Here is a 60,948-nt window from a genome sequence, read left to right as displayed (position 1 = left end):
TGAGATCAAGTCTGGGGCAGGCAGGTCCGCAGGCGCTCCCTCCGTTCCCTCGCACCACTTTGCACGCGCGGGGAGCAGTGCACAACGCCACCCGAGCAGGAGTCCGCCCGCACGCACGTCCCCGCACGTCGGTCCTCTCGAAACGCCGCGAGATCCGCCTCGCCACGCCGAGATCGCGTTCCCCGGAAGGGGCCGCGGCGCCCGCGCGTGCGCATCGCTTAGCTTCCGGTCGGCGCCGCGGGACGCGCCGTGAGAGGCGGGGCGCCTGCTCCCCAGGCGGCAGGTGAGGGAGTGACGCGCCCCTTCTTCCGCGAGCGCGCGCGTCTGGCGCGGCGTGTGTTTAACCCGGACGAGGACTTGCTTCGTAGGGGCCTCCCGAGAGTTTCAAGACCCCGAAGCCCTGGGCGCCCCGCCGTGGGAGCCGAGGCTGCACGGGCCGCGCGTCAGGGGTCGCGGTGGCTCCCTCGTGGGGAGGCGAGGCGCAGGCGGCCGGGCGGGCGTCGGCAGCAGGGCGCTTGCTGCCTGGGCGCCCGCACGACGCCCGCCTCCGGCGGCACTGCCGCGCCTGTGCGAAGCTCTGCTCGGTGCTGACCTCGGTGCTGACCTCGAGAGGGTCAGAGAGGCCGAGGGTGTTCTGCGGGCGCTGAGCCCGTGAGCGTTTGCGTGGCTTGACTTCTTGTTGCTGCATTTCCCACATCGTGCAGAGGATCCCGAGTGGGATATCTTGTTCGTGATGTCCAACATTATTTTGTGCCAAAAATGATTCAGCCACTGGCCTACTTGTAGCCCTGACTCCTTAGGTGCTGCGTATTCTTCTGCAGAGCTTGGTGTGCAAATGTGCACACTACTTTGTGTCTATGGAGGGCCACATTTATGTCTTGATACGGAGCCCTGGGCTTGCGCCATGTAATTTATCTGCCTCTCCACTCCATTTCTTGACTCGAGGTAGACCCTAAAGTGGTGTCCACAAAGCCTATTGAACTGCCGGCTTTTTGATTGTGGAAGTTGGGCAAAGAGCCAGGTAGGCTTTTTTTGTACTGGGGATGGAACAGGGGGCACCTTACCCTTCTTATGTTTTTATTTTGAAATAGGGTCTCACTCAGTTGCTTAGGGCCTCCCTAAGTTACTGAGTCTGGCCTTGAACTCCCAGTCCTCCTGCCTCAGCCTCTCAAGCCATAGGTAGACTTTTGAAGATGTTAAATTTGATGCATGAGAGAATGAAATGGCATAATCCTGGGGAAACTTTATTTTGGGCTGGGGCTATGCATATTATTATACAAATCCTCTATATTACTCTACCTAAAGAGGAATTTTCTTTGTACTTGAGGTACAGTGTGGGTCTCAGTCACTGGAATAAGTGTGAGCATCCTTGTGTTAGATGTGTGTCAGCAACAAGGCAGAACCTCTGGGTATTTAAGGGAAATCAGAGAGAGAGGACCCTTGATTCCTGCCTCCTTGGCTGGGTTGAGTGACAGCCACAGTTTGTCCTCACTCTGTTTTGAGGGTGGTTGGGGACAAGCAGGGGAGGGCTTGTAACCTCCTCTTCTGGGAGCTGTGAGGCAAGCCTACCCTCTGTTCTTTCCTTCCCCCAGCTCCACCATCTCAGGAGACTGCACTTCCTCAAGAGAGGAACCTGGAGGAGGACCTACCACCTTGTGAAATTCTAAAAGTCATGTCCCTCGTGAGTTTTAAAATCATGTAAATATTTGTTTTCCTTATCCTGAAACTGCCCATCTGGGTTCCATTAGTTAATTTAGTTCTCAGAGGTCTCCATTTTAGGGACTGAAAGGCCCAGACAGCTAATTCCTGTCCTATTACCTGCCCCCACAAATGCCCATGGGTCCATTCTACATAGCATCACATGTGTCCTGACATTTCAGCCTTTGGCTAGGAGGACAGATGGAGCAAAAATACACTTTGGTTTATGAAATGAGAGCACCCTTTGTCAGAACTGAGGTGAAAAGAATGGAAATGACATTTGGGGATGTAGAAAAGCATGGAGCTAGTGCAGGTTGGTCTCCATGTGAGTGTGTATGTAGTGTCCTTCTTTGGAAGAAATAATTGAGGCTTAGCTGAGAATCTGAGATTGAATGCCAGAGTTAAGATCTAATTTGAGGCTGCACAGAGCATTTGATTCTGGGTGGTTCTTCAATAAGAGAGAGAGAAGCGCAGAACTAAGGATGTGGCTGATAGCAAGTGTAGACTGTCAGCCTGGTGGGTGGTCAGATCCCGTAAGAGCTTCGAGATTTGTGATCAGTTCTGGGTCCACAGTAACTGAGCGTGCCCTTCTTTTCACTTTAAGAAAATTGGATAGTCATTAACAGTCATCTTTGTGTTCGTTGTTTTTCTCATGAAGAAAATGCTCACGATATATTCTGATATGATGAATTTAGGTTTCTGAGAAATTCTTGATGTAGATGAACATCCTGTTTTTAGATAAAAACATTTTTATAAAAATTTTTGAACAATAATTAGGTGAAAGCCCATCAGGTATCTTTTTTTGTTGTCCCATCAAGGTAAAAACTATAGGTCTTACCTTAATGGTGTCGAGCAGAGCAGGCAGCCTATTTTAGCACACTATTGCACAGAATAAAGAAAACTCCATTTAGCTTTTTCATTTTCATCCCAGACATGCACAAGAGCTTTGGCTTGCTGTTTTAGTCTTGCCCACTTCCTCTGTCCCTGCCCCAGCTTTTTCATTCACCAGAACAACCCCTTCCTGCAAAGACTTCCAGTTTTTCTCATCCCACTGTGAAAACATCTTGAAATATACATGTATCATTTATTCCTCTTGTTCCAGGGGTCAGAATTTTTCAGGGATGTGGCTATAGTCTTCTCACAAGAAGAATGGGAATGGCTGGAGCCTGCTCAGAGGGATTTGTACAGAGATGTGATGTTGGAGACTTACCGAAACCTGGTCTCACTGGGTAAGGTGATCTGGTCTTATCAGGGGTCCACGGCCAGTGTCTCATTGGAGGGTTCTTCCTACCCAGGAGAATCTAAGCCACCCTAAAACTTAAAATCTCAAATTATTAGTGAATAATAAAACATAGATACTCAGAAATGTATTCACGAAACGCGAAGCTCCTGATCTAGTCCACGTGGGTTCTGGAACTAGACAAAGAAAAGATGGATCTGGTGGTTTATTTAAGGGGGTCCATCAAAGGCAGGGTTAAGGTCTCAGGGGCAGAGTCTTGCTTCTTAATGCCTTGTAGTCAGGAGGTTGATTGACATCTGGCAGGTCACACCCATCTCAGGTACTATGTGGGCCACAGCAGAGTGGGCTAGAGATTCACATTGACCCTGAGCAGCTGACCAGAGAAAATGTCCATTGGTCATTCCCAGGCACCAGATGTCTCTATCCACTAGGCTTCCACGCATGGTGACCCACATGCAACCCATGGGTGGCTCCTGACGTGGTCTGTCAGCTTGGATCTTACTCTAGGGCGTTTCTGTCCCCCCCTGGTCGGTTTCTGGTGTCAGTCAGTTCTGGGAGTGTTGGTCATTTTGGGAGTGACTAAAGGGCATCCCACTAGCTGAATTGATTTCAAGTAATCATTAAGTCATCTTCTAGCTTTCTTTTTGCCACTGCCTCTCCTGTGCAATGACCCAGCCCTGAGTCTGAGTTCTGGTGTCCCATCTTCACTATAACTGTGTGGTCTTTTTCTTCTCTTTGCCAGGTCTTGCCATATCCAAACCTGATGTGATCTCCTTCCTGGAGCAAGGCAAAGAGCCCTGGATGGAGGAGAGGGTGGTGTCAGGAAGCCTGTGTACAGGTGAGTGAGGCATCAGTGGAGAGAGGGCAGACCTGCATCAAGGAGGTGGCCCTTGGCATTAGAAAGTCTTCCCTTCAAGTTGCCAGATTCAGAGGTCAGGTCTTGCATACAGGTCCTTGATCTTTCTTTCCTGAAACATTTACTTATCGTCTTGTATTTAGCGATTGAGTGAATACAAGTGTTAACACTTCCTAAGGAAAGTATTTTCTTTTTGGAAAGAGATGTATGTCCTTTAACCACTTTTCTAAAGGAATCTGTGTCAGCTCTTTATTTAAATTTTGGAGAATAATTAACAAGTATTTTTGAGCTTGTGTTGTGCACCACAGTGTATACTGGTGAGGGGGCCACACCGTGTCCCTGCCTTCGTGGAGCTTAACTGCCAGAAGAAATAGACATGAACACATGCACGCAAGCACATGCACAAACACGGAAAAAAGAAAAGGTCATCTGGGCCGCACAGCAGGGCAGCTGGTCCAAGGAGGAGGCATTTTAGCTGAGACGCAGGCCTTTGATGGCCCTTGGTAAACATCAGCTATGTGTGTGAAAGCTGAGTCAGGGAAGCCCTTGGTGCCTCTGAGACAGATGGCCAGGGTGGCTGGAGTCGAGCAAGGCATGGAGCATGGAAGAGGAAGGTGCATCTTGGTGTGAGCCAGGGACTGCCAGGGGTCTTGCCCATGTGGAGGATCCAAGCCATGATGTGTGGGACCCACGTGAGAATGTGTAGGTAGCATGTTCCTCACAAGTTTTTTGTTTGTTTTTTTGTGTGGTACTTTAGCACTGAAACACATCCCCAACCCTTTTTGTTTTTTATTTTGAGATGGGCTCTTACTCAGTTGCTTAGGACCCCACTAAGTTGCTGAGGCTGGCTTGAACTTGCAGTCCTTCTGCCTCAGCCTCCCAAGTCTCTGGGATTACAGGTGTGCACCACTGTGTTCACCTTGTGTTTCTTTTTTCTTTAGCTTTTCAATATTTATACTTGTAGGTGGACATAATACCTTTATTAATTTTTAATGTGGTGCTGAGGATTGAACCCAGTGCCTCACACGTGCCTGGTAAGTACTCTGCCACTGAGCTATAACCCCAGCCCCTCATGTTTCTTTTTGCTGGTACCAGGAATTGAACTCAGGGGCCCTCAGCCACTCAGCCACATCCACAGCCCAATTTTGTATTTTTTTAATATTTATTTTTTAGTTGTACACAATACCTTTATTTTGTTTACTTATTTTTATGTGGTGCTGAGGATCGAACCCAGGGCCTCGCATGTGCTAGGCGAGCACTCTACCACTGAGCCACAACCCCAGCCCTGTATTTTTTTTTAATATATTTTTTTAGTTGTGGATAGACCTTTATCTTATTTATTTACATGCAGTGCTGAGAACCAAACCAATGCCTCATGTATGCCAGGCAAGTGCGCTACCGCTGAACCACAGCCCCAACTCCCTATTTTATATTTTATTTAGAGACAGGGTCTCAGTTGCTTAGCACCTCGCTTTTGCTTTGAATTCCCGACCCTCCTGTCTTAGCCTCCTGAGCAGATGGGATTACAGGCATGCTCTACTGCACCCAGCTCATGGTTCCTAAAGTCACAAAAAACACAGCATTTAGATTAACAAGAAATACGAAGGCATGATGGAGAAGAGATTTGAGTGGGCAGAATGTTGGAACCTTGTTTTAAATATTTTGCTATATTAAGTATCCTATTTAAATCATTCAGAAATTTGTGTATTTTTAGGAATGTTAGAGTCAGGGCCAATAATGGAGGAGGAAAAAGCTAAACTAATATATTTTCAACTAAGAAGTGCTCATCTAGTGATAGCAACAATCTGTAATTTAAAATAAATCTAAAAATAACGAAATAGCTGTCTAGTGTTTTTTTTGTTTGTATTTTTTTTTTAAGACAGGGTCTCTGTAGGTTGCTCAGGGCCTCAATACACTGTCATGGCTGTCCTCAAACTTGGGATCTTCCTGCCTCAGCCTCCAGAACAGCTGGGATCATAGGTGTGTGCCACTGCGCCTGGCTGCCATTCATTTTTTTAACAGTCCAAACTGCTCTTTCTGATGTAATCAAGTTGCTCCATAAAGTCGTTAGCATTTTTTACAAGACAAAAGGCAGGTAAATAACCTTAGTCTGGCCTGGTCTCAGGTTCCAGATCTCCTGTTGGTGTGCCTCCTCTAGTAGAGTCAGTTCTATGGCTCACACATGTTGGTAAGGCAAAGCTTTGGTGGCATAGTTTGCTCAGATGCATTTAAAAGCACTGGGTGTGGACTGGGGATGTGACTCAGTGGTGGACCACTTGCCACACATGCTCAGGGGCCTGAAATCAAAGTGTCCGTAGTCCTCAGATTTGGACTTTGAAATTGAGGGAAGTGTCTCCTGTGAGCCAGGGGACTCACAAGTCCATCTGCTACTCATGTTAAGTAGGTCTTTCAGCAGCTACTACTACATGATGCTTAGGTCTTGATCCATTTTGTTTTGTTATAACAAAATACACGAAGCTGGCTCACTTATAAATACAATAGGTTTATGTGGCTCATGGTGACTAAAAGGTCCCAGCATCATTGTGCTGGTGTCTGGTGAGGTCCTCCTGGCTTTGGATCATAGCATGTAGAAAAGTGAAACGGCTACATGAAGAAGGGCCGAGCATATATGGTTCACATAAAGCGGCTCCCTCTCAGAACTGGTCTATTGACATGAGGCCTACCCTACTCCTGTCAGCTGTTAGCCCCTTCGGAGGGTAGTGTTCTGTGTTCTAATCACCTCCCGTTGGGCCCTCCTCTTAGAGGTCCCACCACCTCAGTGCCATCTCATGGGGACCATGTCCAAACCATGGTGCTGGGTGTGACAAATAGTTGACAGTCCAGGTTCGTCATGAATAAACCACCAAAGACAGTTGCCTTCTAGCTGTCTTCACTTGTCACAAGTCTGGAGAAGGTGCCAGCACAGTGTGTACTAATATAACTAAGAGTCAACACTTCACTGTTATCCCCAACAATTAATAGTTTGTCTTTACTTATCACCATTTGAATTTGATGTACTCAAAATTGAAATGTTTAATTATGCAAAACTCAAGTACTTGTTAGAAGTGAAAACCAAAATATTGTATTGCTGACTGTTTATAAGATTTTTAGATATTTTTTCATTGGTTGTTCAAAATAGTGAGTACTAATGCCCAAATAGCTCCCTGTGCTGTTCCAGATCTCATCAGGAAAGATGAAAACACAGAAGAACTCACTTTTTTGGAGGGTGGGGTACTGAGGATTGAACACAGGGGTGCTTAACCACTGAGCCACAGCCCCCCCCCCCGCTTTTTTGTATTTGTATTTTATTTAGATACAGGATCTCGCTGAGTTGCTGAGGCTGGTTCTGAGCTCAGAGCTTCCTGCCTCAGCCTTCTGAGCCCCGGGATAAGACCTCACTATATTGTTGCTGTTTCACATTCACAAGGAGTTAAGTAGACCCAGAGGTTAGAAATCAGGATGATAGTACTTTCTTTGGATAGTAATATAATCAGATATAATCAGAGATGTTTATATTTAGAAGACTGGGAAAATGCTCATGGAGTCAACACTACGCTCTGCCATTGATCGATAAAATCTGACCATTTAAGGCAGATGTGATAGATCGGCACACAGAGAAAGGCGTGTTTTTAAAGGCTTTTCCTTGGAAGTAGCCAAGGTTTTTTCCCACATAGTTAAAAAAGAGCAGTAAGGTACTGTGACTTTGCTCCTCCAACAGTGGCCACGGGGCATAGCTGGCTGTCCCACACCGTTTTCCTCTGTCCACTGGCCAGCTTTACTTCCGTGGTCTGCTGCCATCCTTTGGTGCCCTTTCCTTTCTTCCTTTCTTTGGTGGAATGTCCTCACCACTGAATAGGGCCGTACAGGGGGACATCGTGAGTGACTATTTGGAATCTGTCTCGCCAGATGCATTCCTGGCCGCAGTAGAGACTCGACCTTCCTCCTGCACAGCTGGAGCCTGGAAGTGTGTCTTTACCCTGCCTCGTTGCACTGTCTCTTCATGGAGTTGTGTGGATGTACTGTGGTTGTAGCACAAGGTCTCGAAGTGACCGCAGCCACATCATTTTCACAAAACCTCATGATCTTTCACAGTCTTCCTCACCTTCTGCTGTAGAAGCAACCTTTATATTCCAATAGTTTTTGCTTAATACTTTAACAACAAAATGAGCAAAACCGATATGCCACCATAAGAGGCAAACACGTACCCGTGAAGTCCTCCCAGGCCATATGCTGAGAACGCTTCGTGGCCTGTACAAAAGCACCCATCTGCTTTCCCCTGTGGTTCCTTGACATCAAGCTGACAGTGAGTCTTTTTTAGCCAAATGGGGTTGGTAGCTGTAATAGTAACCACCAAACTGAAATCTCGGGCCTGTGAACTCTGGATCTAATACACCATTCACTTTTTGCTTGTAATTTGAATAAGCAGCAAAATATGTAGTTCTGGAAGGGACCCACCCTTCATCAGTTGTGCCTGATCATCTTAAAACAGGGCGCTTCTTGTTCCTAAGTCACCGTAGGCAGTGGAAAGGTCCAGGAGAGGCTGCTCAGTTGTTGGTGGCTTTGCCGTGGTGGTCAGCTAAACTTCAGTGACAGAAAACGCCACGGAAGCCGCAGCAGCCCGTCAGCACAGCCTCTGGGTGCCGAGGCAGGACAGGGCGAGCCCCACTTAGTCTTACTTTTTGAAATTGTGATAAAATACACATAACAAAAATTACCATGACAACCATTAAGTACACAATTCAGTAGTGATCATATCCACTACTGTGCAGCTGTCGCCACTTTGAACTTTTTATATCTTGTGAAATCTCCATGATTTTGAAAAATACTGAGGATGATCTATATTCAACAAATGTACCCGTTTTAAGTGTGATATTAATGAGTGTGACCATCACACAGTCAAGGCAGGACATTGGCATGACCTGAAGGCTCCCTGGGAGCTCTCATGCTCCTCCCACATGCTCCTTCATGCTCCAGGCAACAGCCACTTCTGGCTCACTCTGGGTCATGTCACATCATATCTGTCTCTTCTAGTGTCTCATGGAAGCTTCTTTTTCTTTGCTGGTACTGGGGCTTGAACCTTGAATCCAGGATGCTCCTTTGAGCTGCATCCCCAGTCCTTTTTATATATTTTTTATATTTAGAGGGTGTCTTGGTAAGTTGCTGAGGCTGGCATCGAGCTTACAATCCTCCTACCTCAGCCTCCCAAGCCTGTGGAATTATAGGTGCAGGCCACCACACCCAGCCATAAAGACTATTTTTTAAAAAAAGTGATTCAGAGGTGGTTGAGATATACACTAACATGTTTAGAACTACTCTTATCATCTCTCTGATTACCACCCTCATTTCATTTATGGTATTTGTTTTTCTTTCCGTGTTCTACTTGGCTACCTTTTAATTGCTTAGCCACCTAACCTTTCCAGTGTTTACTAAATTTCCTTCTAGAAAAGAAAAATAAAACATAACTGTTTTTTTTCTTTTTTAGTCTTGAAATCCAGATATGATACCAAAGTGTCACCTCCAGAGCAGCATGTTCATGAAGTCAAGTCGCCCCAGTGGGAGATAATGGAAAGACTTGCAAGTTATGGTCTCAGGTGCTCAGGTTTGCCTGGCGACTGGGATTGCAAAACTCAGTTTGACAGACAACCAGGAGGTCCAGACAGGCACTTCAGTCGAATGTTAATCAGTCATGAAAAAATACCTACTTTGAACCCGCAGACATCCCTCATTTTTTACCAGAACATTCACACTGGAGGAAAGCCACATGGATATAATAAGTGTAGAAATGACTTCTGGCAGGAGGAATTCCTTATTAATCATCCAGGAATTCATTCTAACGAGAAACCCTATAAATGTAAGGAATGTGGGAAGGCCTTTAAATATGGCTCACGACTCATTCAGCATGAGAATATTCATTCTGGCAAAAAACCCTATGAATGTAAGCAATGTGGAAAAGCCTTCAATTCTGGGTCCAATTTCATACAGCACCAGAGAGTTCATACTGGGGAGAAGCCCTATGAATGTAGGGACTGTGCGAAGGCCTTCAGTCGGAGCTCGCAGTTGATTGAACACCAACGGATTCACACTGGTGAGAAACCCTACCAGTGTAAGGAGTGTGGCAAGGCCTTCAATCGGATCTCACATCTCAAAGTGCATTGCAGGACTCATACTGGGGAAAAACCCTATGCATGTAAGGAGTGTGGGAAGACTTTCAGCCATCGGTCTCAGTTGATTCAGCATCAGACTGTTCATACTGGCAAGAAACTCTACGAATGTAAGGAATGTGGGAAAGCCTTTAATCAGGGATCAACTCTCATTCGCCATCAGAGGATTCATACGGGGGAGAAGCCTTATGAATGTAAGGTGTGTGGGAAGGCCTTTAGAGTGAGCTCCCAGCTTAGGCAACATCAGAGAATCCACACTGGAGAGAAGCCCTACCAGTGCAAGGTGTGTGGTAGGGCCTTCAAACGGGTGTCACACCTCACCGTCCATCACAGGACTCACACGGGCGAGAAGCCGTATGACTGTACGCAGTGTGGGAAGGCCTTCAGTCACTGCTCCCAGCTGGTTCAGCACCAGGCCTCTCATGTTGAGGGAAAGCCCCGGGAACATGAAGGATGGGGGACGACCCTTGCTCGAAGTGCCACTGCGCTTCAACACTCCAGGCTGCGGAGTGGAGAAACACGCACGAATTTATTGAGTGCAGAAGAGCCCGCCGTCGGCACATGCCCATTGTTGATCATCAGGGAGTTTGTGTTGGCCAGCAGCCATGTGAATGGAAGTCAGGGGAAAGCCCAGCAGCTCAGGCCAGCCACAGCGGCCAGCTCCCGCACCTTACAGGAAGGCCTGAGGGGGAAGGGGGTGGGAAGGCCTTCGCTCAGAGCTTGTCTTTCATCTGAAGTTGTAAGCTCTGCAGAAACATTTGTGGATATAAAGGAACGTGCTTAGACCACTATTTATCAGGCGGGGAAGGTTGGGGAATATTTATCTCTGACACATTCAGAATCATATTTTCTAACCTCAGCTTACTAATTTCAATAAGAGTCAAGTTTTAGTTTTCTTGGGGGTGGGTGAAGAACTGACTGAATTACTCCTGGTTGACTCCCCGGGAAGTACATCATGCAGGTACCATAAAGGGTGACGAGCAGGTGGACAGAGTGGTGCCAGGGCAGGTGTTCATCTCCTGGTCATCACCATTTCTCTGTGTCCCTATTTCAGGAAGAGTTTGTTTGGGAGAGTCTCTTAATTTCCCCATGGGCAGCTTGTTTTGGGTCGTATTTTGTTGACTTCTGTCACGGGCAGGTGTCATTTGCCTGCCCAGAAGGTGTGGCAGCTCACCTTATTGGCAGCATCGTCTCTTGCTTAGGATGTGAAAATGTCAGATTCTCATTTTCCAACCTCCTGTGCCACTCAGAGTGACCAGTGTACTGTGAGTGGGGCTTTTGGGGAGCAGTTCACTCCTTCCCTGTGCACTTCCCGTTGTTGGACATCTTCACGTGGGAAGGTGAGACTGCAGCTGTCATGGAGCCAAGAGGAGGAAAAAGGACCTGGAGAAGCTGACTCAGAGCCCAGAGACCCCAGGCTGGGGTGGCCTGATGCCTCTGTGCGAGAAATAAACCTTCACTGCCCATGTTTTAGTTGGGTCTTTTGTAAATTTGCATTCAAAAGCATTCCAAATGATATAACTTCAAAAATATTTAATTTTTTTTACGATTGATAAGTGTGGCCTGAAAATGTCAGCTTTGACTGTCTTTTTTCATGGCTAAATATAGGGCTGGTTTTTAAATATGTTCCATGAACTTCAAAAAATGTATGTATTCTACATTTTTGGATATAGTTTTTGAGATAAATCTGTTAAAGCCAGTGGGTTTTAATGATAAAATTCTCTATATTCTTATATAACTTGATCTATTGGATCAGAATTTCCTAAAATTGACTTTTTTTTTTTTTTTTTAAACAAGATTCCCGAGACTTTTGCTTTTTGTTGTTTGGGCTGTAAGGACGTTACTAATCCTCTACGTGCGTGTTACACCTTTCTTTTTTTTAAATATTTTTTTCATTGTAGGTGGACACAATACCTTTATTTTAATTTTTACGTGGTGCTGAGGATCGAGCCCAGTGCCTTCCACATGCGAGGCAGGCGCTCTGCCACTGAGCCCCAGCCCCAGCCTGAATGCCACACCTTTCATCTTTATGTGGTGCCCACCTCTGCCAAGTACAGCTGCTGCCTGTTCTGTCAGGTCTCACTGGACAGCCCTGCTCGTTCATTTGTTGTTTGACGCCTTTGCGCCACTGGAATGTTGCAACAGACTGGCCACAAGACTCTGTTTACTGTCGGGCTTTTTAGATAGAAAGTTTGCTCCTACGTGGCCGAGTAATTCTTTGGCTATTTATTTTCAGGTTTTGTATACTAATTGTAATGCCTTATCTCTGTGTGGTGTGCTTCTCCCTGTTACAGGCTGGGCCTTCTGGAGGCTGAGGTAGGGCAGAGGCCCCCTTCAGACCCAGATTCTTGCGATCCAGTCAGATTTCAGACGTGTGGCTCAGAGTAACAGGCATGAGTTTATAGAAGGGATAGGAAAAGGGGAAGGGGACACTCTCAAGGGAGAAAGTAGGTCCTCAGAGAGGAGAGGGACAATGTGCCCCTCCTGTGCTCCAGTTTTATTGGGGATCCCAGAGAAGTTTCCAGAGAGTCCTGCCCAGGTCCACCTCTTGACTTTTGACTAGACAGCATGACATCAGACTTTGAGACCTCACTGCCATGACAACTCTTGGTCACTTTGGCCTGTGCTGACCAGTTCTAATTGGATTCTTTTTTTGTTTTTGTTACCAGGGATTGAAACCAGGGGAGCTTAACCATCAAGCCACATCCACAGCCCCCTTTTTTTGTGGGGGGTGGAGGGTACTGGGGATTGAATTCTCAGGGGCACTGAGCCACATCCCCCTATTTTGCATTTTATTTAGAGACAGTCTTAGTGAGTTGCTTAGTGCCTCACTTTTGCTGAGGCTGGCTTTGAACTTGGGGTCCTCCTGCCCCAGCCTCCTGAGCCTCTGTTGTCATCATACCCAGCCCTAATTGGTTCTTTTTTTTTTTTAAAGAGAGAGTGAGAGAGGGGGACAGAGAGAGAGAGAATTTTAATATTTATTTATTTTTTTCTTAGTTCTCGGCGGACACAACATCTTTGTGGGTATGTGGTGCTGAGGATCGAACCCGGGCCGCACGCACGCTAGGCGAGCGCGCTACCGCTTGAGCCACATCCCCAGCCCCCTAATTGGTTCTTAACCACACATTCTTACAGATCTCACAGTTGGGAGAAATTAGACTCATTTCACTGAATTTTAAATCTGGCCTGTGAAAGGGACATAAAAGGTTCCCCCTTCAGGGTGGCTTGGGTTCCTCTTACGGACATTATTTCAGGCCTGTATTTTTCCTACAGTTAACAGTTTGTTGAGGGATGTGACATATCCTGTCCACTCAAGACCATCAGGGCTGCAGGCAAATTGCTTCTTAGAAAAGAAAGCGTGGGGGTCAGCACAGTGCGCCCGTTGTATAGGATTATTCCTGCCACTCCAGCTTGTCTGTCCCCTATCATGCCATACACTTGTTGTCAGCCCCTGTCCCTTAACTTATTAGAAAACATACATGAGGCAGGAATGTAGCTCAGTGGTAGAGAATTGCCTCACATGCACATGGCCCTTGTATTAATTCCCAGGACAAAAAAATGACCTTACCAGTGGGGCATGGTGGCCACACCTGTAACCCAGCAACTCCAAAGCCTGAGCAGGAGGACCCCCAAGTTCAAGGCCAACCTCAGCAAAAAACTTGAAAAGGGGGTGTAGCTCAGCAAAAAACTTGAAAAGGGGGTGTAGCTCAGTGGCCGATCCCAGGGAAAACCTACACCCTGATTTTTCAAAATGAAAAGTGAATCTTAGGTTTAATGGAACAGTTCAGCTCCATTCCTTTGCTTCACCTGGTATGTGCTAATATGCTACCTGGGTCTTACGCTGGCTGGTGGTTCCCTTTCTCTTGCTAAATTAGAGCTCTCAGCATGCTTAGGATGGAGGCCATCTCCCCATTCTTGGTCATTATTTGGGCAGAAGGAGATCACTATACTTCCTGACCACTATGAAGTTTGCCTCTCCCATGAAGAGGCCACTCCTGATTGTTCTTTCCTCCCTTCGAAGCCCATTCTTTATCCTTTCTTTCTAATAACCAAATACAAGCCTCACCTGGACTTGCCCTCAAGTATGCTCAAGAGTGCCAGTCACTGCTGGCCACTGCTTTGCACGGTTTTCTCCTGTCCAGAATTGACAGTTTTATTTCCATTGCCATTGAGACTTCTCTTGGGTGTTTATATTATCTCAATGAATGATGGCATATTCTGAATTCTCGCATGTTCAAGAGTTTCTTACACCTTCATAAGTTGTTTTTTAGGTTGGCTGAACATTTTTAGGGCTTTAATGATCTGTGGCCCTCATTTCAATGAGTGATGGCTTCTTGTCTTTCAGAAGAGGGACCGGGCATCAGACTGAATCTCATGGTTTGTGTGGATGTGTTCATTTCCTGTTGCTGCTGTAATAAGTTGTCACACTTATCATCTGGAGGTCAGAATCTCAAATAGGTCTCCCTGGACTGGAACCAAGTTGCTGGGGGACCCATGTTCTCTTCTGGACACTAGTAAGGGAATCACTTCCTTGCTCTTCCCAGCTTCCAGAGCTTCCAGGCTCCTTAGCTGGAGGCTTTCTTCCGCCCTCAGAGTAAGCAATAGCCAGACCAGTCCTCATGCTGTGTCACTGACTCTGCCATGGCACCCTCTGCCTCCCTCTTCCACCTCGGAGGAGCTCTTAATCACATTGGGTGCATCTGCATAATCCAGAATAATCTAACCTCAACAGATTAAAAATCGTAATTCTGTGTGCAATTTGATCCCCCTTGATCTGTAACATATTTACAAATCCCTGGGCTAATCAAGATGTGAACTTTGGAGAACCACAATCCTGGTAAGAAACTGGGAACTTGGCAAGAATGTCTGCCCTTGGAATTCAGAATATTAAGCATTTAGCTTCATGCCGTCTTTCAGCCTGAGGAAAAATTTTTTCCTAAATGTTTAATCAGTACTGAACTGTTGTGTTTTACTTCTATTTTAAAAATTTAACATTTGAATATATGTGTATATGTATATACACACATTTGTGACTTAGAAACTTGAAGTTGTAAGAAAGATGCGCACTGGAAGTCCTTCCTATGCCTTGCCCCTTCTGGTTTTACCCACAGATCGCTGTCTCCCTGGGCCTGGGCCTTGGGGTGTGAGAGAGACTCTCTGCCTATCTCCTCTCTTCTTATATCTAATCATAATTCCTCAAAATAGCCTCAGTCAGGTTTTATTTTCTGTATAGAAGAAAAATTTAAATGAAGATGTAGAAAAAAGTGTGTTGTCAGACAATGCAGAGCTGGGATAGGAGTGGTCGGGTTGTCATTTGCCCTCAGGTTTGTGTGACTCAGATTCCCCTCTGTCAGAAAGGTGCCTGCAGGGAAGAGCAGGCCCGGGGCTTCCTGCCATCCCACCATCGTGCCATCGTGCCATCCCGCCATCGCAGAAGTGCGGGGAGCCCCGGGCTCGGGCCTGGCTCTGCCGCAACCTGTCCCAACGGCTGGGGAACTTGGGGAGCAGCTCTCGCAGAGAGCCCGGCCGCACCCCAGGCCAGCGCTGCAGCTGGACCCAGCACCCGTCGCGGGCAGCTCCTCCCCGCGGGCAGGAAGAAAAGGGACACCTGGACAGAGCCGAGGCACACACGCCAACACATGTGGACTGTCTTCATCGTCCAGTAGTTTGGGCCGACTTTGAATTCTTCCCGTGGTAATTCCGAGTTTTCCTTGTAAAGGCCACGTCTTTGCTCCCCCCAGACTTCCCCGCCGGGAGGTGCCAGTTCCTGGGGCCGTGCAGTAGTGGTCCGTTGTGACCGGGGAGGTCAGCCCCGAAGACCCCGCCTGGGTGCCACAGACCACCGAGCAGGAGCCCTGTCCCCGTCCTGCGACCTCCGCTGCACGCGGGCGCCCCCGCTGACCCCTGTCCCCAAGCTAAGCGACGCGGGCAGGCATCCTGTCATTGGTGCCCACTCCCTGCGCGTAACACGGTGGGTGTCGGTGTCACCGAGCACGTGGGCGCACTTCCGGCCACCCCCGGCGGGGTCTCCCTGGCGGGGGTCTCAGCCATCGCAGGTGGGAAGCGGACCTGTCAGAGGGGCCTAGTCGCATCTAATGCCCACTCTGCGTTTTAGCCTTGAGGGACCGGGCTTGTTTGGGGACCGGGTCACATCGCTGGGCCACTGCGAGGCTCCGCTGTGGGCAGCGCAGGTGGAGGAAGGGAGGTCAGGCTCCTAGGAGGAGCTCCTGGTCTCAGCAAGTGGGCGCTTCTCAACTCTTTCCTCAAGGGTCCAAACGAAAAAAGGGCGCCCCTTTCCCAGGAGACCTCAAACTGCACCACTTACCAGTGTGTCTGTCACCTTGGGCGAATGTCCCCAAATCAAAACTGCCAAAGAAAAGATCATCGTTTAGCCTTTGCTTCTGTGCCAGCAGGACAGACCGCCTCCTACCAAGCCGATTTGCAATACAGAACTCCCCTCCATCTGGATCCCAGCTACGGGGGAGACTGAGGCAGGAGGATGACAATTGGAGGCCAGACTTGACAACTTAGTGAGACCCTGTCTAAGAATGAGAAATACAAGTGAAAAGGCTGGGCCTGCAGCTCAGTGGTAGGGCGCCCCTGGGCTGTACCTCCTGGGGAGTACCAGGAGAAGAGGGGGTAAAGACTTGGAGGGCCTCTGATTTTGCCAGGGAGCAAGTAACTACTACTTAATGATTTGCAGCCTAAAATTGCTGCCCAGACTAGGTCCCAAATCTTGTTTTTAATTACCGGACTTTCCCCCATACTTCCTACAGTGCAGTATTTGAAAGAAGGCAGAGACTTTGTGACAGGTGACTATCACCAACGGTAAGAGACAGGTACTCCTACACTGAGCACTGTGATTTTTTTCCCTTAAATTTGTTTTATGCACATGTTAAAGCCTTTCTAAAATCTCCATGGCCAATTTACAGAAGAATGATACTCACTAACATACCAACCCAGCTAAGAGGGAGCACTGCAGAGGCTGAGAACCCAGTGGCCTTCAGACACCACTTCTTCTTTATCATCATGGCCTCAAGTACACTTTATGGCTTTAGGTTACGTTCCTTGGCTCTGCATTTTGTTTGGCCACTTATGTATTATTAATCCTAAATGAAATGTCGGTTGTGTCCTGATTTTGAACTGAAAGGGCCTCACGCTGCCATCTTCTCAGCAGAGCACCTCCACATCATCTCCGTTCCTGGTTGATGAACCAGGGGTTGGTTCAAACCTTTTGCCCTTTTAAAACATCGGCCAAATCTTCTCCATGACCTGGGCACATCAGTGAATTGGCCCGAGCCAGGGTCCAGCAGTGGACATCTGGATCGGGCAGCCTCACTGCAGGCCAGCTCGAGTTGCTGTTGTGTAACAGGGGCCCTCTTCATGCCTGGAATATAGCCCTTTCCACTGCAGTTTATTTATTTCCCTTGCTCTTCTCCCTGGTCCCCTCCCTGACTACAGCAAAAGCAAGACCACCCTTCTTGTCATTATAGGCCGAGCTGTCCTTCACTCACAGACCACAGGAATGAAGGAGTCCAGGCCGGAGGCTGGCACCCAAAGCTCTAAGAAATGGCTCTCTGCTCAATCAGCGTTGGTGGTGTTCATTGTGTGGAACACAAACCCGAGCCCAACTCCTGCAGGTAACAGCATGCTGTTGTGCTAGACTGAAAGGACTTCCTGCCAAGCTCATATTAGGGCATGGGTGACGAGAAAACTGGGACCCTCAACATGGGACCCACTCAGGGAGCCACTGGTTCCAGTGACTCAGAAGTTGGAGCTGGACCACTTATGGTCCACAACTCCCTGCTCCAGAGAGAGATTTACGTCCCACCATGAGACCCCACAGGAATGGAGGAACTGGAGTCAGAGTTCAGGCAGAAAATAAAAGACAGTGTCCCTGCCTAGGGCTCCGCGCTGTGGGACCCTGGAGCAGGCTGCACAACAGGGCAACCATGCAGGACTCTCCCTTGCTTTATGTCAGGGCTCTATTCCAGGGCTGCTGACAAGCACGGGGTCCTGATACCAGATAAGGGCAGTCAGTGGTCAGGCAGTTAGGGCACTGGACCCATGCAGGCCTATTCCAGTGTAAAGACCACCTGTGTGTGGGGGTGGGAATGGAAGGCAGGGGTGCCCACAGAGGAGGGTTGCAGGAAGGATTAAAACTCAGGCTAAAAGACATTGCCCACATTCTTGACACTTCTTCCAAACCTGTGTAACACAGATTTTGATAAATGTGCATACTCAAAACCTGTGTGATCCTCCAGGCTACCACACCAAACAGGTTTTCCCGAGATCCGTTCGCCTCCCACATAGTAGTTCTCTCTTCTCACTTAAGTCCTACTCTGTTTACTCTTGCCTTCCATTACTGTCGGTGGATTTTATTCTTCAGGTTTGCAAGACAAGAACCCACAAGGAAACTGGTGAGGCCTGCAGCTTGGACAAACCCCGTCTGCCAGCAGGATCAGGGACTCTAGTTCCATCTCAAAACTAGGTTTCACTGGTGTCACTATTATCCCTGTTAGTAGGGCAGCACACTGATGGCAGATCTAACGGGAGTCTGAGAATCCAGCCCAAACTGGAAGGACCTCTCTTGGTCTCCTGTAGATAGATGTGGGTAGACTTGGGCAGCAGGAGTAGACCAAAGGAAAATAGGAAACAACCTAATGCCACCCTAGTATGGTTAGGGAGCAATTGCCCAAGGACAAGAGGCTTCAGCTGCCATTACCTCTTGATAAGGAAGACAAAAGGGGAGACCTCAGAAATGCAGAATGGATTCCTGGTCCAAAAAGAGACTGAGACAAGTGTCCCCTGTTAGAAGATGCAATGATAAGCGAGCCACGGCCTCTCGGAGGAGTCGGAGCCTTTGGGTGTGGGATGACTAGATAAAGGTCAAGTCCAGGGCCTGAGCCTTGTGCCTGGACTAGAGGCCATATACAGAATTGGTAATGATTGTCTTCAAGGAATACGTAACGTGACCGCGTTGGTGGACACGGGAGCTAAGTGAGCGTGGATATAAGGCAATGCTGACAAATCCTTGGGCAGGTTAATGGGTGTTGACGTAGGGTTAGGGGAGGACAGTGAGAGTCCAGGTGATAAGGTGGACTGTGGCGTGACGCCTGCCACCACCCCGATGCAGTGTTCATGGCCTCCGTTCCTGGAAATATAATAGATGTGGAGATCTTGTGGGGTCAATGGTTACAGAGTATCACAGGGGAGTTGAAAAGTTGTGGAGACAACTCTGCCTCTTATTGAAGAGCATTTTTCAAAAGGTGTTTCTTTTCAAATAAATGGCACTGCACCAAACTGCCCACAGTCCACAGGTATGGACGAGTCAAGGCTGCTTCTGGCAGAGGGAACTCGGTGCAGGCAAGTTAAAGGTCAGAGCAGGAGGTGCCGGCTGGGTGGTGGCACCTCACACTCAGTCTGCACGGGCGCTGAGGCGAGTGCTGCTGTGGCTCCTAAGTGACAACCTCAAGACTGGGTGCCAATAATATTTTTTTCTGTATCTCCAAATTCTGTCTCAACTCCATGTGCAGGAAGGTAAGTTGTAAGCGGGCAAGGAATTGTTGCTTTTCTTATTTGCTTCAACTTCCAACACAACCAAACGGAACGAATCCACGGCCTTCAGAACCACAATGGTTCCACCCTGGCGAGGTGCAGGCGCTGTTCAATCCCAGCAGTCTGGTTCTGAGATGCCAACTTATTCATCCGCCCGCAAGTGTGCAACTGTGAGTGTCTGTGAAGAGTAGGGCAGGAGAAGTCCTGGAATGTGAGTGAGAGGTCTGTGGGAGCTCGAGTGTGCGGGGCAGTGTGCAGGGTGCTGGACAGGATGGGACGGGACTGTGCACTGACAGAGGAGAGGTGAGGAAACTGGTGTGTGCTTTGTGTGTGTGAGGAAGTAATGGGAGCATGGAACACCAGGCCGTGTGCATTCATGAGAGACTGGAATGTGTGAGAAACTGATGTGTCCCTGAAAGAAACCGTAGGCTGAGAGCCCATCATGATTGTGAGAGTGGGGAAGGAAGACTGGTGTGAGACCCAGAAAGGTAAGAAAGAGACTGTGTGGGCCATGTGTCACTTGAGGCTGCACAACGTAACCCCTGAAGTAGCCGAGAATGTGCCTGTGAAGGTGCTGGGTGGCTGTGGTTGTTTGAGGGAATGACCCTGGGTGTGTGGGCAGGCATCTGAGAGCCTCCATGTGGCTCACCAGTTGTGTCTCTGTGGGTGTGTGTGCAGACACCTGAGAGCCTAGGTGTGGGGTGACCAGGTGTGGTTCTGTGGGTGTGTGTGAAGACGACTGAGATCCTCTGTGTGGGGTGGCCAGGTGTGGTTCTGTGGGTATGTGAAGACGACTGAGATCCTCTGTGTGGGGTGGCCAGGTGTGGTTCTGTGGGTGTGTGTGAAGACACCTGAGAGTCTCTGTGTGGGGTGGCCAGGTGTGGTTCTGTGGGTGTGTGTGAAGACGACTGAGAGCCTCTGTGTGGGGTGGCCAGGTGTGGTTCTGTGGGTGTGTGTGAAGACGACTGATAGCCTCTGTGTGGGGTGGCCAGGTGTGGTTCTGTGGGTGTGTGTGAAGACACCTGAGATCCTCTGTGTGGGGTGGCGAGGTGTGGTTCTGTGGGTGTGTGTGAAGACGACTGAGAGCCTCTGTGTGGGGTGGCCAGGTGTGGTTCTGTGGGTGTGTGTGAAGACACCTGAGATCCTCTGTGTGGGGTGGCCAGGTGTGGTTCTGTGGGTGTGTGTGAAGACGACTGAGAGCCTCTGTGTGGGGTGGCCAGGTGTGGTTCTGTGGGTGTGTGTGAAGACACCTGAGATCCTCTGTGTGGGGTGGCCAGGTGTGGTTCTGTGGGTGTGTGTGAAGACACCTGAGATCCTCTGTGTGGGGTGGCCAGGTGTGGTTCTGTGGGTGTGTGTGAATACGACTGAGAGCCTCTGTGTGGGGTGGCCAGGTGTGGTTCTGTGGGTGTGTGTGAAGACACCTGAGATCCTCTGTGTGGGGTGGCCAGGTGTGGTTCTGTGGGTGTGTGTGAAGACGACTGAGAGCCTCTGTGTGGGGTGGCCAGGTGTGGTTCTGTGGGTGTGTGTGAAGACACCTGAGATCCTCTGTATGAGGTGGCCAAGTGTGTTTCTGTGGGTGTGTGTGAAGACACCTGAGATCCTCTGTGTGGGGTGGCCAGGTGTGGTTCTGTGGGTGTTTGTGAAGACGACCGAGAGCCTCTGTGTGGGGTGGCCAGGTTGGTTCTGTGGGTGTGTGTGCAGACGACTGAGAGCCTCTGTGTGGAGTGACCAGGTGTGGATCTCTGGGTGTGTGTGAAGACACCTGAGAGCCTCTGTGTGGGGTGGCCAGGTGTGGTTCTCTGGGTGTGTGTGAAGACACTTGAGAGCCTCTGTGTGGGGTGGCCAGGTGTGGTTCTGTGGGTGTGTGTGAAGATACCTGAAAGCCTCTTGAGGGGTGGCCAGGTGTGGTTCTGTGGGTGTGTGTGAAGATGACTGAGAGCCTCTGTGTGGGTTGGCCCGGTGTGTATCTGTGGGTGTGTGTGTGAAGACACCTGAGAGTCTCTGTGTGGGGTGGCCCGGTGTGTATCTGTGGGTGTGTGTGAGGACGACTGAGATCCTCTGCGTGTGGTGTCCAGGTGTCGTTCTGTGGGTGTGTGTGAAGACGACTGAGAGCCTCTGTGTGGGGTGGCCAGGTGTGGTTCTGTGGGTGTGTGTGAATACACCTGAGAGCCTCTGTGTGGGGTGGCCAGGTGTGGTTCTGTGGGTGTGTGTGAAGACACCTAAGAGCCTCTGTGTATGGTGTCCAGGTGTGGTTCTGTGGGTGTGTGTGAAGAGGACTGAGAGCCTCTGTGTGGGGTGGGCAGGTGTGGTTCTGTGGGTGTGTGTGAATACACCTGAGAGCCTCTGTGTGGGGTGGCCAGGTGTGGTTCTGTGGGTGTGTGTGAATACACCTGAGAGCCTCTGTGTGGGGTGGCCAGGTGTGGTTCTGTGGGTGTGAAGACACCTAAGAGCCTCTGTGTATGGTGTCCAGGTGTGGTTCTGTGGGTGTGTGTGAAGAGGACTGAGAGCCTCTGTGTGGGGTGGGCAGGTGTGGTTCTATGGGTGTGTGAAGACGACTGAGAGCCTCTGTGTGGGGTGGCCAGGTGTGGTTTTGTGGGTGTGTGAAGACGACTAAGAGCCTCTGTGTGGGGTGGCCAGGTGTGGTTCTGTGGGTGTTGAGTACGACTGACAGCCTCTCTGTGGGGTGGCCAGGTGTGGTTCTGTGGGTGTGTGTGAAGACACCTGAGAGCCTCTGTGTGGGGAGGCCAGGTGTGGTTCTGTGTGTGTGTGTGAAGGCACCTGACAGCCTCTGTTTGGGGGTGGCCAGGTGTGGTTCTGTGGGTGTGTGTGAAGACACCTGAGAGTCTCTGTGTTGGGTGGCCAGTTGTGGTTCTGTGGGTGTGTGTGAGGACGACTGAGATCCTCTGTGTGTGGTGTCCAGGTGTGGTTCTGTGGGTGTGTGTGAGGATAACTGATTGTCTCTGTGTGGGGTGTCCAGGTGTGGTTCTGTGGGTGTGTGTGAAGACACATAAGAGCCTCTGTGTGGGCAGCCCAGGTTTGGTTCTGTGGATGTGTGAGATGAAGTCTGAGAGCATCTGTGTGGGGTGCCCAGGTGTGGTTCTGTGGGTGTGAGAAGACGACTGAGAGCCTCTGTGTGGGGTGGCCAGGTGTGGTTCTGTGGTTGTGTGTGAAGACGTCTAAGAGCCTCTGTGTGGGGTGGTCAGGTGTGTTTCTGTGGGTGTGTGTGAAGACGAGTGAGAGCATCAGTTTGGGGTGGCCAGGTGTGGTTCTGTGGGTGTGTGTGAAGAAACCTGAGAGCCTCTGTGTGGGGTGGCCAGGTGTGGGTCTGTGGTTGTGTGTGAAGACGTCTGAGAGCCTTTGTGTGGCGTGGCCAGGTGTGGTTCTGTGGATGTGTGTGAAGACGACTGAGAGCATCTGTGTGGGGTGGCCAGGTGAGGTTCTGTGGGTGTGTGTGAAGACGTCTGAGAGCCTCTGTGTGGACTGGCCAGGTGTGGTTCTGTGTGTGTGTGTGAACTCGACTGAGATCCTCTCTGTGGGGTGAGCAGGTGTGGTTCTGTGTATGTGTGAGGACTACTGAGAGACTCTGTGTGGGGTTGCCAGGTGTGGTTATGTGGGTGTGTGAATACTACTGAGAGCCTTTGTGTGGGGTGTCCAGGTGTGGTTCTGTGTATGTGTGAGGACTACTGAGAGCCTCTGCCTGAGGTGGCCAAGTGTGTTTCTGTGGGTGTGTGAATACTACTGAGAGCCTTTGTGTGGGGTGTCCAGGTGTGGTTCTGTGGGTGTGTGTGAAGACACCTGAGAGCCTCTGTGTGGGGTGGCCAGGTCTGGTTCTGTGTGTGTGTGAAGACACCTGAGAGCCTCTGTATGAGGTGGCCAAGTGTGTTTCTGTGGGTGTGTGTGAAGACGACTGAGAGCCTCTGTGTGGGGTGGCCAGGTGTGGTTCTGTGGGTGTGTGTGAAGACGACTGAGAGCCTTTGTGTGGGGTGTCCAGGTGTGGTTCTGTGGGTGTGTGTGAAGATGACTGAGAGCCCCTTGTGGAGTCACCAGGTGTGGTTCTATGGGTGTGTGTGAAGACACTTGAGAGCCTCTGTATGAGGTGGCCAAGTGTGTTTCTGTGGGTGTGTGTGAAGACGACTGAGAGCCTCTGTGTGGGGTGGCCAGGTGTGGTTCTGTGGGTGTGTGTGAAGACGACTGAGAGCCTCTGTGTGGGGTGGTCAGGTGTGGTTCTGTGGGTGTGTGTGAAGACGACTGAGAGCCTCTGTGTGGGGTGGCCAGGTGTGTCTCTGTGGGTGTGGGTGAAGACGACTGAGAGCATCTGTGTGGGGTCGGCAGGTGTCGTTCTGTGGGTGTGTGAAGAAACCTGAGAGCCTCTGTGTGGGGTGGCCAGGTGTGGTTCTGTGGGTGTGTGTGAAGACGACTGAGATCCTCTGTGTGGGGTGGCCAGGTGTGGTTCTGTGGGTTTGTTTGAGGACGTCTGAGAGCCTCTGTGTGGGGTGCCCAGGTGTGGTTCTGTGGGTGTGTGTGAAGACGACTGAGAGCCTCTGTGTATGGTGGCCGGGTGTGGTTCTGTGGGTGTGTGTGAAGACACCTGAGAGCCTCTGTGTCGGGTGGCCGGGTGTGGTTTTGTGGGTGTGTCTGAAGAGGACTGAGAGCCTCTGTGTGGGGTGGCCAGGTGTGGTTCTATGGGTGTGTGTGAAGACACCTGAGAGCCTCTGTGTGGGGAGTCCAGGTATGTTTCTGTGGGTGTGTGTGAAGACACCTGAGAGCCTCTGTGTGGGGTGGCCTGGTGTGGTTCTGTGGGTGTGTGTGAAGACGACTGAGAACCTCTGTGTGGTTTGGCCAGTTGTGGTTATGTGGGTGTGTGAAGTCGACTGAGAGCCTCTGTATGGGGTGGCCAGGTGTGGTTCTGTGGGTGTGTGTGAAGACACCTGAGAGCCTCTGTGTGGTGTGTCCAGGTGTGGTTCTGTGGGTGTGTGTGAAGATGACTGAGAGCATCTGTGTGGGGAGGGCAGGTGTCGTTCTGTGGGTGTGTGTGAAGACACCTGAGAGCCTCCGTGTGGGGTGGCCAGGTGTGATTCTATGGGTGTGTGTGAAGACACCTGAGAGCCTCTGTGTGGGGTGGCCAGGTGTGGTTCGGTGGGTGTGTGTGAAGACGACTGAGAGCCTCTGTGTGGGGTGGCCAGGTGTGGTTCTGTGGGTGTGTGTGAAGACACCTGAGAGCCTCTGTGTGGGGAGGCCAGGTGTGTCTCTGGGGGTGTGTGTGAAGACAAGTGAGAGCATCTGTGTGGAGTGGCCAGGTGTGGTCTGTGTGTGTATGTGGAGACGACTGAGAGCCTCTGTGTGAGGTGAGCAGGTGTGGTTCTTTGGGTGTGTGTGAACTCGACTGAGATCATCTGTGTGGGGTGAGCAGGTGTGGATCTGTGTATGTGTGAGGACTACTGAGAGCCTTTGTGTGGGGTGGCCAGGTGTAATTTTGTGGGTGTGTGTGAAGACACCTGAGAGCCTCTATGTGGAGTGACCAGGTGTGGTTCTGAGAGTGTGTGTGAAGACACCTGAGAGCCTCTGTGTTGGGTGGCCAGGTGTGTTTCTGTGGGTGTGTGTGAAGACCACTGAGAGCCTCTGTGTGGGGTAGCCATGTGGGGTTCTGTGAGTGTGTTTGAGGACGTCTGAGAGCCTCTGTGTGTGGTGACCAGGTGTGGTTCTGTGGGTGTGTGTGAATTGACTGAGACCTTCTGTGTGCGTGGCCAGGTGTGGTTCTGTGGGTGTGTGGAAGATACCTGAGAGCCTCTGTGTGGGGTGGCCAGGTGTGGTTCTGTGGGTGTGTGTGAAGACGACTGCGAACCTCTGTGTGGGGTGTGCAGGTGTGGTTCTGTGGGTGTGTGTTAAGTCACCTGAGAGCCTCTGTTTGGGGTGGCCAGGTGTGGTTCGGTGGGTGTGTGTGAAGGCACCTTAGAGCCTGAGTGTTGGGTGGGCAGGTGTGGTTCTGTGGGTGTGTGTGAAGACCCCTGAGAGCCTCTGTGTGGGGTGGGCAGGTTTGGTTCTCTGGGTGTGTGTGAAGACGACTGAGAGCCTCTGTGTGGGGTGTCCAGGTGTGGTTCTGTGGGTGTGTGGGAAGACTCCTGAGAGCCTCTGTGTGGGGTGGCCAGGTGTGGTTCTGTGGGTGTGTGTGAATACGACTGAGAGCCTCTGTGTGGGGTGGCCAGGTGTGGTTCTGTGGGTGTGTGTGAAGACGACTGAGAGCATCTGTGTGTGGTGCCCAGGTGTAATTTTGTGGGTGTGTGTGAAGACACTTAGAGCCTCTGTGTGAAGTGGCCAATTATGTTTCTGTGGGTGTGTGTGAAGACACCTGAGAGTCTCTGTGTGGGGTGGCCAGGTTGGTTCTGTGGGTGTGTGAAGACGACTGAGAGACACTGTGTGGGGTGGCCTGCTGAGGGCCATTACCAAGTAGGTATTGACGCATCGTAATCCTTGCCAGTGTACCCCATGTTAAATGGACTTGCCTTGGAAATTTGCTGCGACCTTGCTTGTGTGTTTGAGAAAGATGACCCTGCTCAAGGTGATCGAGGGTGGATCCAGGTTTGAGGAAGTATCCTGCAGGTTTGAGGAAGTATCCCGGTCCTTGGGCTTAGGGTGTTCCCGGTTTAAGGCGTTTCCCGGTTTAAGAATATGGGTTTTAGGGAAGTTGAGGTTGAAGATTATTGCTGCTGGGATTAGGGTGTTCCTGTTGCTTGTTCCCGTTGAGTTCTCGTGAGATTCAAATGGGATTTTGGAAAAAGCCTCGTGGAGTAGGTGAAGTGTACGGCAGAACGAGACTGCCCCTGAACGTGTGTGGAGGCTGGTGTGAGATCCGAAAAAAGAATTGCTGTTTGAACCTACAGAGCTGTGTGGTGGCCCGTGATTCTGTGCCAAGCCGAGTCATTGGCACTTGGCTTCGGCATTTGGTGGCCCGTACGGGGAACATCTGAAATTTGGAGGTGAGTAAATTGCTCGCCCCTGAGGGAAGGCGAGAGAATGGGTGACCATTTCAAAAAACAATGTGTTCTTGTTGTGATTTATTTTGTTTTTATTTCAAGTTGCCTGTTCCTAGAACTTTCTCAGGCAAACTGGGGAAAATGGTTGACTCAAGGTTTGAATTTGTTCGCCTCTGAGGAAGACAAATTGTTAGAGAAAGGAGGCACCCCAGTAAGACCAAGAACAGCTAGGGCATATGTTGATACAATACAAAAATGTAGCCCATGGCTTTTTAAAGACGAGTTATTAAGTATATCAATGGGACCATCATGGTATCCTGTAGAAGGATTTTTCTTCAACAAGAAAGAGATGGCTAGTTCTGTTTATTACGCTTGTCTAAGATCTTGGTTTTTACAGACATCTGATTAATTACCAAGCTAAAGTGTTAAAATATCAACCACTAAATATAAAATCAAGTACTCTTTACTTATTAAGTTCCATAAGGTAATATATTTAAACATTATGTGTGTTTGCATAAATTGGTAAATGGAAAAAGGTTTAATATTGCTTTGGTCTGTGTCTTTGCTGAAACAAGGTTACTGAGTGTTAAGATTCTATCATGTGTAATTTATATACAAATAGTATAAGAAGTTTCAGTTGGGTTTCAATTACAGCATAATAGTACCTTAAAAAACATGAAAGTATTTCATCTTATTAAAGTGGAGTAATTTTATAAGGGTTGTTTCAGAATGTGAATTTATAAAAAGGGTTAATAGCTAGAAAAGAGATATAAAAATATTTAAGATGTGGAAATATATTTTAATATAAAAGGTTAAAGGAAAAAGAAATGTTTCTAGATGAGATAATTTTTGTGTGGTAAAGTAAAAAGTTGTCAAATGCCATTTAAAAAGATTTTGAGGAAACTAGACTTACTTTAAAAGCTTAAGAAAGGAAGAAAGAAGAAAAAGATATTTGTACATGGCAGATTGAGACAAAGCTTCTCAATGGAGTAAAAAAGAGCCTTTGGTTGAAGGGCAGCCATGTAAACTAATATTAAGCGATTTAAACAGAATCTAAGCCTCGTTTTAAAGAGTAAAGCTGTAGGTAGTGAAAAAGTACATTTAAAAGTACAGTATACATGATAAATGAAAGGCTTTAAAAGGTTAAATTGAAGGTGGTCGAGATACCTTCTTGGCGGAAAAAAAGATTGCTTTGCTCATCAAACTATTAAAACGTACTTATTAAAGCAAAAAGAGGGAATTGGAAAGGGGTATATATCCCCCAAAGATAAACTTAAAATAACCCTTTTTACTCTAAACTTTCTAAATTTGGATTCATCAGGACTTAGTGCTGCGGAAAGACATATGTATCCGAAAAATGTACATAAGCCTAAGGTACTTTGGAAAGATATTCTAACAGGACAATGGAAAGGTCCCGACCCAGTTATTGTCTGGAGTCGGGGTTCCGTTTGTGTGTTCCCACAGGGAGAACAGCAGCCGATTTGGATTCCAGAGAGGTTAACCAAAACAATTTCTACAGAAAAAGAAGATGATTTGACTGAAATCCATAACAGCTGATATCCAGAGCTCCAGCTTGGCTATTCTTACATCTGCGACAGTGATTAACCACGGTGCTTTTTTTCAATATCTATTTTATTATTGCATTTTTCCCACATCATAAAGTTCTATTTTATTTTTTGAGCTCATACAAACCTAGGTTAATGTTTTTCTGATCAGTTTTGTTTTTTGACTGTGTTTTATTTTTTGACTGTGGAGTTTTTAAACATTGCAATGGAGATTTCACTTAGGTATAGCTACAAGGCCTTTACTTATTATTGTCTTATGTGTTGTATGTTATGTGTGTACTGTTTTGTGTTGCATGTCAGTATGTGTGTATGTCCATATTTTTATTTGAGGAGCGCTCATGAAAAAATGGATCCGAATTTTTTTTTTTTATTCACGTGATTTAAGTGGTTTAATCTAAATTAGGTAAACAGCTGTTAATGATTGTTTTCAAAGGTGGTTAACAGATCTGTTTGCTTGCTATTGTTTTTATAAGTGATTAACAGATCTGTTTGTTTACTTTCACTTTTCCTTTTCATTATATTTAATAATTCTGTTCAGGATAATGTCTCTTTAACATCATTGCCAGAATTCCCATCTCCATCCCAGTGCAGTGCCTGTGAAGACTAAGAAAACCAAACTACAGCTTCTATGATCACAGTAAACTGTATAAACTGATGCATCAATGAATATAACTCAACAAGTAATGCTCAATCAAGGACTTGATTTACTTTGGGAGGAAATGGACATATTGATAGACTCTTCCACTTTGAACTGCCTGCAGAACTTGCCTGGACTATATATCAGTTGCATGCATTGTGAACTATCGTCTGGTGCAGCGAATTGTGGTACTGCTGGCATATTTTTGCTGATGGTGTCACCAGTGATGCAATTTCCTTGCCAGCGCACCCCATGTTAATTGTGGTAACACTGGCATCTTTGCTGATGGTGTCACCAGTGACGCAATTTTTCCAAAGGAGCCGTCAATTGGCTTGGTGTCTTGGCATTTCTGTGTCTTCCTCCCTTCTACTAGTGATGGTCTAAAATTTGGGGGCCAACAGAGGTGAGGCAAGAACCTCACCCCCCCACTGGTGCTTAGGCCTATCCACAAGCATGGCTGAATGCTGGACCGGTAGTCAGTGACGGGTTGATCTGGTTGCAGTGGATTCAACCTAAGACAGGAAGTTGACGCCCAAAGGTCAGCTCTCCCATGACGGGTAAGAACCACATGTTGAATTGGACAACCTACCAGGCACGGTCCTAAGCCACTTTGCTTGTTGTTTAATTAATCAGAAGGGGGGAGATGCTGAGGGCCATTACCAAGTAGGTATTGACGCATCGTAATCCTTGCCAGTGTACCCCATGTTAAATGGACTTGCCTTGGAAATTTGCTGCGACCTTGCTTGTGTGTTTGAGAAAGATGACCCTGCTCAAGGTGATCGAGGGTGGATCCAGGTTTGAGGAAGTATCCTGCAGGTTTGAGGAAGTATCCCGGTCCTTGGGCTTAGGGTGTTCCCGGTTTAAGGCGTTTCCCGGTTTAAGAATATGGGTTTTAGGGAAGTTGAGGTTGAAGATTATTGCTGCTGGGATTAGGGTGTTCCTGTTGCTTGTTCCCGTTGAGTTCTCGTGAGATTCAAATGGGATTTTGGAAAAAGCCTCGTGGAGTAGGTGAAGTGTACGGCAGAACGAGACTGCCCCTGAACGTGTGTGGAGGCTGGTGTGAGATCCGAAAAAAGAATTGCTGTTTGAACCTACAGAGCTGTGTGGTGGCCCGTGATTCTGTGCCAAGCCGAGTCATTGGCACTTGGCTTCGGCATTTGGTGGCCCGTACGGGGAACATCTGAAATTTGGAGGTGAGTAAATTGCTCGCCCCTGAGGGAAGGCGAGAGAATGGGTGACCATTTCAAAAAACAATGTGTTCTTGTTGTGATTTATTTTGTTTTTATTTCAAGTTGCCTGTTCCTAGAACTTTCTCAGGCAAACTGGGGAAAATGGTTGACTCAAGGTTTGAATTTGTTCGCCTCTGAGGAAGACAAATTGTTAGAGAAAGGAGGCACCCCAGTAAGACCAAGAACAGCTAGGGCATATGTTGATACAATACAAAAATGTAGCCCATGGCTTTTTAAAGACGAGTTATTAAGTATATCAATGGGACCATCATGGTATCCTGTAGAAGGATTTTTCTTCAACAAGAAAGAGATGGCTAGTTCTGTTTATTACGCTTGTCTAAGATCTTGGTTTTTACAGACATCTGATTAATTACCAAGCTAAAGTGTTAAAATATCAACCACTAAATATAAAATCAAGTACTCTTTACTTATTAAGTTCCATAAGGTAATATATTTAAACATTATGTGTGTTTGCATAAATTGGTAAATGGAAAAAGGTTTAATATTGCTTTGGTCTGTGTCTTTGCTGAAACAAGGTTACTGAGTGTTAAGATTCTATCATGTGTAATTTATATACAAATAGTATAAGAAGTTTCAGTTGGGTTTCAATTACAGCATAATAGTACCTTAAAAAACATGAAAGTATTTCATCTTATTAAAGTGGAGTAATTTTATAAGGGTTGTTTCAGAATGTGAATTTATAAAAAGGGTTAATAGCTAGAAAAGAGATATAAAAATATTTAAGATGTGGAAATATATTTTAATATAAAAGGTTAAAGGAAAAAGAAATGTTTCTAGATGAGATAATTTTTGTGTGGTAAAGTAAAAAGTTGTCAAATGCCATTTAAAAAGATTTTGAGGAAACTAGACTTACTTTAAAAGCTTAAGAAAGGAAGAAAGAAGAAAAAGATATTTGTACATGGCAGATTGAGACAAAGCTTCTCAATGGAGTAAAAAAGAGCCTTTGGTTGAAGGGCAGCCATGTAAACTAATATTAAGCGATTTAAACAGAATCTAAGCCTCGTTTTAAAGAGTAAAGCTGTAGGTAGTGAAAAAGTACATTTAAAAGTACAGTATACATGATAAATGAAAGGCTTTAAAAGGTTAAATTGAAGGTGGTCGAGATACCTTCTTGGCGGAAAAAAAGATTGCTTTGCTCATCAAACTATTAAAACGTACTTATTAAAGCAAAAAGAGGGAATTGGAAAGGGGTATATATCCCCCAAAGATAAACTTAAAATAACCCTTTTTACTCTAAACTTTCTAAATTTGGATTCATCAGGACTTAGTGCTGCGGAAAGACATATGTATCCGAAAAATGTACATAAGCCTAAGGTACTTTGGAAAGATATTCTAACAGGACAATGGAAAGGTCCCGACCCAGTTATTGTCTGGAGTCGGGGTTCCGTTTGTGTGTTCCCACAGGGAGAACAGCAGCCGATTTGGATTCCAGAGAGGTTAACCAAAACAATTTCTACAGAAAAAGAAGATGATTTGACTGAAATCCATAACAGCTGATATCCAGAGCTCCAGCTTGGCTATTCTTACATCTGCGACAGTGATTAACCACGGTGCTTTTTTTCAATATCTATTTTATTATTGCATTTTTCCCACATCATAAAGTTCTATTTTATTTTTTGAGCTCATACAAACCTAGGTTAATGTTTTTCTGATCAGTTTTGTTTTTTGACTGTGTTTTATTTTTTGACTGTGGAGTTTTTAAACATTGCAATGGAGATTTCACTTAGGTATAGCTACAAGGCCTTTACTTATTATTGTCTTATGTGTTGTATGTTATGTGTGTACTGTTTTGTGTTGCATGTCAGTATGTGTGTATGTCCATATTTTTATTTGAGGAGCGCTCATGAAAAAATGGATCCGAATTTTTTTTTTTTTATTCACGTGATTTAAGTGGTTTAATCTAAATTAGGTAAACAGCTGTTAATGATTGTTTTCAAAGGTGGTTAACAGATCTGTTTGCTTGCTATTGTTTTTATAAGTGATTAACAGATCTGTTTGTTTACTTTCACTTTTCCTTTTCATTATATTTAATAATTCTGTTCAGGATAATGTCTCTTTAACATCATTGCCAGAATTCCCATCTCCATCCCAGTGCAGTGCCTGTGAAGACTAAGAAAACCAAACTACAGCTTCTATGATCACAGTAAACTGTATAAACTGATGCATCAATGAATATAACTCAACAAGTAATGCTCAATCAAGGACTTGATTTACTTTGGGAGGAAATGGACATATTGATAGACTCTTCCACTTTGAACTGCCTGCAGAACTTGCCTGGACTATATATCAGTTGCATGCATTGTGAACTATCGTCTGGTGCAGCGAATTGTGGTACTGCTGGCATATTTTTGCTGATGGTGTCACCAGTGATGCAATTTCCTTGCCAGCGCACCCCATGTTAATTGTGGTAACACTGGCATCTTTGCTGATGGTGTCACCAGTGACGCAATTTTTCCAAAGGAGCCGTCAATTGGCTTGGTGTCTTGGCATTTCTGTGTCTTCCTCCCTTCTACTAGTGATGGTCTAAAATTTGGGGGCCAACAGAGGTGAGGCAAGAACCTCACCCCCCCACTGGTGCTTAGGCCTATCCACAAGCATGGCTGAATGCTGGACCGGTAGTCAGTGACGGGTTGATCTGGTTGCAGTGGATTCAACCTAAGACAGGAAGTTGACGCCCAAAGGTCAGCTCTCCCATGACGGGTAAGAACCACATGTTGAATTGGACAACCTACCAGGCACGGTCCTAAGCCACTTTGCTTGTTGTTTAATTAATCAGAAGGGGGGAGATGCTGAGGGCCATTACCAAGTAGGTATTGACGCATCGTAATCCTTGCCAGTGTACCCCATGTTAAATGGACTTGCCTTGGAAATTTGCTGCGACCTTGCTTGTGTGTTTGAGAAAGATGACCCTGCTCAAGGTGATCGAGGGTGGATCCAGGTTTGAGGAAGTATCCTGCAGGTTTGAGGAAGTATCCCGGTCCTTGGGCTTAGGGTGTTCCCGGTTTAAGGCGTTTCCCGGTTTAAGAATATGGGTTTTAGGGAAGTTGAGGTTGAAGATTATTGCTGCTGGGATTAGGGTGTTCCTGTTGCTTGTTCCCGTTGAGTTCTCGTGAGATTCAAATGGGATTTTGGAAAAAGCCTCGTGGAGTAGGTGAAGTGTACGGCAGAACGAGACTGCCCCTGAACGTGTGTGGAGGCTGGTGTGAGATCCGAAAAAAGAATTGCTGTTTGAACCTACAGAGCTGTGTGGTGGCCCGTGATTCTGTGCCAAGCCGAGTCATTGGCACTTGGCTTCGGCAGTGGCCAGGTGTGGTTCTGTGGGTGTGTGTGAAGACGACTGAGAGCCTCTGTGTGGGGTGGCCAGGTGTGGTTCTGTGGGTGTGTGTGAAGATGACTGAGAGCCTCTGTGTGGGGTGGCCAGGTGTGGTTCTGTCGTTGTGTGTGAAGACGACTGAGAGCCTCTGTGTGGGGTGGCCAGGTGTGGTTCTGTGGGTGTGTGTGAAGAAACCTGAGAGCTTCTGTGTGGGGTGACCAAGTGTGTTTCTGTGGGTGTGTGTGAAGACGACTGAGAGCCTCTGTGTGGGGTGGCCAGGTGTAGTTTGTGGGTGTGTGTGAAGACACCTGAGAGCCTCTGTGTGGGGTGACCAAGTGTGTTTCTGTGGGTGTGTGTGAAGACACCTGAGAGCCTCTGTGTGGGGTGGCCAGGTGTAGTTTGTGGGTGTGTGTGAAGACACCTGAGAGCCTCTGTGTGGTGGCCAGGTTGGTTCTGTGGGTGTGTGAAGACGACTGAGAGCGTCTGTGTGGGGTGGCCAGGTGTCGTTCTGTGGGTGTGTGAAGACGACTAAGAGCCTCTGTGTGGGGTGGCCAGGTGTGGTTCTGTGGGTGTTTGTGAAGACACCTGAGAGTTGCTGTGTGGGGTGCCCAGGTGTGGTTCTGTGGGTGTGTGTGAATACGACTGAGAACCTCTGTGTGCGTTGGCCAGGTGTGGTTTTGTGGGTGTGTGTGAAGACACTTAAGAGCCTCTGTGTGGGGTGTCCTGGTGTGGTTATGTGGGTGTGTGTGAAGATGACTGAGAACCTCTGTGTGGGGTGGCCAGGTGTGGTTTTGTGGGTGTGTGTGAAGAAACCTGAGAGCCTCTGTTTGGGGTGGCCAGGTGTGGTTCTGTGGGTGTGTGTGAAGACGACTGAGAGCCTCTGTGTGGGGTTCCAGGTGTGGTTATGTGGGTGTGCATGAAGACACCTGAGAGCCTCTGTGTGGGGTGACCAGGTGTGGTCTGTGGGTGTGTGTGAATACGACTGAGAGCCTCTGTGTGGGGTGGCCAGGTGTGGTTCTGTGGGTGTGTGTGAAGACACCTGAGAGCCTCTGTGTGGGGATACCAGGTGTGGTTCTGTGTGTGTGTGTGAAGGCACCTGAGAGCCTCTGTGTGGGGTGGGTGGGTGTGGTTTTGTGGGTGGGTGTGAAAACGACTTAGAGCCTCTGTGTGGGTTGGCCAGGTGTGGTTCTGTGGGTGTGTGTGAAGACACCTGAGAGCCTCTGTGTGGGGTGGGCAGGTGTCGTTCTGTGGGTATTTGTGAATACACCTGAGAGCCTCTGTGTGAGGTGTCCAGGTGTGGTTCTGTGGGTGTGTGTGAAGACACCTGAGAGCCTCTGTGTGTTGTGGCCAGGTGTGGTTCTGTGGGTGTGTGTATGGACGACTGAGATCCTCTGTGTGTGGTGTCCAGGTGTGGTTCTATGGGTGTGTGTGAAGACACCTGAGAGTCTCTGTGGGGATGGCCAGTTGTGGTTCTGTGGGTGTGTGTGAGGACGACTGAGATCCTCTGTGTGTGGTGTCCAGGTGTGGTTCTGTGGGTATGTGTGAAGACACCTGAGAGCCTCTGTGTGGGGTGGCCACGTGTGGTTCTGTGGGTTTGTGTGAAGAGGACTGAGAGCCTCTGTGTGGGGTGCCCAGGTGTGTTTCTGTGGATGAGTGTGATGAAGTCTGAGAGCCTCTGTGTGGGGTGCCCAGGTGTGTTTCTTTGGGTGTGTGGGAAGACGAGTGAGAGCATCTGTGTGGGGTGGCCAGGTGTGTTTCTTTGGGTGTGTGGGAAGACGAGTGAGAGCATCTGTGTGGGGTGGCCAGGTGTGGTTCTGTGGGTGTGTGTGAAGACGACTGAAAGCCTCTGTGTGGGGTGGCCAGGTGTGGTTCTCTGCGTGTGTGTGAAGACACCTAAGAGCCTCTGTGTGGGTTGGCCAGGTGTGGTTCTGTGGGTGTGTGTGAAGAAACCTCAGAGCCTCTGTGTGGGGTGGCCAGGTGTGGTTCTGTGGGTGTGTGTGAAGACACCTGAGAGCCTCTGTGTGGGTGGCCAGGTGTGGTTCTCTGGGTGCGTGTGAAGACGGCTGAGATCCTCTGTGTGGGGTGGCCAGGTGTGGTTCTGTTGGTGTTTGTGAAGACGACTGAGAACCTCTCTGTGTGTTGGCCAGGTGTGGTTCTCCTGGTGTTTGTGAAGACGACTGAGAGCCTCTGTGTGGTGGGATAGGTGTGGTTCTGTGGGTGTGTGTGAAGACACTTGAGAGCCTCTGTGTGGGGTGGCAAGGTGTGGATCTGTGGGTGTATGTGAAGACGACCGAGAGCCTCTGTGTGGGTTGGCCAGGTGTGATTCTGTGGGTGTGTGTGAAGAGGTCTGAGAGCCTCTGTATGGGGTAGAAAGGTGTGGTTCTGTGGGTGTGTGTGAATACACCTGAGAGCCTCTGTGTGGGGTGGCCAGGTGTGTCTCTGTGGGTGTATGTGAAGACGACTGAGAGTCTCTGTGTGGGGTTGGCCAGGTGTGGATCTGTGGGTGTATGTGAAGACGACTGAGAGCCTCTGTGTGGGGTGGTCAGGTGTGGTCTGTGGGTGTGTGAAGACGACTGAGAGCCTCTGTGTGGGGTGACCAGGTGTGGTTCTGTGGGTGTGTGTGAAGACACCTGAGAGCCTCTGTGTGGGGTGGCCAGGTGTGGTTCTGTGGGTGTGTGTGAAGACACCTGAGAGTCTTTGTTTGGGGTGGCCACGTGTGGTTCTGTGGGTGTGCGAGTTGACGACTGAGAGTCTCTGTGTGGGGTGGCCAGTTGTGGTTCTGTGGATGTGTGTGAAGATGACTGAGAGCCTTTGTGTGGGGTGGCCAGGTGTGGTTCTGTGGGTGTGTGTGAAGACGACTGAGAGTCTCTGTGTGGGATGGCCAGGTATGGTTCTCTGGGTGTGTGTGAAGGCGACTGGGAGCCTATGTGTGGGGTGGCCAAGTGTGGTTCTGTGGGTGTGTTTGAAGACGACTGAGAGCCTCTGTGTGGGGTGGCCAGGTGTGGTTCTGTGGGTGTGTGTGAAGACGACTGAGAGTCTCTGTGTGGGGTGGCCAGGTGTGGTTCTGTGGGTGTGTGTGAAGACGACCGAGACCCTCTGTGTGGGGTGGCCAGGTGTGGTTCTGTGGGTGTGTGTGAACACGACAGAGAGCCTTTGTGTGGTGTCCAGGTGTGGTTCTGTGGGTGTGTGGGAAGACTCCTGAGAGCCTCTGTGTGGGGTGGCCAGGTGTGGTTCTGTGGGTGTGTGTGAAGACGACTGAGAGCATCTGTGTGTGGTGCCCAGGTGTAATATTGTGGGTGTGTGTGAAGACACTTAGAGCCACTGTGTGAAGTGGCCAATTATGTTTCTATGGGTGTGTGTGAAGACACCTGAGAGTCTCTGTGTGGGGTGGCCAGGTGTGGTTCTGTGTGTGTGTGTGAAGATGACTGAGAGCCTCTGTGTGGGGTGGCCAGGTGTGTTTCTGTGGGTGTGTGTGAAGCCTCCTGAGAGCCTCTCTGTGGGGTGGCCAGGCGTGGTTTTGTGGGTGTGTGTGAAGACACCTGAGAGCCTCTCTGTGGGGTGGCCAGGCGTGGTTTTGTGGGTCTGTGTGAAGACGACTCAGAGCCTCTGTGATGGGTGACCATGTGTGCTTCTGTGGGTGTGTGAAGACAACTGAGACCTTCTGTGTGTTGTGGCCAGGTGTGTTTCTGTTGGTGTGTGTGAAGAAACCTGAGAGCTTCTGTGTGGGGTGGCCAGGTGTGGTTCTGTGGGTGTGTGTGAAGACACCTGAGAGCCTCTGTGTGGGGTGACCAAGTGTGTTTCTGTGGGTGTGTGTGAAGACACCTGAGAGCCTCTGTTTGGGGTGGGGAGGTGTGGTTTGTGGGTGTGTGTGAAGACACCTGAGAGCCTCTGTGTGGGGTGGCCAGGTGTGGTTCTGTGGGTGTGTGTGAAGACGACTGAGAGCCTCTGTGTGGGGTTCCAGGTGTGGTCTGTGGGTGTGTGTGAAGACGTCTGAGAGCCTCTGTGTGGGGTGGCCAGGTGTGGTTCTGTGGGTGTGTGTGAAGACACCTGAGAGCCTCTGTGTGTTGTGGCCAGGTGTGGTTCTGTGGGTGTGTGTAAAGACGACTGAGAGCCTCTGTGTGTGGTGGCCAGGTGTGGTTCTGTGGGTGAGTGTGAGGACGACTGAGATCCTCTGTGTGTGGTGTCCAGGTGTGGTTCTGTGGGTGTGTCTGAAGACACCTGAGAGTCTCTGTGGGGATGGCCAGTTGTGGTTCTGTGGGTGTGTGTGAGGACGAGTGAGATCCTCTGTGTGTGGTGTCCAGGTGTGTTTCTGTGGGTGTGTGTGACGACACCTGAGAGCCTCTGTGTGGGGTGGCCACGTGTGGTTCTGTGGGTTTGTGTGAAGAGGACTGAAAGCCTCTGTGTGGGGTGCCCAGGTGTGTTTCTGTGGATGAGTGTGATGAAGTCTGAGAGCCTCTGTGTGGGGTGCCCAGGTGTGGTTCTGTGGTTGTGTGTGAAGATGTTTAAGAGCCTCTGTGTGGGGTGGCCAGGTGTTTTCTTTGGGTGTGTGGGAAGACGAGTGAGAGCCTCTGTGTGGGGTGGCCAGTTGTGGTTCTGTGGGTGTGTGTGAAGACTCCTTAGAGCCTCTGTGTGGGCTGGCCAGGTGTGGTTCTGTGGGTGTGTGTGAAGACGACTGAAAGCCTCTGTGTGGGGTGGCCAGGTGTGGTTCCCTGCGTGTGTGTGAAGACACCTGAGAGCCTCTGTGTGGGTTGGCCAGGTGTGGTTCTGTGGGTGTGTGTGAAGACGCCTGAGAGTCTCTATTGATCGCGAGGTGTGCTTCTGTGCGTGTGTGTGAAGACGACTGAGAGCCTCTGTGTGGGGTGGCCAGGTGTCGTTCTGTGGGTGTGTGTGAATACACCTGAGAGCCTCTGTGTGGGGTGGCCAGGTGTGGTTCTGTGGGTGTGTGTGAAGACACCTGAGAGCCTCTGTGTGGGGTGGCCAGGTGTGGTTCTGTGGGTGTGTGTGAAGACACCTGAGAGCCTCTGTGTGGGGTGGCCAGGTGTGGTTCTGTGGGTGTGTGTGAAGACACCTGAGAGTCTTTGTTTGGGGTGGCCACGTGTGGTTCTGTGGGTGTGCGAGTTGACGACTGAGAGTCTCTGTGTGGGGTGGCCAGTTGTGGTTCTGTGGATGTGTGTGAAGATGACTGAGAGCCTTTGTGTGGGGTGGCCAGGTGTGGTTCTGTGGGTGTGTGTGAAGACGACTGAGAGTCTCTGTGTGGATGGCCAGGTGTGGTTCTCTGGGTGTGTGTGAAGGCGACTGAGAGCCTATGTGTGGGGTGGCCAAGTGTGGTTCTGTGGGTGTGTTTGAAGACGACTGAGAGCCTCTGTGTGGGGTGGCCAGGTGTGGTTCTGTGGGTGTGTGTGAAGACGACTGAGAGTCTCTGTGTGGGGTGGCCAGGTGTGGTTCTGTGGGTGTGTGTGAAGACGACCGAGACCCTCTGTGTGGGGTGGCCAGGTGTGGTTCTGTGGGTGTGTGTGAAGACGACTGAGAGCCGCTGTGTGGGTTGGCCAGATGTGGTTCTGTGGGTGTGTGTGAACACGACAGAGAGCCTTTGTGTGGTGTCCAGGTGTGGTTCTGTGGGTGTGTGGGAAGACTCCTGAGAGCCTCTGTGTGGGGTGGCCAGGTGTGGTTCTGTGGGTGTGTGTGAAGACGACTGAGAGCATCTGTGTGTGGTGCCCAGGTGTAATTTTGTGGGTGTGTGTGAAGACACTTAGAGCCACTGTGTGAAGTGGCCAATTATGTTTCTATGGGTGTGTGTGAAGACACCTGAGAGTCTCTGTGTGGGGTGGCCAGGTGTGGTTCTGTGTGTGTGTGTGAAGATGACTGAGAGCCTCTGTGTGGGGTGGCCAGGTGTGTTTCTGTGGGTGTGTGTGAAGCCTCCTGAGAGCCTCTGTGTGGGGTGGCCAGGTGTGGTTCTGTGGGTGTGTGTGAAGACACCTGAGAGCCTCTCTGTGGGGTGGCCAGGCGTGGTTTTGTGGGTCTGTGTGAAGAGGACTCAGAGCCTCTGTGATGGGTGACCATGTGTGCTTCTGTGGGTGTGTGAAGACAACTGAGACCTTCTGTGTGTTGTGGCCAGGTGTGTTTCTGTTGGTGTGTGTGAAGAAACCTGAGAGCTTCTGTGTGGGGTGGCCAGGTGTGGTTCTGTGGGTGTGTGTGAAGACACCTGAGAGCCTCTGTGTGGGGTGACCAAGTGTGTTTCTGTGGGTGTGTGTGAAGACACCTGAGAGCCTCTGTGTGGGGTGGCCAGGTGTGGTTTGTGGGTGTGTGTGAAGACACCTGAGAGCCTCTGTGTGTGGTGGCCAGGTTGGTTTGGTGGGTGTGTGAAGACGACTGAGAGCGTCTGTGTGGGGTGGCCAGGTGTCGTTCTGTGGGTGTGTGTGAAGACACCTGAGAGTTGCTGTGTGGGGTGCCCTGGTGTGGTTCTGTGGGTGTGTGTGAATACGACTGAGAACCTCTGTGTGCGTTGGCCAGGTGTGGTTTTGTGGGTGTGTGTGAAGACACTTAAGAGCCTCTGTGTGGGGTGTCCTGGTGTGGTTATGTGGATTTGTGTGAAGATGACTGAGAACCTCTGTGTGGGGTGGCCAGGTGTGGTTTTGTGGGTGTGTGTGAAGAAACCTGAGAGCCTCTGTTTGGGGTGGGGAGGTGTGGTTCTGTGGGTGAGTGTGAGGACGACTGAGATCCTCTGTGTGTGGTGTCCAGGTGTGGTTCTGTGGGTGAGTGTGAGGACGACTGAGATCCTCTGTGTGTGGTGTCCAGGTGTGGTTCTGTGGGTGTGTCTGAAAACACCTGTGAGTCTCTGTGGGGATGGCCAGTTGTGGTTCTGTGGGTGTGTGTGAGGACGAGTGAGATCCTCTGTGTGTGGTGTCCAGGTGTGGTTCTGTGGGTGTGTGTGACGACACCTGAGAGCCTCTGTGTGGGGTGGCCACGTGTGGTTCTGTGTGTTTGTGTGAGGACACCTGAGATCCTCTGTGTGGGGTGCCCAGGTGTGTTTCTGTGGATGAGTGTGATGAAGTCTGAGAGCCTCTGTGTGGGGTGCCCAGGTGTGGTTCTGTGGTTGTGTGTGAAGATGTTTAAGAGCCTCTGTGTGGGGTGGCCAGGTGTTTTCTTTGGGTGTGGGGGAAGACGAGTGAGAGCATCTGTGTGGGGTGGCCAGGTGTGGTTCTGTGGGTGTGTGTGAAGACGACTGAAAGCCTCTGTTTGGGGTGGCCAGGTGTGGTTCCCAGCGTGTGTGTGAAGACACCTGAGAGCCTCTGTGTGGGTTGGCCAGGTGTGGTTCTGTGGGTGTGTGTGAAGACGCCTGAGAGTCTCTATTGATCGCGAGGTGTGCTTCTGTGCGTGTGTGTGAAGACGACTGAGAGCCTCTGTGTGGGGTGGCCAGGTGTCGTTCTGTGGGTGTGTGTGAATACACCTGAGAGCCTCTGTGTGGGGTGGCCAGGTGTGGTTCTGTGGGTGTGTGGAACATTCCTGAGAGCCTCTAATGGGGTGGTCAGGTATGGTTCTGTGGTTGTATGTAAAGATGACTGAGAGCCTCTTTGTGGGGTTTCCAGGTGTGGTTATGTTGGTGTGTATGAAGACACCTGAGAGCCTCTGTGTGGGGTGTCCAGGTGTGGTTCTGTGGGTGTGTGTGAATACGACTCAGAGCCTCTGTGTGGGGTGTCCAGGTGTGGTTATGTGGGTGCGTATGAAGACGACTGAGAGCATCTGTGTGGGGTGGCCACGTATGGTTCTGTGGGAGTGTGTGAAGAGGACTGAGAGTCTCTGTGTGGGGTGGTCAGGTGTGGTTCTGCGGGTGTGTGTGAACATGACTGAGAGCCTGTGTGTGGTATGGCCAGGTGTGGTTCTGTGGGTGTGTGGGAAGACACCTCAGAGCCTCTGTGTTGGGTGGCCATTTTTGGTTTTGTTTTTGTGTGTGACGACAACTCAGAGCCTCTGTGTGGGGTGGCCAGGTGTGGTTCTGTGGGTGTGCGTGAAGACGACCGAGAGACTCTGTGTGGGGTGGCCAAGTGTGGTTCTATGTGTGTGTGTGAAGACACCTGATACCCAGTGTGTGGGGTGGCCAGGTGTGGTTCTGTGGGTGTGTGTGAAGACGACTGAGAGTGTTTGTTTGGGGTGGCCAGGTGTGGTTCTGTGGGTGTGTGTGAAGACACCTGAGATCCTCCGTGTTGGGTGGCCAGGTGTGGTTCTGTGGGTGTGTGTGAAGGCGACTGAGAGCCTCTGTGTGGGGTGGCCAGGTGTGGTTCTGTGGGTGTGTGGGAAGACACCTCAGAGCCTCTGTGTTGGGTGGCCATTTTTGGTTTTGTTTTTGTGTGTGACGACAACTCAGAGCCTCTGTGTTGGGTGGCCAGGTGTGGTTCTGTGGGTGTGTGTGAAGACACCTGAGAGCCTCTGTGTGGAGTGACCAGGTGTGGTCTGTGGGTGTGTGTGAAAACGACTGAAAGCCTCTGTGTGGGGTGGCCAGGTGTGGTTCTGTGGGTGTGTGTGAGGACGACTGAGAGCCTCTGTGTGGGCTGGCCAGGTGTGGTTCTGTGTGTGTGTGTGAAGACGACTGAGATCCTCTCTGTGGGGTGGTCAGGTGTGGTTCTGTGGGTGTGTGGGAAGACACCTGTGAGCCTCTGTGTGGGGTGTCCAGGTGTGGTTCTGTGGGTGTGTGTGAAGACGACTGAGAGCCTCTGTGTGGGCTGGCCAGGTGTGGTTCTGTGGGTGTGTGTGAAGACGACTGAGATGCTCTGTGTGGGGTGGCCAGGTGTGGTTCTGTGGGTGTGTGTTAAGACGACTGAGAGCCTGTCTGTGGGGTTTCAGGTGTGGTTATGTGGTTGTGCATAAAGACACCTGAGAGCCTCTGTGTGGGGTTACCAGGTGTGTTCTGTGGGTGTGTGTGAATATGACTCAGAGCCTCTGTGTGGGGTGGCCAGGTGTGGTTCTGTGGGTGTGTGTGAAGACGACTGAGATCCTCTGTGTGGGGTGGCCAGGTGTGGTTCTGTGGGTGTGTGTGAGGACACCTGAGATCCTCTGTGTGGGGTGGTCAGGTGTGGTTCTGTGGGTATGTGTGAAGACACCTGAGATCCTCTGTGTGGGGTGGTCAGGTGTGGTTCAGTGGGTGTGTGTGAGGACACCTGAGAGCCTCTGTGTGGGGTCGCCAGGTTTGTCTCTGTGTGTGTGTGTGAAGATGACTGAGAGCCCCTCTGTGGGCTGGCCAGGTGTGGTTCTGTGGGTGTGTGTGAAGACGACTGAGAGTCTCTATTGGTCGCCAGGTGTGGTTCTGGGGGTGTGTGGGAAGACACCTGAGAGACTCTGTGTGGGGTGGACAGGTGTGTTTCTGTGGGGGTGTGTGAAGACACCTGAGAGCCTCTGTGTGGGGTGGCCACGTGTGGTTCCATGGGTGTGTGTGAAGACGACTGAGAGTCTCTATTGGTCGCCAGGTGTGGTTCTGGGGGTGTGTGGGAAGACACCTGAGAGACTCTGTGTGGGGTGGACAGGTGTGTTTCTGTGGGTGTGTGTGAAGACGACTGAGAGCCTCTGTGTGGGGTGGCCAGGTGTGGTTATGTTGGTGTTTATGAAGACGGCTGAGAGACTGTGTGTGGGGTGGCCAGGTGTGATTCTGTGCGTGTGTGTGAAGACGAATGAGAGCCTCTGTGTGGGGTGGCCAGGTGTGGTTCTGTGTGTGTGTGTGAATACACCTGAGAGCCTCTGTGTGGGGTGGCAAGGTGTGGTTCTGTGGGTGTGTGTGAAGACACCTGAGAGCCTCTGTGTGGGTCGCCAGGTTTGTCTCTGTGTGTGTGTGTGAAGATGACTGAGAGCCCCTCTGTGGGCTGGCCAGGTGTGGTTCTGTAGGTGTGTGTGAAGACAACTGAGAGCCTCTGTGTGGGTTGGCCAGGTGTGGTTCTGTGGGTGTGTGTGACGACGCCTGAGAGTCTCTATTGGTCGCCAGGTGTGGTTCTGGGGGGTGTGTGTGAAGACACCTGAGAGCCTCTGTGTGGGGTGGCCAGGTGTGGTTCTGTGGGTGTGTGGGAAGACACCTGAGAGCCTCTGTGTGGGGTGGTCACGTGTGGTTATATGGGTGTGTGTGAAGACGACTGAGAATCTCTGTGTGGGGTGGCCAGGTGTGGTTATGTGGGTGTGTATGAAGACGACTGAGAGACTGTGTGTGGGGTGGCCAGGTGTGGTTCTGTTTGTGTGTGGGAAGACACCTGAGAGCCTCTGTGTGTGGTGTCCAGGTGTGGTTCTGTGGATGTGTGTGAAGACGACTGAGAGTCTCTGTGTGGGGTGGCCAGGTTTGGTTCTGTTGGTGTGTGTGAAGACGACTGAGAGTCTCTGTGTGGGGTGGCCAGGTGTGGTTCTGTGGTTGTGTGTGAAGACGACTGAGAGCCTCTGTGTGGGGTTCCAGGTGTGGTTATGTGGGTGTGCATGAAGACACCTGAGAGCCTCTCTGTGGGGTGACCAGGTGTGGTCTGTGGGTGTGTGTGAATACGACTGAGAGCCTCTGCGTGGGGTGGCCAGATGTGGTTCTGTGGGTGTGTGTGAGGACGACTGAGATCCTCTGTGTGGGGTGGCCAGGTGTGGTTCTGTGGGTGTGTGTGAGGACGACTGAGATCCTCTGTGTGGGGTGGCCAGGTGTGGATCTGTGTGTGTGTGTGAAGACACCTGAGATCCTCTGTGTGGGGTGGCCAGGTGTGGTTCTGTGGGTGTGTGAGGACACCTGAGAGCCTCTGTGTGGGGTGGCCAGGTGTGGTTCTGTGCTTGTGTGTGAAGACACGTGAGAGCCTCTGTGTGGGCTGGCCAGGTGTGGATCTGTGTGTGTGTGTGAAGACACCTGAGATCCTCTGTGTGGGGTGGCCAGGTGTGGTTCTGTGGGTGTGTGAAGACACCTGAGAGCCTCTGTGTGGGGTGGCCAGGTGTGGTTCTGTGGGTGTGTGTGAAGACGCCTGAGAGTCTCTATTGGTCGCCAGGTGTGGTTCTGGGGTGTGTGTGAAGACACCTGAGAGCCTCTGTGTGGGGTGGCCAGGTGTGGTTCTGTGGGTGTGTGTGAAGACATCTGAGAGCCTCTGTGTGGGGTAGCCAGGTGTGGTTATGTGGGTGTGTATGAAGACGACTGAGAGCATCTGTGTGGGGTGGCCAGGTGTGGTTCTGTGGGTGTGTGTGAAGAGGACTAGAGCCTCTGTGTGGGGTAGCCAGGTGTGGTTCTGTGGGTGTGTGTGAAGACGACTGAGAGCCTCTGTGTGGGGTGGCCAGGTGTGGTTCTGTGGGTGTGTTGAATATGACTGAGAGCCTCTGTGTGGTATGGCCAGGTGTGGTTCTGTGGGTGTGTGGCAGACACCTGAGAGCCTCTGTCTGGGGTGGCCAGGTGTCGTTCTGTGGGTGTGTGAAGACGACTGAGAGCCTCCTTGTGGGGTGGACAGGTGTGGTTCTGTGCGTGTGTGTGAAGACACCTGAGAACCTTTGTGTGGGGTGGCCAGGTGTGGTTCTGTGGGTGTGTGTGAAGACACCTGAGAGCCTCTGTGTGGGGTGGCCAGGTGTGGTTCTGTGGGTGTGTGTGAAGACACCTGAGATTCTCTTTGTGGGGTGGCCACGTGTGGTTCTGTGGGTGTGTGAAGACACCAGAGAGCCTCAGTGTGGTGGCCAGGTGTGGTTCCATGGGTGTGTGTGAAGACGACTGAGAGTCTTTGTGTGGGGTGGCCAGGTGTGGTTCTGTGGCTGTGTGTGAAGACGACTGAGAGCCTCTGTGTGGGGTGACCAGGTGTGGTCCGTGGGTGTGTGTGAACTCGACTGAGAGCCTCTGTGTGGGGTGGCCAGGTGTGGTTCTGTGGGTGTTTGTGAAGACTCCTTAGAGCCTCTGTGTGGGGTGACCACGTGTGGTTCTGTGGTTGTATGTGAATACGACTGAGAGCCTCTGTGTGGGGTGGCCAGGTGTGGTTCTGTGGGTGTGTGTGAACTCGACTGATAGCCTCTGTGTGGGGTGGCCAGGTGTGGTTCTGTGGTTGTATGTGAATACGACTGAGAGCCTCTGTGTGGGGTGTCCAGCTGTGGTTCTGTGGGTGTGTATGAAGATACCTGGGAGCCTCTGTGTGGGGTGTCCAGCTGTGGTTATGTGGGTGTGTATGAAGACGACTGAGAGCCTCTGTGTGGGGTGGCCAGGTGTGGTTCTATGGGTGTGTGTTAACATGACTGAGAGCCTGTGTGTGGTATGGCCAGGTGTGATTCTGTGGTTGTGTGATAATACACCTGAGAGCCTCTGTGTGGGGGGTCCAGGTGTGGTTATGTGGGTGCGTATGAAGACGACTGAGAGCATCTGTGTGGGGTGACCAGGTGTGGTCTGTGGGTGTGTGTGAACACGACTGAGAACCTCTGTGTGGGGGGTCCAGGTGTGGTTCTGTGGTTGTGTGTGAAGAGGACTGAGAGCCTCTGTGTGGGGTGGCCAGGTGTGGTTCTGTGTGTGTGTGTGAACATGACTGAGAGCCTGTGTGTGGTATGGCCAGGTGTGGTTCTGTCGGTGTGTGGGAAGACACCTGAGAGCCTCTGTGTTGGGTGGCAGGTTTGGTTCTGTGGGTGAGTGTGAAGACGACTGAGAGCCTCTGTGTGGGTTGGCCAGGTGTGGTACTGTTGGTGTGTGTGTAGACATCTGAGAGCCTCTGTGTGGGGTGGCAAGGTGTGGTTCTGTGGGTGTGTGTGAATACACCTGAGAGCCTCTGTGTGGGGTGGCCAGGTGTGGTTCTGTGGGTGTGAATGAATACACCTGAGAGCCTATGTGTGGGGTGGCCAGGTGTGGTTCTGTGGGTGTGTGTGAAGACGACTGAGAGCCTGTGTGTGGTATGCCAGGTGTGGTTCTGTGGGTGTGTGTGAAGACGACTGAAAGCCTCTGTGTGGGGTGGCCAGGTGTGGTTCTGTGCGTGTGTTTGAAGACGACTGAGAGCCTCTGTGTGGGGTGGCCAGGTGTTGTTCTGTGGGTGTGTGTGACGACGCCTGAGAGTCTCTATTGGTCGCCAGGTCTGGTTCTGGGGGTGTGTGTGAAGACACCTGTGAGCCTCTGTGTGGGGTGGCCAGGTGTGGTTCTGTGGGTGTGGGTGTATACACCTTAGATCCTCTGTGTGGGGTGTCCAGGTGTGGTTCTGTGGTTGTGTGTGAAGAGGACTGAGAGCCTCTGTGTGGGGTGGCCAGGTGTGGTTCTGTGTGTGTGTGGGAAGACACCTGAGAGCCTCTGTGTGTGGTGTCCAGGTGTGGTTCTGTGGATGTGTGTGAAGACGACTGAGAGCCTTTGTGTGGGATGGCCAGGTGTAGTTCTGTGGTTGTGTGTGAAGACGACTGAGAGCCTCTGTGTGGGGTTCCAGGTGTGGTTCTGTTGGTGTGTGTGAAGACGACTGAGAGTCTCTGTGTGGGGTGGCCAGGTGTGGTTCTGTGGTTGTGTGTGAAGACAACTGAGAGCCTCTGTGTGGGGTTCCAGGTGTGGTTATGTGGGTGTGCATGAAGACACCTGAGAGCCTCTGTGTGGGGTGACCAGGTGTGGTCTGTGGGTGTGTGTGAATACGACTGAGAATCTCTGTGTGGGGTGGCCAGGTGTGGTTCTGTGGGTGTGTGTGAGGACTACTGAGAGCCTCTGTGTGGGCTGGCCAGCTGTGGTTCTGTGGGTGTGTGTGAGGACACCTGAGAGCCTCTGTGTGGGGTGGCCAGGTGTGGTTCTGTGGGTGTGTGTGAAGACGACTGAGAGCCTCTGTGTGGGGTGGCCAGGTGTGGTTCTGTGTGTGTGTGTGAAGACGACTGAGAGCCTCTGTGTGGGGTGGCCAGGTGTGGTTCTGTGGGTGTGTGTGAAGACGACTGAGATCATCTGTGTGGGGTAGCCAGGTGTGGTTCTGTGGGTGTGTGTGAAGACGACTGAAAGACTCTGTGTGGAGTGGCCAGGTGTGGTTCTGTGCGTGTGTGTGAAGACATCTGAGACCCCCAGTGTGGTGTGGCCAGGTGTGGTTCTGTGGGTTTGTGTGAAGACGACTGAGAGCCTCTGTGTGGGGTGGCCAGCTGTGGTTCTGTGCGTGTGTGTGAAGACATCTGAGAGCCTCTGTGTGGGGTGGCCAGGTGTGGTTCTGTGGGTGTGTGTGAAGACGCCTTAGAGTCTCTATTGGTCGCCAGGTGTGGTTCTGGGGTGTGTGTGAAGACACCTGAGAGCCTCTGTGTGGGGTGGCCAGGTGTGGTTCTGTGGGTGTGTGTGAAGACATCTGAGAGCCTCTGTGTGGGGTGGCCAGGTGTGGTTCTATGGGTTTGTGTGAAGACGACTGAGAGTCTCTGTGTAGGGTGGCCAGGTGTGGTTATGTGGGTGTGTATGAAGACGACTGAGAGACTGTGTGTGGGGTGGCCAGGTGTGGTTCTGTGCGTGTGTGTGAAGACGACTGAGAGCCTCTGTGTGGGGTGGCCAGGTGTGGTTCTGTGGGTGTGTGTGAATACACCTGAGAGCCTCTGTGTGGGGTGGCCAGGTGTGGTTCTGTGGGTGTGTGGAACATTCCTGAGAGCCTCTAATGGGGTGGTCAGGCATGGTACTGTGGTTGTATGTAAAGACGACTGAGAGCCTCTGTGTGGGGTGGCCAGGTGTGGATCTGTGGGTTTGTGTGAAGAGGACTGAGAGCCTCTGTGTGGGGTGGCCAGGTGTGGTTCTGTGGGTGTGTGGAACATTCCTGAGAGCCTCTAATGGGGTGGTCAGGCATGGTACTGTGGTTGTATGTAAAGAGGACTGAGAGCCTCTGTGTGGGGTGGCCAGGTGTGTTTCTGTGGGTTTGTGTGAAGAGGACTGAGAGCCTCTGTGTGGGGTGGCCAGGTGTGGTTCTGTGGGTGTGTTGAATATGATTGAGAGCCTGTGTGTGGTATGGCCAGGTGTGGTTCTGTGGGTGTGTGGGAAGACACTTGAGAGCCTCTGTGTGGGGTGGCCAGGTGTGGTTCTGTGGGTGAGTGTGAAGACACCTGAGAACCTTTGTGTGGGGTGGCCAGGTGTGGTTCTGTGGGTGTGTGTGAAGACACCTGAGAGCCTCTGTGTGGGGTGGCCAGGTGTGGTTCTGTGGGTGTGTGTGAAGACACCTGAGATTCTCTTTGTGGGGTGGCCACGTGTGGTTCTGTGGGTGTGTGAAGACACCAGAGAGCCTCAGTGTGGTGGCCAGGTGCGTTTCTGTGGGTGTGTGTGAAGACGACTGAGAGCCTCTGTGTGGGGTGACCAGGTGTGGTCCGTGGGTGTGTGTGAACTCGACTGAGAGCCTCTGTGTGGGGTGGCCAGGTGTGGTTCTATGGGTGTGTGTGAAGACTCCTTAGAGCCTCTGTGTGGCGTGGCAAGGTGTGGTTCTGTGGGTGTGTGTGAAGACACCTGAGAGCCTCTGTGTGGGGTGGCTAGGTGTGTCTTTGTGTGTGTGTGTGAAGAAAACTGAGAGCCTCTGTGTGGGGTGACCAGGTGTCGTCTGTGGGTGTGTGTGAAGACACCTGAGAGCCTCTGTGTGGGGTGGCCAGGTGTGTCTCTGTGTGTGTGTGTGAGGATGACTGAGAGCTCCTCAGTGGGCTGGCCTGGTGTGGTTCTGTGGGTCTGTGTGAACATGACTGAGAGCCTGTGTGTGGTATGGCCAGGTGTGGTTCTGTGGGTGTGTGGGAAGACACCTGAGAGCCTATGTGTGGGGTGGCCAGGTCTGGTTCTGTGGGCGGGTGAAGACACCTGAGAGCCTCTGCGTGGGGTGGCAAGGTGTGGTTCTGTGGGTGTGTGTGAAGACGACTGAGAGCCTCTGTGTGGGGTGGCCAGGTGTGGTTCTGTGGGTGTGTCGGAAGACACCTGAGAGCCTCTGTATGGGGTGGCCAGGTGTGGTTCTGTGGGTGTGTGTGAAGACGACTGAGAGCCTCTGTTTGGGGTGGCCAGGTGTGGTTCTGTGGGTGTGTTGAACATGACTGAGAGCCTGTGTGTGGTATGGCCAGGTGTGGTTCTGTGGGTGTGTGGGAAGACACCTGAGAGCCTCTGTGTGGGGTGGCCAGGTGTGGTTCTGTGGGTATGTGTGAAGACGACTGAGAGCCTTCTTGTGGGGTGGACAGGTGTGGTTCTGTGGGTGTGTGTGAAGACACCTGAGAGCCTCTGTGTGGGGTGGCCAGGTGTGGTTCTGTGGGTGTGTGTGAAGACACCTGTGAGTCTCTTTTTGGGGTGGCCACGTGTGGTTCTGTGGGTGTGTGAAGACACCAGAGAGCCTCAGTGTGGTGGCCAGGTGTGGTTCCATGGGTGTGTGTGAAGACGACTGAGAGTCTTTGTGTGGGGTGGCCAGGTGTGGTTCTGTGGCTGTGTGTGAAGACGACTGAGAGCCTCTGTGTGGGGTGACCAGGTGTGGTCTGTGGGTGTGTGTGAACTCGACTGAGAGCCTCTGTGTGGGGTGGCCAGTTGTGGTTCTGTGGGTGTGTGTGAAGACTCCTTAGAGCCTCTGTGTGGGGTGGCCAGGTGTGGTTCTGTGGCTGTGTGTGAAGACGACTGAGAGCCTCTGTGTGGGGTGACCAGGTGTGGTCCGTGGGTGTATGTGAAGACACCTGAGAGCCTCTGTGTGGTGTGGCCAGTTGTGGTTCTGTGTGTGTGTGTGAAGACTCCTTAGAGCCTCTGTGTGGGGTGGCCAGGTGTGTCTCTGTGGGTGTGTGTGAAGACGACTGAGAGTTTCTGTGTGGGGTGTCCAGGTGTGGTTCTGTGGGTGTGTGTGAAGACGACTGAGAGCCTGTGTGTGGGGTGGCCAGGTGTGGATCTGTGGGTGTGTGTGAAGACACCTGAGAGCCTGTGTGTGGGGTGACCAGGTGTGGTCTGTTGGTGTGTGTGAAGACGACTGAGAGCCTCTGTGTGGGGTGGCCAGGGGTGGTTCTGTGGGTGTGTGTGAAGACGACTGAGAGCCTGTGTGTGGGGTGGCCAGGTGTGGATCTGTGGGTGTATGTGAAGACACCTGAGAGCCTCACTGTGGGGTGGCCAGTTGTGGTTCTGTGGGTGTGTATGAAGACGACTGAGAGCCTCTGTGTGGGGTTCCCAGGTGTGGTTCTGTGTGTGTGTGTGAAGACGACTGAGAGCCTGTGTGTGGGGTTCCCAGGTGTGGTTCTGTGGGTGTGTGTGAACATGACTGAGAGCCTGTGTGTGGTATGCCAGGTGTGGTTCTGTGGGTCTGTGTGAACATGACTGAGAGCCTGTGTGTGGTATGGCCAGGTGTGGTTCTGTGGGTGTGTGGGAAGACACCTGAGAGCCTATGTGTGGGGTGGCCAGGTGTGGTTCTGTGGGTGTGTGTGAAGACACCTGAGAGCCTCTGTGTGGGGTGGTCAGGTGTGGTTCTGTGGGTGTGTGTGAAGACGACTGAGAGCCTCTGTGTGGGGTGGCCAGGTGTGGTTCTGTGGGTGTGTGGGAGGACACCTGAGAGCCTCTGTGTGGGGTGGCCAGGTGTGGTTCTGTGGGTGTGTGTGAAGACGATTGAGAGCCTCTGTGTGGGGTGGGCAGGTGTGGTTCTGTGGGTGTGCATGAAGACACCTGAGAGCCTCTGTGTGGGGTGACCAGGTGTGGTCTGTGGGTGTGTGTGAATACGACTGAGAGCCTCTGTGTGGGGTGGCCAGGTGTGGTTCTGTGGGTGTGTGTGAAGACGACTGAGAGCCTCTGTGTCGGCTGGCCAGGTGTGGTTCTGTGGGTGTGTGTGAAGACGACTGAGATCCTCTGTGTGGGGTGGCCAGGTGTGGTTCTGTGGGTGGGTGTATACACCTTAGATCCTCTGTGTGGGGTGGCCAGGTGTGGTTCTGTGGGTGGGTGTATACACCTTAGATCCTCTGTGTGGGGTGGCCAGGTGTGGATCTGTGGGTGTGTGTGAAGACGACTGAGAGCCTCTGTGTGGGGAGGCCAGGTGTGGTTCTGAGGTTGTGTGTGAAGACACCTGAGAGCCTCTGTGTGGGGTGGCCAGGTGTGGTTCTGTGGGTGTGTGTGAAGACGACTGAGAGCCTGTGTGTGGGGTGGCCAGGTGTGGATCTGTGGGTGTGTGTGAAGACACCTGAGAGCTTGTGTGTGGGGTGTCCAGGTGTGGTTCTGTGGGCGTGTGTGAAGACGACTGAGAGTCTTTGTTTGGGGTGGCCAGGTGTGGTTCTGTGGGTGTGTGAAGACGACTGAGAGACTGTGTGTGGGGTGGCCAGGGGTGGTTCTGTGGTTGTGTGTGAAGACGACTGAGAGCCTCTGTGTGGGGTGGCCAGGGGTGGTTCTGTGGGTGTGTGTGAAGACGACTGAGAGCCTCTGTGTGGGGTGGCCAGGGGTGGTTCTGTGGTTGTGTGTGATGACACCTGAGAGCCTGTGTGGGGTGGCCAGGTGTGGTTATGTGGGTGTATATGAAGACGACTGAGAGCCTGTGTGTGGTATGGCCTGATGTGGTTCTGTGGGTGTGTGTGAAGACGACTGAGAGCCTTCTTATGGGGTCTACAGGTGTGGTTCTGTGGGTGTGTGTGAAGACACCTGAGAGTCTCTGTGTGGGGTGGCCAGGTGTGGTTCTGTGGGTGTGTGTGAAGACACCTGAGAGTCTCTTTTTGGGGTGGCCACGTGTGGTTCTGTGGGTGTGTGAAGACACCAGAGAGCCTCAGTGTGGTGGCCAGGTGTGGTTCCATGGGTGTGTGTGAAGACGACTGGGAGTCTTTGTGTGGGGTGGCCAGGTGTGGTTCTGTGGCTGTGTGTGAAGACGACTGAGAGCCTCTGTGTGGGGTGGCCAGGTATGGTTCTGTGGGTGTGTGTGAAGACTCCTTAGAGCCTCTGTGTGGGGTCGCCAGGTGTGTCTCTGTGGGTGTGTGTGAAGAAAACTGAGAGCCTCTGTGTGGGGTGACCAGGTGTGGTCTGTGGGTGTGTGTGAAGACGACTGAGAGTTTCTGTGTGGGGTGTCCAGGTGTGGTTCTGTGGGTGTATGTGAAGACACCTGAGAGCCTCAGTGTGGGGTGGCCAGTTGTGGTTCTGTGGGTGTGTATGAAGACGACTGAGAGCCTCTGTGTGGGGTTCCCAGGTGTGGTTCTGTGGGTTGTGTGAACATGACTGAGAGCCTGTGTGTGGTATGCCAGGTGTGGTTCTGTGGGTCTGTGTGAACATGACTGAGAGCCTCTGTGTGGGGTGACCAGGTGTGGTCTGTGGGTGTGTGTGAAGAAAACTGAGAGCCTCTGTGTGGGGTGACCAGGTGTGGTTCTGTGGGTGTGTGGGAAGACACCTGAGAGCCTCTGTGTGGGGTGGTCAGGTGTGGTTCTGTGGATGTGTGTGAAGACGACTGAGAGCCTCTGTGTGGGGTGGCCAGGTGTGGTTCTGTGGGTGTGTGTGAAGACGACTGAGAGTCTCTGTGTGGGGTGGCCAGGTGTGGTTCTGTGGATGTGTGTGAAGACACCTGAGAGCCTCTGTGTGGGGTGGCCAGGTGTGGTTCTGTGGGTGTGTGTGAAGACACCTGAGAGCCTCTGTGTGGGGTGGCCAGGTGTGGTTCTGTGGGTGTGTGTGAAGACGACTGAGAGTCTCTGTGTGGGATGACCAGGTGTGGTTCTGTGGGTGTGTGTGAAGACGACTGAGAGTCTCTGTGTGGGGTGGCCAGGTGTGGTTCTGTGGGTGTGTGTGAAGACACCTGAGAGTCTCTGTGTGGGGTGGCCAGGTGTGGTTCTGTGGGTGTGTGTGAAGACGACTGACAGTCTCTGTGTGGGATGACCAGGTGTGGTTCTGTGGGTGTGTGTGAAGAAACCTGAGAGCCTCTGTTTGGGGTGGGGAGGTGTGGTTCTGTGGGTGTATGTGAAGACGACTGAGAGCCTCTGTGTGGGGTGGCCAGGTGTGGTTCTGTGGGTGTGTGGGAAGACACCTGAGAGCCTCTGTGTGGGGTGGTCAGGTGTGGTTCTGTGGGTGTGTGTGAAGACGACTGAGAGCCTCTGTGTGGGGTGGCCAGGTGTGGTTCTGTGGGTGTGTGGGAAGACACCTGAGAGCCTCTGTGTGGGGTGGCCAGGTGTGGTTCTGTGGGTGTGTGGGAAGACACCTGAGAGCCTCTGTGTGGGGTGTCCAGGTGTGGTTCTCTGGGAGTGTGTGAAGACGACTGAGAGCCTCTGTGTCGGCTGTCCAGGTGTGGTTCTGTGGGTGTGTGTGAGGACGACTGAGAGCCTCTGTGTGGGGTGTCCAGGTGTGGTTCTCTGGGTGTGTGTGAAGACGACTGAGAGCCTCTGTGTGGGGTGTCCAGGTGTGGTTCTGTGGGTGTGTGTGAGGACGACTGAGAGCCTCTGTGTGGGGTGGCCAGGTGTGGTTCTGTGGGTGTGTGGGAGGACACCTGAGAGCCTCTGTGTGGGGTGGCCAGGTGTGGTTCTGTGGGTGTGTGTGAATACACCTGAGAGCCTCTGTGTCGGCTGGCCCGGTGTGGTTCTGTGCGTGTGTGTGAAGACGAATGAGAGCCTCTGTGTGGGGTGGCCAGGTGTGGTTCTGTGTGTGTGTGTGAATACACCTGAGAGCCTCTGTGTGGGGTGGCCAGGTGTGGTTCTGTGGGTGTGTGTGAAGACACCTGAGAGCCTCTGTGTGGGGTCGCCAGGTTTGTCTCTGTGTGTGTGTGTGAAGATGACTGAGAGCCCCTCTGTGGGCTGGCCAGGTGTGGTTCTGTAGGTGTGTGTGAAGACAACTGAGAGCCTCTGTGTGGGTTGGCCAGGTGTGGTTCTGTGGGTGTGTGTGAAGACACCTGAGAGCCTCTGTGTGGGGTGGCCAGGTGTGGTTCTGTGGGTGTGTGGGAAGACACCTGAGAGCCTCTGTGTGGGGTGGTCACGTGTGGTTATATGGGTGTGTGTGAAGACGACTGAGAATCTCTGTGTGGGGTGGCCAGGTGTGGTTATGTGGGTGTGTATGAAGACGACTGAGAGACTGTGTGTGGGGTGGCCAGGTGTGGTTCTGTTTGTGTGTGGGAAGACACCTGAGAGCCTCTGTGTGTGGTGTCCAGGTGTGGTTCTGTGGATGTGTGTGAAGACGACTGAGAGCCTTTGTGTGGGATGGCCAGGTTTGGTTCTGTTGGTGTGTGTGAAGACGACTGAGAGTCTCTGTGTGGGGTGGCCAGGTGTGGTTCTGTGGTTGTGTGTGAAGACGACTGAGAGCCTCTGTGTGGGGTTCCAGGTGTGGTTATGTGGGTGTGCATGAAGACACCTGAGAGCCTCTCTGTGGGGTGACCAGGTGTGGTCTGTGGGTGTGTGTGAATACGACTGAGAGCCTCTGCGTGGGGTGGCCAGGTGTGGTTCTGTGGGTGTGTGTGAGGACGACTGAGATCCTCTGTGTGGGCTGGCCAGGTGTGGTTCTGTGGGTGTGTGTGAGGACGACTGAGATCCTCTGTGTGGGGTGGCCAGGTGTGGATCTGTGTGTGTGTGTGAAGACACCTGAGATCCTCTGTGTGGGGTGGCCAGGTGTGGTTCTGTGGGTGTCTGAGGACACCTGAGAGCCTCTGTGTGGGGTGGCCAGGTGTGGTTCTGTGCTTGTGTGTGAAGACACGTGAGAGCCTCTGTGTGGGCTGGCCAGGTGTGGTTCTGTGGGTGTGTGTGAAGACGCCTGAGAGTCTCTATTGGTCGCCAGGTGTGGTTCTGGGGTGTGTGTGAAGACACCTGAGAGCCTCTGTGTGGGGTGGCCAGGTGTGGTTCTGTGGGTGTGTGTGAAGACATCTGAGAGCCTCTGTGTGGGGTAGCCAGGTGTGGTTATGTGGGTGTGTATGAAGACGACTGAGAGCATCTGTGTGGGGTGGCCAGGTGTGGTCCTGTGGGTGTGTGTGAAGAGGACTAGAGCCTCTGTGTGGTGTAGCCAGGTGTGGTTCTGTGGGTGTGTGTGAAGACGACTGAGAGCCTCTGTTTGGGGTGGCCAGGTGTGGTTCTGTGGGTGTGTTGAATATGACTGAGAGCCTGTGTGTGGTATGGCCAGGTGTGGTTCTGTGGGTGTGTGGGAGACACCTGAGAGCCTCTGTCTGGGGTGGCCAGGTGTGGTTCTGTGGGTGTGTGAAGACGACTGAGAGCCTCCTTGTGGGGTGGACAGGTGTGGTTCTGTGCGTGTGTGTGAAGACACCTGAGAACCTTTGTGTGGGGTGGCCAGGTGTGGTTCTGTGGGTGTGTGTGAAGACACCTGAGATTCTCTTTGTGGGGTGGCCACGTGTGGTTCTGTGGGTGTGTGAAGACACCAGAGAGCCTCAGTGTGGTGGCCAGGTGTGGTTCCATGGGTGTGTGTGAAGACGACTGAGAGTCTTTGTGTGGGGTGGCCAGGTGTGGTTCTGTGGCTGTGTGTGAAGACGACTGAGAGCCTCTGTGTGGGGTGACCAGGTGTGGTCCGTGGGTGTGTGTGAACTCGACTGAGAGCCTCTGTGTGGGGTGGCCAGGTGTGGTTCTGTGGGTGTTTGTGAAGACTCCTTAGAGCCTCTGTGTGGGGTGGCCAGGTGTGGTTCTGTGGGTGTGTGTGCAGACGACTTAGAGCCTCTGTGTGGGGTGACCACGTGTGGTTCTGTGGTTGTATGTGAATACGACTGAGAGCCTCTGTGTGGGGTGTCCAGCTGTGGTTCTGTGGGTGTGTATGAAGATACCTGGGAGCCTCTGTGTGGGGTGTCCAGGTGTGGTTATGTGGGTGTGTATGAAGACGACTGAGAGCCTCTGTGTGGGGTGGCCAGGTGTGGTTCTATGGGTGTGTGTTAACATGACTGAGAGCCTGTGTGTGGTATGGCCAGGTGTGATTCTGTGGTTGTGTGATAATACACCTGAGAGCCTCTGTGTGGGGGGTCCAGGTGTGGTTATGTGGGTGCGTATGAAGACGACTGAGAGCATCTGTGTGGGGTGACCAGGTGTGGTTCTGTGGGTGTGTGTGAACACGACTGAGAACCTCTGTGTGGGGGGTCCAGGTGTGGTTCTGTGGTTGTGTGTGAAGAGGAATGAGAGCCTCTGTGTGGGGTGGCCAGGTGTGGTTCTGTGTGTGTGTGTGAACATGACTGAGAGCCTGTGTGTGGTATGGCCAGGTGTGGTTCTGTCGGTGTGTGGGAAGACACCTGAGAGCCTCTGTGTTGGGTGGCAGGTTTGGTTCTGTGGGTGAGTGTGAAGACGACTGAGAGCCTCTGTGTGGGTTGGCCAGGTGTGGTACTGTTGGTGTGTGTGTAGACATCTGAGAGCCTCTGTGTGGGGTGGCAAGGTGTGGTTCTGTGGGTGTGTGTGAATACACCTGAGAGCCTCTGTGTGGGGTGGCCAGGTGTGGTTCTGTGGGTGTGAATGAATACACCTGAGAGCCTATGTGTGGGGTGGCCAGGTGTGGTTCTGTGGGTGTGTGTGAAGACGACTGAGAGCCTGTGTGTGGTATGCCAGGTGTGGTTCTGTGGGTGTGTGTGAAGACGACTGAAAGCCTCTGTGTGGGGTGGCCAGGTGTGGTTCTGTGCGTGTGTTTGAAGACGACTGAGAGCCTCTGTGTGGGGTGGCCAGGTGTTGTTCTGTGGGTGTGTGTGACGACGCCTGAGAGTCTCTATTGGTCGCCAGGTCTGGTTCTGGGGGTGTGTGTGAAGACACCTGTGAGCCTCTGTGTGGGGTGGCCAGGTGTGGTTCTGTGGGTGTGGGTGTATACACCTTAGATCCTCTGTGTGGGGTGTCCAGGTGTGGTTCTGTGGTTGTGTGTGAAGAGGACTGAGAGCCTCTGTGTGGGGTGGCCAGGTGTGGTTCTGTGTGTGTGTGGGAAGACACCTGAGAGCCTCTGTGTGTGGTGTCCAGGTGTGGTTCTGTGGATGTGTGTGAAGACGACTGAGAGCCTTTGTGTGGGATGGCCAGGTGTAGTTCTGTGGTTGTGTGTGAAGACGACTGAGAGCCTCTGTGTGGGGTTCCAGGTGTGGTTCTGTTGGTGTGTGTGAAGACGACTGAGAGTCTCTGTGTGGGGTGGCCAGGTGTGGTTCTGTGGTTGTGTGTGAAGACAACTGAGAGCCTCTGTGTGGGGTTCCAGGTGTGGTTATGTGGGTGTGCATGAAAACACCTGAGAGCCTCTGTGTGGGGTGACCAGGTGTGGTCTGTGGGTGTGTGTGAATACGACTGAGAATCTCTGTGTGGGGTGGCCAGGTGTGGTTCTGTGGGTTTGTGTGAGGACGACTGAGAGCCTCTGTGTGGGCTGGCCAGCTGTGGTTCTGTGGGTGTGTGTGAGGACACCTGAGAGCCTCTGTGTGGGGTGGCCAGGTGTGGTTCTGTGGGTGTGTGTGAAGACGACTGAGAGCCTCTGTGTGGGGTGTCCAGGTGTGGTTCTGTGGGTGTGTGTGAAGACGACTGAGAGCCTCTGTGTGGGGTGGCCAGGTGTGGTTCTGTGTGTGTGTGTGAAGACGACTGAGAGCCTCTGTGTGGGGTGGCCAGGTGTGGTTCTGTGGGTGTGTGTGAAGACGACTGAGATCATCTGTGTGGGGTAGCCAGGTGTGGTTCTGTGGGTGTGTGTGAAGACGACTGAAAGACTCTGTGTGGAGTGGCCAGGTATGGTTCTGTTCGTGTGTGTGAAGACGACTGAGACCCCCAGTGTGGTGTGGCCAGGTGTGGTTCTGTGGGTTTGTGTGAAGACGACTGAGAGCCTCTGTGTGGGGTGGCCAGCTGTGGTTCTGTGCGTGTGTGTGAAGACATCTGAGAGCCTCTGTGTGGGGTGGCCAGGTGTGGTTCTGTGGGTGTGTGTGAAGACGCCTTAGAGTCTCTATTGGTCGCCAGGTGTGGTTCTGGGGTGTGTGTGAAGACACCTGAGAGCCTCTGTGTGGGGTGGCCAGGTGTGGTTCTGTGGGTGTGTGTGAAGACATCTGAGAGCCTCTGTGTGGGGTGGCCAGGTGTGGTTCTATGGGTTTGTGTGAAGACGACTGAGAGTCTCTGTGTAGGGTGGCCAGGTGTGGTTATGTGGGTGTGTATGAAGACGACTGAGAGACTGTGTGTGGGGTGGCCAGGTGTGGTTCTGTGCGTGTGTGTGAAGACGACTGAGAGCCTCTGTGTGGGGTGGCCAGGTGTGGTTCTGTGGGTGTGTGTGAATACACCTGAGAGCCTCTGTGTGGGGTGGCCAGGTGTGGTTCTGTGGGTGTGTGGAACATTCCTGAGAGCCTCTAATGGGGTGGTCAGGCATGGTACTGTGGTTGTATGTAAAGACGACTGAGAGCCTCTGTGTGGGGTGGCCAGGTGTGGATCTGTGGGTTTGTGTGAAGAGGACTGAGAGCCTCTGTGTGGGGTGGCCAGGTGTGGTTCTGTGGGTGTGTGGAACATTCCTGAGAGCCTCTAATGGGGTGGTCAGGCATGGTACTGTGGTTGTATGTAAAGAGGACTGAGAGCCTCTGTGTGGGGTGGCCAGGTGTGTTTCTGTGGGTTTGTGTGAAGAGGACTGAGAGCCTCTGTGTGGGGTGGCCAGGTGTGGTTCTGTGGGTGTGTTGAATATGATTGAGAGCCTGTGTGTGGTATGGCCAGGTGTGGTTCTGTGGGTGTGTGGGAAGACACTTGAGAGCCTCTGTGTGGGGTGGCCAGGTGTGGTTCTGTGGGTGAGTGTGAAGACACCTGAGAACCTTTGTGTGGGGTGGCCAGGTGTGGTTCTGTGGGTGTGTGTGAAGACACCTGAGAGCCTCTGTGTGGGGTGGCCAGGTGTGTCTCTGTGTGTGTGTGTGAGGATGACTGAGAGCTTCTGTGTGGGGTGGCCAGGTGTGGTTCTGTGGGTGTGTGTGAAGACGACTGAGAGCCTCTGTGTGGGGTGGCCAGGTGTGGTTCTGTGGGTGTCTGAGGACACCTGAGAGCCTCTGTGTGGGGTGGCCAGGTGTGGTTCTGTGGGTGTGTGTGAAGACACCTGAGATTCTCTTTGTGGGGTGGCCACGTGTGGTTCTGTGGGTGTGTGAAGACCACTGAGAGCATCTGTGTGGGGTGACCAGGTGTTGTCCGTGGGTGTGTGTGAACTCGACTGAGAGCCTCTGTGTGGGGTGGCCAGGTGTGGTTCTATGGGTGTGTGTGAAGACTCCTTAGAGCCTCTGTGTGGCGTGGCAAGGTGTGGTTCTGTGGGTGTGTGTGAAGACACCTGAGAGCCTCTGTGTGGGGTGGCCAGGTGTGTCTCTGTGTGTGTGTGTGAGGATGACTGAGAGCCTCTGTGTGGGGTGGCCAGGTGTGGTTCTGTGGGTGTGTGTGAAGACGACTGAGAGCCTCTGTGTGGGGTGGCCAGGTGTGGTTCTGTGGGTGTGTGTGAATACACCTGAGAGCCTCTGTGTCGGCTGGCCCGGTGTGGTTCTGTGGGTGTGTGTGAAGACGATTGAGAGCCTCTCTGTGGGGTGACCAGGTGTGGTTCTGTGGGTGTGTGTGAAGACGACTGAGAGCCTCTGTGTGGGGTGGCCAGGTGTGGTTCTGTGGGTGTGTGTGAAGACGACTGAGAGTCTCTGTGTGGGGTTGGCCAGGTGTGGATCTGTGGGTGTATGTGAAGACGACTGAGAGCCTCTGTGTGGGGTGGCCAGGTGTGATTCTGTGGGTGTGTGTGAAGAGGTCTGAGAGCCTCTGTATGGGGTGGAAAGGTGTGGTTCTGTGGGTGTGTGTGAAGACACCTGAGAGCCTCTGTGTGGGGTGGCCAGGTGTGGTTCTGTGGGTGTGTGTGAAGACACCTGAGAGTCTTTGTTTGGGGTGGCCACGTGTGGTTCTGTGGGTGTGCGAGAAGACGACTGAGAGTCACTGTGTGGGGTTGCCAGTTGTGGTTCTGTGGATGTGTGTGAAGATGACTGAGAGCCTTTGTGTGGGGTGGCCAGGTGTGGTTCTGTGGGTGTGTGTGAAGACGACTGAGAGTCTCTGTGTGGGATGGCCAGGTGTGGTTCTGTGGGTTTGTGTGAAGATGACTGAGAGCATCTGTGTGGGGTGGCCAGGTGTGGTTCTGTGGGTGTGTGTGAAGACGACTGAGAGTCTCTGTGTGGGATGGCCAGGTGTGGTTATGTGGGTGTGTGTGAAGATGACTGAGAGCATCTGTGTGGTGTGGACAGGTGTGGTTCTGTGGGTGTGTGTGAAGATGACTGAGAGCATCTGTGTGGGGTGGCCAGGTGTGGTTCTGTGGGTGTGTGTGAAGACGACTGAGAGTCTCTGTGTGGGATTGCCAGGTGTGGTTCTGTGTGTGTGTGTGAAGACGACTGAGAGTCTCTGTGTGGGATGGCCAGGTGTGGTTCTCTGGGTGTGTGTGAAGGCGACTGAGAGCCTATGTATGGGGTGGCCAGGTGTGGTTCTGTGGGTGTGTTTGAAGACGACTGAGAGCCTCTGTGTGGGGTGGCCAGGTGTGGTTCTGTGGGTGTGTGTGAAGACGACCGAGACCCTCTGTGTGGGGTGAAAATGTGTGGTCCTTGGGTGTGTGTGAACACGACTGAGAACCTCTGTGTGGGGTGGACAGGTGTGGTTCTGTGGGTGTGTGTGAGGACACCTGAGAGCCTCTGTGAGGGGTGGCCAGGTGTGGTTCTGTGGGTGTGTGTGAACACGACAGAGAGCCTCTGTGTGGTGTCCAGGTGTGGTTCTGTGGGTGTGTGGGAAGACTCCTGAGAGCCTCTGTGTGGGGTGGCCAGGTGTGGTTCTGTGGGTGTGTGTGAAGACGACTGAGATCATCTGTGTGGGGTAGCCAGGTGTGGTTCTGTGGGTGTGTGTGAAGACGACTGAAAGACTCTGTGTGGAGTGGCCAGGTATGGTTCTGTTCGTGTGTGTGAAGACGACTGAGACCCCCAGTGTGGTGTGGCCAGGTGT

General features: G+C 51.7%; 1 protein-coding gene across 1 annotated transcript; it reads left to right on the top strand.

Annotated features, from left to right (window-relative positions):
- The first annotated feature begins 932 nt into the window (after positions 1–932).
- On the top strand, positions 933–11,352 carry Znf582 (zinc finger protein 582). Its single transcript, XM_026381309.2, has 5 exons — positions 933–1,021; positions 1,593–1,681; positions 2,801–2,927; positions 3,681–3,776; positions 9,277–11,352. The coding sequence occupies exons 2-5, from the start codon at positions 1,673–1,675 to the stop codon at positions 10,737–10,739; spliced, it is 1,695 nt and encodes a 564-aa protein (XP_026237094.2). The 5' UTR covers positions 933–1,021; positions 1,593–1,672; the 3' UTR covers positions 10,740–11,352.
- The last annotated feature ends 49,596 nt before the right edge of the window (positions 11,353–60,948 follow it).

The sequence above is a fragment of the Urocitellus parryii genome, chromosome 15 (assembly GCF_045843805.1).
Source record: "Urocitellus parryii isolate mUroPar1 chromosome 15, mUroPar1.hap1, whole genome shotgun sequence".
In the NCBI taxonomy this organism is placed as follows: domain Eukaryota; kingdom Metazoa; phylum Chordata; class Mammalia; order Rodentia; family Sciuridae; genus Urocitellus; species Urocitellus parryii.
This window is presented reverse-complemented; position numbering and strand designations above follow the sequence as displayed.

Excerpts from the sequence above, each read along its gene's own strand:
- Znf582 (XM_026381309.2), top strand. Across the intron at positions 2,928-3,680 it reads CCGAAACCTGGTCTCACTGG|GTCTTGCCATATCCAAACCT; the intron begins GTAAGGTGATCT and ends TCTCTTTGCCAG. Across the intron at positions 3,777-9,276 it reads GTCAGGAAGCCTGTGTACAG|TCTTGAAATCCAGATATGAT; the intron begins GTGAGTGAGGCA and ends TTTCTTTTTTAG.